We start from the raw sequence: 71,776 nt of genomic DNA, 5'->3' as shown, positions 1-71,776 counted from the left end.
ACAAGGTAAAGCAGCAGCACAGGGGATACAAAGAAGGGTATTGACTGATCCCTGCTGCTGGAAAACCTGCTCCGCTGCCAGGAGGTGCCATTGTTGCATCTGGGAGGGAAAGAGATGAGCACCCATTGAACTCAGTGCCAGTATGAGTGTTGATCAAGCAGGACCCTAAAATGGAGTAATGGAGGTGAGCTAGGGCTGCTCAGCAGGGTTAGCAGAGTGGAGCAGGTTGCCTCACCACAAGGCTCTTTGCAAAAGGGAGCAATGTCTCTTTTGGAAAGGCTGTGACTCATCCAATGACCTGAGGAAAACCCACTCTCAGTGGAACAAGGTTTGTACATGTTTTTCAAAGTAGAACAAAATGTGTGAAGTCTAGAAAAACAAAACAAAGCAACAGAGAGTAAGTAAAATAACATTGTGCAAAGTGTTTGATGACTTGTTTTCCTCCTTCATCCCTACAGCCAAATACAACCAGTCTGACAACTTCTGGAGTGCCCACGTTACACCCTCTGACAAGCCAGCTCTGCAGCTCCCAGTGCCAAAGCTGCTGCTGGGCCTGGAGGTGGGGCACCCACACCCTGTGAGCTCCAGAACAGCTTTCCATGCCCTCCTGGGCAAGGCCCCTGCATGCATCTGTGCTTACAGGCTGCTTCAGAAAGCCACAACTGTGCCTGCAAGGGAAGGTGGCCGTGTGAGGAGTTTGGTGAAAGATACGTGAAGTATTGGCAGAGGGAAGATCTATGCTCCAGGCCATGGAGCTTTCCCCTTTGGCTGTTGCTCTAGGCTGGTGGTCACTTCCCATCTGTATGAATCTGGTTCTTCCCTGGAAAATTATGGGAGGGGAAACCAAAGCGGCAAATCTAACAGAGGCAAGGAACAGAATTAAGCAAGCTTCTACTTGTACCGGTGTCAATGCCACACATTTGGGGCACACCTGCTACTGTAGAGCCTATTTTATCTCATCTACTGACTTCAGATTTAACCTGGACTGTGCACAATGCAAGGTCCTCGTCGATGCAGTGTGACACAACAAGCCAACCTGCCCAGGGCAGCATTTTTGATTTCCGAGTGCTCAGATACCACACGGAATATTTTAAAGGTTGCTCAGAGCTGTCAAAAGAGCATCTCCAAGCAGCAGTAGCCAGCTGGAACACTACTTGGTTGGGGATGTTCCTTTAGCAGATTACATGGGGAACAAGAGTCTCTTTGGCACTGACATACTGTTCTTAGTACACAATGTACAACAGGTCCACTGTGATGGCTCAGCTTATAGTTTGGTTTTTTTCCCCCTTAATTCCATTCAGTTTTAATTCAACGAGTGAGAAAGCTAAGAAATGATTCGAATAATTTCATCTTTGGAAAATGTTCTTTGTTCTTGTTGCCCATCTACTTCAAAGGGCGCTGCAACCACATGCGCACCTTGTGGTCTTGGCGTAGTCAAAAACATTTATTTCAAATTTGTATTCAACTGTTGTATCCTAAGGACTTGTAACGCTGCCAGCTGCATTTGCATTTGGAGATGGCCAATATCTGCCATTCTTAACCACTTCGTACAGAAAGAAAAGGGGATTAAAAGCCTTCCTTCATAGAAATAGTTCCACTGCATAACTCCAGTCCCCGTGGGAGTAATGCATAAGGATTCCCCCAGGCTCCAAGTGCTGACATGAGCACAGGCCCAGTATTTCAGAGCTTTCTTATTTGTAGCTTTCCTGTGGCTTTTCAATGCAGGTGTGGTGTGTATCATTCGCCATGATGCTGACTAATTGATACAATAGTTAGTACTTAAGATAGGGCATCTCCCTTTGTAAGGAAAGGACAAGCTGATGAAAAAGAAAATGGGAAGTAGGAAAGGGAAACTGGCCAATTTAGTTCATTGTCCACTGGCATCATAAAAAGGAAACCAAGATAAGAACAGAGACCTTTCTGCAGCTGCCAGAGTTCACTTGTGCAGAACCAATATATATATAAGTAGAACAAAAAATGGAATACCTTAAGCCTTTACAACAACCCCTGCAGAACTGCCTTATTCTCTATTTCCTTCTATCACAAACATTACCTGGTATTTCAGGCTGGTACAGATGCTACTGCTTCACACATCCACAAAATTCTTCCACATTTTTACTGTGTTGCTAAAAAAACACCATTATTTAAAACTCTCTCCAAAGCTTTTACATAATATCAATAATAACATTAAATTGAGATTGTATGTTCAACCTCTTACCTGTTGGCGCATCTTGCTTGAGCTGCCTCCCCTGTGGCATTTTGGGATCAAAATCAACTTTCAGGAATCCTTAAATGGGGTCACACAACTCAGCAAGACTGGAAACCAATGGGCGACCCAATCTGCCTCCATTGGGAAGGGGATGAACATCAGAAACAAGCTCACCCCGCTGTGTTTCTTGTGAAGCTGGGGACAGAGGATTCATTGGTGCCACAGCACATCTCTGCACTGGCTTAATTCTCTAATTAACTCAATGGAAAGAAAAATCCAGGCTGAACATCTCTGCAGAAGGAAAGAAATAAAATCCAACTCCTGCTAATTATTTTTTGGGGTGAGGAGCCATTTCAGAGAGCATGTCCTCTGCAGTCCTGATTGCAGTAGTAGTTCCAGAAGACACTGATGCCCTCCTCCAGAGAACACCCATTTCAGGTGGCCTTCTAACAACAGCTCATTACCTCCCTGCCTGCCATCCTGCACAAACTGTATCCTTTCCATACAATACTGTTGCAGACAATTCTCGCTCACTCACCCCTGTCAATACTGCTCTACCTCCACCTCAGACATGGTGAAGTTCACTTGCAGGTTCAGGGTTAACTCCAAAGGAATAGCAGATGACCTGCACAGATTCTGTGAGAACACTGTGCAAGTGCCACATGGGTTGTGTTGGCACTACAGAATTCCATCACAAACCTTTTATAATGGCATTTCATAGCAAGAAAGGTATAGTATTTAAAGGGCTATTTCTAATCAGACTCTGACAAGAGCCCAGGCACTGTGCTACTGGGGGTTTTAAAGCCCAGATGCTGATCTAGCTATTCTTTGTGTTTAATGCCTATGTTTATATGTTCAGTAACAGGTAGCTGTGTGTATGATAACGCTCTGCTAAAAAAAGCTGGATTCTACCTTGATATTCTGAAAGGCCTCATCAAAAGTACAACGTACAAAAAACCCCATGACAAATAAATCAGTGTTTAAGGAATTTTTATTAAACCAAGAATTTTATAATCCAAATTACGTTTCTTTGCTCAGCTATCAATTCCCACTGTCAACTAAAACAGTGGTGATATTCTGAGCTTTTCCACAGTAAAGAATTACAAAATTAAAGAAAGGAATGCTTTAAATTTTTGTACTGTGCTGAAAATTCTTTTTCCCCCGGGTTTATAAAACATTAATTTGTCTTTTTTATTTTACTATTTTTTTTTAGATTTTAAATCAATAAGTAATCTAGGACTAGCATTTGTTTTACTAGCCCCGGCGTTGCTCCGTACATTAGCTTCAAAGTTTCCTTTCCTTTTTTTATTCATTTTATATTTTGCAATGTTTTTCTCAATATTTAATAGTTTTTCCATGTTTAATGTTTTTTTTTCTTCGGTGAAGCGAAGTTCTAGATTGTAGTTCCCGGATCTTTCTGTGAACAAAAACAGAGCTGTTAGGAGGACTGGGAATCAAAGCAGCCCCTTCCTTTCTGATACCTGAAAAATACTGTGGGCTTTCAGAGCACAAATGGCACCAAAGCTCTTTAACTATCAGCGCATCATAGAGGCAGCTGTCCCACTTTTTAGAGATACTGAACAGAAGTATCTCAAGACTGTGATGCTTGATTAAGATAAAACAGTCTAAAACTGAGCAGCACGCTGCACAGCCTGGCCTTGGACTAGACGCGATCCTTTGTTACTGTAACAATTAGATGGCAGGTCATCTCTAAGGTCAGCATACCAAAAGCTCTAAACCATCAGTAACAGTATTTTCAAATTCCAACCACTAAAATACCATAGAGCACAAGCAGTAACATTCTTAGTTCAGTATAGACAAGTATTCAGCACTTCTTATCTCCAGTGTGAAAGTATCACTATTAAAAAAAATTAAAAATATAGAGAAAAGAAAACATGGGAAAAGTATGACTCATTCTGCCTCCAGAAGGCCAACTCATGCCTGCAGAAAGGAGAAGACCAAGAAAAATGAAGGCTAAGTAACCACATTTAAAAGCAGGCCTCTTCTACCATTAACTATAAATGTGAGAAGTTCACATGGACGCAAAGCCCATCCAGACTGGATGGGACATGGACTCCTATGGCATCCTCAGCTCCACATTTTTCCCCTTTTGAAACTGTAGGGACAGCACCTTTCACTTCTTCCTGTCATGCCAGTTTCAGACACTAACCTCTCACAAGATAACCAAGAGAACATTTCAGCTAAAATTAAAGCTAATTTGACTAGAATATAAAACTGAGAACATGTGGTTAGAAACAGTGCTCCCATTTCACTAAATACATGAGATGAAGTGCCAGTAGCATTTGCTAAACAAAAGCTGCTGAACTGGACAACAGAATGGAGCACAAAACTATTCTACAATTGCAAGAACAGCTGCTGCTTCCTGTGGCTGTAAATGACAGGTTGCCTGGAAGCTCACTGCCATGGACTAGGGACTATTGCCCTCACTGACCTACAAAGCTACACTACTCAGAAAACTTACTTATTAAACACTTGGAACCCCAGTAGGGTTATTAACTGCCTTTTGAGCAGCTTCTTTAGCTTGGTGGGCTTGTAGTACGGCTACAGCTTCATCAACCTGGTAAGTAAAAAAAACAACAAAAATTAATAAAGGGAAGATTTTTTCTGTTTAACTTAACAAACTGGTTTGACCTACACATACAAACAACTCCTGAAGAAGAAAAGGATAACATCACGGTCTCAGTTCATGCTAGCATAAATGACTGCTACCCACCAAAGAAAATATTCTAATTTCACACCTTGAGCCACTGTTGCACTTCACCTACTCCTCTGTGCCAGCATAGACATCTGTTAAATCAGTGTGAAAATCACTAGGCAAAAGTCCACCTACCTTCGAACGAAGAGACTCAGGAGACTCGAGCATGTGAAGGAGTTCAGAGTTGTCAATCTCCAACAACATACCAGTGATCTTACCCGCCAGAGTAGGATGCATGCTTTGAATAAGAGGAAATAGACGTTCACCTAGAGAGGAAAAACGTTATCTGGAGTGAGAATCTCATCTGATGAACATAGTCTGGATTGAAGGAAAAAGAGCAACACAAGACTCCTTGTTCTACCCTGAACACCATTTACCCTGCATTTTAAGATTAGTAATAGAGTAGTCAGCATACTTCTGCTACAAGTCATAAAGACACCATGTGTACATACCTAACATCTGCTTTTGTTCTTGTGGAGGGGCAGAAGCCAACATGGAAGCAGTCAAGGGTTCCTGACCTTGCACATGGACAGCAGGCTGCAAATTAATTTTACACCATTTAGAGATTAAATCCCGGCTTATAATTAGTTGCAGCTTCAAATTTCCAATGTTACTCAACTCAGCATAGACAATGCCTACACTGTCAGAAACCTGGAATACATTACATCCAAGTCAATTTAATCAAACAGAGCTGGTTCAGACTGAGTGATGCTGGAGATAAGCATCAACCATTCCATTGTGGAGCAATCACAAGGAAAATTCAGGTGAAGATATCAAATCAGAAAATATAAAGTAACATAGGAACCCATCCCATCCCAGGTGAACCTGAAACACTTAAAACCCCAAACTCTACTGGTGCCATAATGCAAAGCCTCAATTCTAAATAAACAAAGTAACTCTTAATCATACACATCTCCAGCCTTAATCTGCAGAAAACCCAGCAAAAGCATGAGCAGTTCCTAAAATTACATACCTGCTGCATAGCAACCTGTGGCTGTGTATTAAGATGCTGCTGAGGATTGCGAACACCTGCAGCATATTTGTACTGTGGTACTGTGCGTACAGCAGGAGTAGCCGCAGTAGCTGCTGCTGCAGGACGTGGACCCATTGTTTGTGTTGCTGTATTAGCTGAAAAGATAACAGTTCTGTTGGTGAACAACTCAACCTTCAATTTAACATGCAGTGCACAAAACTTAACCAATCAAAATCAAACACCTGATTCAGGTATTACATTGTAGATTCATCTCAGCAGTGCTGGCACAGTGAAACTTCAAAGCTAGAAGTTTACTGGGCATCACTTTATACCCATCTCACTAACGAGTTGCTATTTAAAGATATGTGAGAAAACATTCACTTTTGGTTGAATATTGACTTAATTTCATTTTAACCTCAGAGGACATTTGATTTCCTGAGTGCAAGTTTTCAATAGCAATCCTAAAAAAGACGCATCCATTAAGTAGATAGCTAAAAGAAGTAGATAGCTAAAAGAACCCACTGCCTCAGATGCTCTCAGAGAATTAAGACTCCAACACCATTAGTTCTGGTTCATTCAGTGACAAGCAGGTTCTGGACACATGATAATTCTGCTACTGAACAGTAAGAGCTAAAGCTGTATCACCTCAGTATTTTCACATGCAGCTTTTTCTTACAATTGTCACCCCGATGTTTAGAAATGGCAGCAGCTGTCATACAACACTACTGAAATGCATGGTAAAGGAAGAAAGAGATGGGGACCACAGCAGAAAATTGACCGTCAGTCTTTGCTGGAATAGTATTCTACACAACTACCAAAAGGAGAGACCAGCTTACCAATCCAGTAAGAGCTAGAAACGAACTTATGAATGTTTTTGAGAGATTCTGAATCAGCAAAGCTAAAGAAGTGTTGTACTTCAAGTTACTAGCAGTGAAACTCACCAACACGCTGTGTTGACATGCCTCGTGGTACTTGTGTAGGAGCCGGTCTCATGGTGCTAAATGGTGGTCTGGGAGCTGCCGGGCGGATAGCACCAGGCATGTTTTGGAATGCTGCGTTTTAGGAAAGATATGTTACATTACACACCGAAACAAAAGACTCATTCTGTGGTTCCATGAAAACATATCTAGAATTACAAAGGTAAAGGCTTATTGAGTTGATCACCATTGTTGGAAAAGCAAAGAGACTTACGATGAGGTCTGGCACCCTGAGCAGTCCAGCGAGGACTAGGTCTAGCAAGTTGAGCAAGTTGATTAGTAGGATAGTATGCAGCACGGTTCTGAGTCTGTCAGATGCAAAAACATTATGTTACCTTGCTATCCTCAGAGGGCATGCTGAGCAGTGAATCACCACTCTGCTATAAAGCTACAACACTGAAATTATGAACAAATGCTAATTGTTATATTTACTTTTAAATCTAAACAAATTATACATCTAGTACTAAGCATTCAGTTACTCAGCTTTATACATACCTGTGGGATAGCTGCCATGAAGTAACCTGAAGGAGGTGCTGGTTGGTAGGGGTTGATTACTGGATTAGGAACTGCTCTTACAGTTGCCATTCTCTGCATATACTGGTTGGTGAGATGGGCTTGGCGCTCTTCTTTACGCTGGGCTAGAGCTACGTATAATGGTTTAGTAGCCACAATTCTACCATTCATTTCTGTGACAGCTTTGGTGGCTTCTTCTGGTGATGAAAAGCAGACAAACCCAAATCCTTTGCTGCGTCCACCTTCCATCATGACCTGCCAGGAAGATAAGAAAATGCTACTTCTGGCCCTATTCAACTCACACAAGCTCCACTTTTCAGCTCACTGTGCAAGTGCTACTACAGGTTTGTTATACTGAATGGATTTATAAAGAGGAATGTGATTTAACGACAAGCTAAGTCTTTAGTGAATACAGATAAAACCCTCGGTGAGGTAAAACCAAGCACATCAATGCACTAAAATACAAATCTTTTCTTCGGTAATGTCAACATACAGTTTATATCAAGAATGGTATGATGTGTTTAACTTGAAATACATAAAATAAATAAATAAAACAGGTGTTCATGAATATATAACAGTAGTGACAATGATAGAGGACTGGGTCACATCTCTCATTTCTCTCTCTCCATTCAAAAATAAAAGTGCAAGTGCAACCTGCCAGTTTTACCTTTGCGCTAGTGATTGTACCAAATGGGGAGAACTCTTTTCGAAGACGTTCATCATCAATTCCATCATCGAGATTTTTTACGTAAAGGTTTACTCCCTAAGGAAAAAAAAGTCAAGTTAGTTTTGAAAGCAAACAACCGACATAAATACAGAAATGAAGTTAGCTCTCTTGAATCAAAAGTGAACCTGGTATCTGGTGATCCTGTCCTGCTTCATCTGCTCAAATTTACGCTTCAGCTCCGTCTGTCTTTCCACTTTTTTCTGAGCCCGTCCAACGTAGATTTGTTTCCCATTGAGCTCTTTTCCATTCATCTCATCTACAGCCTTTAGGAATAAACGAGAGGTTAGCAGTGGTTCATATTTACCGAGATACTTGTATTCCTTGCTATTTAAAACATCCTATGTGTGATCCTAACTAGTGTAAGCGAAGCAATTCACTTATGAATGTGTGGAAAACTGAAAAATGTACTTTTAACACAGTATTTGTTCCCATCTCTTGCTTGGATGCTCAACAATACAAATCACAAAACCGTCTTTTGAAAAGCAAGCTTGATTTGTTGCCTTCATCTGTTCTGAGCTGAGTTTTTCCTCCTGATTCTGTGTCCTTCCTGTCATAGTAAACTGACACAAAGCAAACAGCTGCCAAAGAATTAAATTATACAGCATACTGGCATGCTACAGACACATACAAATTAATAGGACCCTTGTTCCAAAGTTACTCTTCAAGGTAAAAGCAACATCACAGAGCTGACTACTTTCTTAAAGCTGTGCCAAATGTACTCATAAAACTAAGAGCCTTCCTGCTGACTTTGCAGTACTGAAGTCTGAAAAAACAATCCTTTCTGCCTTGCACTTGCACAAATGTTTTGTGCAACCAAATTGGATCCAATGATTCATTCACATTTTGCAGATGTAATAATTTACCATGCTTGTGTGTTGCCCAGCATGAAGAAATCCAAATCTCACTGAAATCTTTAAGCCCAACTACAACAGGTTTTTACATTACTCAGCATGTCTCTACATCAGTTCCAGCTTTCTCAGAGTATCTTAATAGGCTCCACAAGTGAACTCATTTTGTTCATAAGAAAGCATGTGAACTGGTAGAAACTATGTTCAGTTGTTTAGGAAGCAAATACCTGTTTTTTCAGTGTCCTTGAGCAAATAAAAAGTCTTAATAAATTCACAAATTTCTTAGGTGCTCAATGAAACTTCTTACTTGGTTTTCAGTCAGAATTCCTAACGCAAAGTACAAAAACTTACTTTTTGGGCATCTTCATGTCTTTCAAAACTAACGAAGCCAAAGCCCTTGGATTTTCCACTCTCATCGGTCATAACTTTCACACTTAAGGCAGGACCTAAAATGTCAATGCAATGTTATTTTATGTTGCGCACATTCTCTTCGTGTCCTGAACACTGTTTAGAAATTCCACCATTTCATTTCTTCATTTTTTACTACAAAAGATTCCTGCATCAATGACAGTATCTATTTTATCCTACCCATTAGGATAAAACTGCTCATCTGCCCAGATGCTGAACTATAGCCTTTGTGGCTGATGTCTGCCAAGCTGAATATCTTTTGTATTGTATTTTCAATCAAAATGGGATAGGAATTTAACTTCAAAGCGAATTCAGTAATTTTTAATGGAAAAAATAACATCTGAAGTGCTAGTGCTTCCATTCTTTGAAATAGGCATTAAAACCTGTAAAGGAGACTCATATATTAGCTCCATGTGCACTGGCAAAAGGATCTCAGCTCAGCAGTTCTGAACCTTTGTAAAACTGCCATCCAAATTCAGTTGCAAGAGTTATTAGCTAAATTTGCTCCAATTTCATCCACAGGTATGTCAGTAGTAAGAAGTAATTTCCTGTGGCTTCCTGTGGTATTTAGGGCTGCTACAGGATCTCGCATACAAGGCTCTGTCTCAGTTTACATGATATCTACTGGAATCCAGCAAGACAGATGAAAAAACACTATATAACTGGAAGGCTGACGATACAATAGATGGGGCCTATAGACCAGTCTAAGGGTCTGTAACTGGATAAAGGAAGTTTGCCACTTCCTAATTCAACAATAACACATCAGATACGTTACTAGATACACACCCACAATAATTCTGCCTTGTGCATAACCAAGGCTCAAGACAGAACTAAGCAGTTTGCTCATGGTGAAGTTACTTGCAATTTCTTTAGTCAGCCACCACAATGCAACTGAATAAAGAAAGCACAGATACTCTGGATAAAGGTTAGTCTGCAGATCAGTGAAAAAGCAACAGGAAACTCTTTTGTCACGTATCCTGTTGGGAACTCACAGCATCAATCCATTCAACAGAAAGCATTTCTATTTGCAACTTCAAGATTTGAAAAAAATCCATTAGAGACTATTTACACAATATCTCCATATCATCAAAAAGTTCTGATAGGAGGATTATATTCTATTCCACATATTTAACATTCTGTCGTGGGTATTAATTACTATCTCAAATTCAAAGTGTAATAAACACTAACTTATTAAGTAAAACAGCAGACAGCCATCTGATTGTTCCCATTACTTGGTAATAGGAACACTGTACAGCTACAAAGTAAGCTGAAGTTCAGCAGTGTTTATATAAACTCAAAGCATAAGACATTACCAAACTTGCCAAAGAGTTCCTTAAGTCTCTCGTCATCCATGTCTTCCCCAAAATTCTTGATGTAAACATTGGTGAATTCCTTTGCTCTGGCTCCAAGTTCTGCCTCACGTTCCTTGCGAGATTTAAACCTTCCAACAAATCTAGTTCCAGGAGAACGGAAAGGGTGTATTAGACAAAGTGTGTCAAGATTTAAAACATTACTTTAATCCTCTCACATCGTATTTTATTCTCAATCATTCTCATTATTCATGATAGGCATGAAATTCTTGAGATAAAATATTCAAGATAAAGCTATCAAAACTAATTTCCCTATCTCTTTCCTATCGGTGCACTTATCGCAATTCCGAACAAAAATGCTTTCAAGTCATTGGCAACACTGTTCTCTCTTGTACAGCCTTTGACATCAGGAGATGCAGACAATGGGAAGGAGTGCTAGGTAAACTGAAATTCCAGATACCAGCATAATCTCTCTGCCACACTGAAAACATGGCAGCCTTAAAACAGTTACCATTTGCCAACCTAGCTTTTAAGCAGGAGATATGAGCTAGCTTCCCTCACACCCTTATGTACCTTTCTAACCTATGTCAAAGCAAAGCTTTTTTTTCCCCCCCTTCACTCAATAGGCATGGAGAAATAAATAGTGCAACTTACTCTGCAGTCAAATACCATTGTGAATTGGCTGAGAACACTAAAAGTCAGAGACAGAACAGAGACTGAACACAACACCCTGTGCTACAAGGAACCCCTCTAACACAGAAGTTACAAGGCTAACACTGATTTTTGATTACTATTCCAAATACCATAATGATCCCTTAGCTGCAAGGCAGCCATCCACCAATCCAGCCTAGTTATTGCTAATCAATAACCTAATAATCTGTTTTTTCGCTACAATATAGAAGTAGTTATGGTTTTCAAACCACTGCTCCCTTCAGTTTTATTTCCTATTCCTGTTCCCTAGGCAGAAATGGACACTGACAAAAACATTTTGCGTAATCAGACCACTACTCAACATGGAGCAGCTTGGGAGCTCCAAGTTTCACTCAAAAAAAAAGGAAAACATACCTATCATTTATAAAGAAATCATTGTTCAGAATACCCTGTAGACTATAGTTCATCTGGGATCAGTAACATCATAAAAGAGTCTCCCAAACCTTCATTAGAGGATTGACTCATAAGAGAAGTGATACAACTTTCTTAACTTATTCTGCTTTAAAGTAGGTAATGCAGCTCCCGCTATTCCTAAATTCTGAATTCTGCTTAGAACCAGAAGCGTCCAGAACACCCTGACTGTTCTAAGTAAGCTTTGAGTTATCTGTCTATCGTAACTCGAATTCAGTCTGTTGGTCTCCAACAATGTATTTATGTACTTACACTTTGCGGTCATTAAGCAGCATACCATTCATTTTTTCAATGGCTCTTTCTGCAGCTTCTTGTGTCTCAAAATGTACAAATCCATAACCCTTGGATCCATTTTCATCACATACCACCTATTAAAGAAAAACTTTGCCGTAATAACCATGGAATATTTCCTGCATAATTTGAATTCTTTTTTTCAATGTCAAAACATTAATTGCACCCATAACCTGTCACTAACCTTACAAGAAAGGATGTTTCCAAAAGCAGAAAATGTGTCATACAAAGCTTTGTTATCAATTGATTTGTCCAAGTTTTTGATGAAGATGTTTCCAACACCACTTTTGCGTAGAGATGGATCACGCTGGGACCACATGATGCGCACCGGTTTGCCTTTGATGACATCAAAATTCATAGTATCCAAAGCTCGTTCAGCTGGAAAAGCATCATGGAATTAGACACAGTTCACAGAGATGTGAAACTAGTATTTAACTTAAAGATCTCCAAAAAATATATGTTAAAAGCTCATAATGAAATACATATAAGGTCAAGGAAGGAGCAAGCATTGAAACAGCACAATGCAGTAGCATGAACCAGCTTTTATTATTCCAGTGGAGCAGTTTTTCCAGTACAACTCCTTAACTAACTTTCCAAAGCCTGAATTTAAGACCTCAGTACACTTAGGCATGGAACTGCCAAGACATCCTCAGTTTTCTTATGTCCCTTCAGAGCCACAACACACACCTGTGATCCTTTAAGTCAATGAGACGGCTCTAATTTATGGCAGAGCTGATCTCCTACTTAAGATCTTTGTAATTTTTGTTCCTGTCTTGAAGAACATGGAAAAAGTTCTGCCATGCACCTGAAGTCATACCCACCTGCATCAACTCATTTCACTGCCGTCTGCCTATAGGAGAGCACTGAGATGTTAACGAGACTGAAATCATTTAGTATTAATTTAAAGGAAGACTGTAACCGTGTCAATTATTTGCTTTTCTTAGAGGCTCCAAAGGCCGGCCACACTTTCAAACTCAATCCCTTTTTTCCTTGAAGCGCTGCTCATGTATTTGACTTTGTTACTGGACATCATGGCCAAGAAACGTTGCAGTTGGCCCCTGGTTAGCGGGTACACCATGTTATTGGCTTTCTTGCCATGTTTCAGATTACAAGTGAATGTTAAGATTATATATCCTGAAAGACATCTTTAAAGGCTGACCACGTAAATATCTAATGGTTGCTTTATTGTTAAAAACTCCTATTGATACCATTACCGTAGTCACATGACCGTAGCAAGACAACCAATTTAGGGCTGACATGATGAAAACTTTAAGTATCATCAAACATGTCGGTGAAGATTTCACAAACTTTACTATAGGTTAAAGCAGGAGAGAAGAGCCAGCCTACGTCACTGGTTTTGGGAAATGAAATGCACCACAGCACTTTAAATTACTAAAAAATAACTGATAATGATCTGTGGACATCAGGACGTGCTGCAGTAGAACCATCTAACACTGGCCTTGCCCTGGAAGTCATTAGAACTATTACTGCCGGCACCAGCAAAAGTGCCAGTAATAAACAGCTCATTATTTCCAGAAGCAGCAACAGGGTTTGCTTTTACTACAACATGGGCTCTTCCAATTTGTGCTAATTGCTTCTAGAATAATCCTGACACTTCTCAAGAACGCGTGTTCCCAGACACCTGATTCCAAGCAAGGGAGGGAGTCCTTCCTGGCCTGTAACAGCCCGCTCTGCACTAAGAGCCAGCTGTATCTTACCCTGATACAAGTTATCCACAACAAGGGCAGCATGGCAACTCTGCTCCTCTTTCTCTCTGGCCAAGGATTGTCATGATTTCTGCTTAACCAGCATCACGCCGCCAGACCACAAGATACTTTAAAACATCACATTGAATATTCTGCACAATTTACTAGGTATAAACTACTCTCTGCAGTAAGATTAGCTCGCTTCTTTGCATTTCAGCTGGCTGCCACAGAGGTCTGTGATGGTTTGCAGGGGACAATCCCACCCTGCAGATAACTTGGTGCCATGCAGACACACCTACCCATGCTACACTTGTGCTGATGCTGCCCAGCTTTATGCAGTGAGTCAGGGCTCCCATCTCAGTCACAGCAACTGGCCGCTCAACTTCAGAGCAGCTCCACAACCATACAGAACACACACTCAGCACTGAGCTGTGCTAAACCCACCCAGGTATAGCTATAGAGTAATATAATAAAGCTCTGCAAAAGCAGCCACTGACAAACAAGGGAAAAGCGCAGCTTCCCACTGCTCTAAAATAGGTGTAGTTTAGTTGAGTGATGAAACAGTGTTTCATGGGCTTGACTCTGGACAATGACTCAAATTCAGAGAAGTCCCAACTGTGAAATGCTCGCATACCTCACCAGTGTGTCATCGGCCTAAGGAGCTTGGGGAAGAGCTGGGAGATCCCCAGTTCAGACAGCTGTTAACTCAAATGCACCTCCCGACGCTGTCCTAAGCCCCAGCTAGTAGTTACCAGCTGCTTAATGAGCACAGTCTGGGGCGTAGCTGAAAATTAGGCTAAACCAGGAGAAGGCAGCAAGCATGGAATTAAAAGGAAACCAGTATGATGACAGGAGTAACCTTTTCTCCTCAGAGCTGCTATTTCAAGGCTTCGGAAAATGGGTTGTGTGATCTGACCAAAAAATACAAGAAAAAAGAAGAAAAAAGCCCAGCAGATACTACCCAGGTATTTAACATCACATTCTAAACTCGGTGCAGAGCTACATTGACGGTATCACTGCGGTGTACCCTAAGCAAGAGCCTCCAGGTAGTTGGGGTGCACAGGGCATTAGATTTGGACACCTCCACCCCAAAGTTAGGAAATTACATAAAAATGTGAAGTAACAGCCTTTTTGTAAGAGGTCTGCTCTCATAATGTGCCTGCAAGCATTACTCAGCTGAAAAGCTCCATGTGAGGAATGACAAAATAAGTCACAAAGCTGGGGGCTGTTCAGCTCACCACAAAGGTGAGGCCTGTTCTATAGACGTCTGTCATTACTGAGGAGGAAACACAGCTCAGCTTCTGCCCTGACATTATCATACCACAGCGCTGAACTGTGCTGACCCTCTCTTTTCCTTTCTGCCTGACCTGCACTGTAACTTTTTGTTGACTTAAAAGCAACATGTGGCAGGGCGAGCATTCAGATTCCACGCTTCTGAGCACTGGCTGGGCTAATTAAAAGCTTTCTGAAGTGAGAGGGCTTGAAAACAACTGAAATCTTTCATGGTAAGGGGTAACTTTTACTCCACTGCCCCCACCCCGATACCATCGGTGCACAGAGGTGCCACCCACCCCTGATGGAAACTGTGTGCTGAGGTCAGTTCTGACGGGCAGACAATTCAACTGCCTGAAAAGTTTGTAACTCGGACTTCTCGCTCTCATATGCTTGAAAATGAAATTATTACAATAGAAAGGTGTTTAGTTGACGGTGTTTGAAACCGAGTGAGCTCTAGCTGCTCAAATTATTTCTCTTAATCGGATTCCGTAGAACTTTACACGGGTCAGACGTGGCCCTTTATAAAGGCAAGCTCAACTCGGCAGGAAAGCGACCAGAGCCGCACGGCAACTTTCTTTACTGATACAACTTCAGAGGAACGAAAGAAGAGTTGAGGAGAGGCAGCAAAGCCGCCCAGCAGCCGTAGGGCCGGCAGGGCCGGTAGCCGTAGTGCCGCCATAGCGCCGCCTCATCGCTCCGGCCTGCGCCGGGCCCGTGCCGTGCAGCGCCCCATGGGCCGCCCGCCTCCGCTCGCGCCGCGGCCGTTACGGGTCGGCCGGGCACGGCGGCTCTGCCCGCCCCCCTCGGCCCCTCGGCCTCGCCGGGCCCCGCTCGTTCCCCGCTCGTTCCCCTTTCGCTTCCCGGCGGCGCCTCCTCCCCCACCCCCCGGGCGCCACGAGGCGCGGAGGCCCCAGGCCGCGCGGCGGCACCAACTTCCCGGCCCCGCTTCCCCGCCCGGCGGAGCCCCACCCCGAGAGCACGGGGAAAATGGACGCGGCGGCCGGGCCGGGAGAGAGGAAAGAGGAGGGGGGGGGGCGGGGTAACATGGCTCCTTGGCCGGGCCGGGAGCTGGCTCACCGTCGGCGGGCTGCTGGAAGTTGACGTAGGCGTAGCCGAGAGAGCGCCGGGTGATCATGTCCCTGCAGACGCGGATGGAGAGGATGGGCCCGGCGGGGCTGAACTTCTCGTAGAGCATGGCCTCGGTCACGTCGGGGTGCAGGTCCCCTACGTAGAGGGAGGCCATGGGGTAGCTCGGGGCGCTGGGGTTCATCCTGCCGCCGTCTCCCGGCTCGGGAGGGCAAGGGGGAGGCGCTGGAGAGGAGAGAGGGCCGCGGCGGACGGGAGCTCCGTCGGGGCAGCGGCCGAGCGGGACGAGACGGCGTTGCCGGGGGGTGCGCTGCGATCCGCTCCGGTACGGGCGGCGATTCGAAACTTAACGGCTGCGGGGCGGGCGCTGCGGGCCGGGCCTGGCGGTGCGATGCGGTGCGGTGCGGGTCGGGCTGCTCGGTGCTTCCTCTCGGCTGAGCCGGGTCCGGGACTTCGCTTCACCGGGTTCTTTTTTTTTTATATCAAACCGGCCGTTTTCAGGAGGTCTTCGGGAGATGGAAAGAAGGGAGGCTTGATTTTTTTTTTAAGGTATTTTTTTTGAAGATTTTATGATTTTTTTTGGCTTTTTTAGTATTTTTAGTAATAAATGGTGCGGCGGGGCCGGGCCGGCGTGTCCGGTTGTCCGGAGCACACGCACTGCGCACACAGCTCCGACGGCGGCCGGGGGACAAGGGGGAGGCCGCCGCCCCGGCCGCGCACTATATATACCCGCCCCGCCCCCACCCGCCCCCACCGCTCCGCACGCCACGCACCGACGGCGCGCACTGCGCATGCGCCGCACAGGGGGGAGGCGGGCGGCCGAGGGGGGAGCCGGTCACTGCGCATGCGGGGAGGAGAGGCCGAGCGGGAAGGCGCGTGCGCCGCGTGACGTCACGGGGGGCGGTGGGGGCTCGGCTGCACTGCGCACGCGCGGACGGCGGAGCACATGTGCGCGGAGGGGGTGGGGCGCCGCCAGCCGGCAGAGCGCGCTGCGCATGCGCGGGGGTCGAGCGGGAGGGGTTTAGCGGCGACGCGCATGCGCGGCATCGAGCCCCGCCCCGCGCGTGCATGGAGCCGCCCGGCTGGGAGCGGGGAGCGGGAGCGCGCGCGCGTGCACGCGAGGGCAAAGAAGGTCGCGTGCCGGCCGGAAAGGGACGGCACTGCGCATGCGCGGCAGCCGCTCCTTCCTCCCCTTGCGGCCCACAGCGCGGCCTGCAGCGCTTGTGCCTCCCTGCACCACACACACACTGCCCCATACACACTCTGCTCAGCCACACACACACACTGCCCCACACCCTGCTTCCCTATAATCACATAGACTGTTAACCTGGCAATGAGGGGCTGCTTTATAAGATAGCAAGTGGTAGAAGTGCCGCTCTGCTACACAGGAGGCTCGAATCCCAGGGGTTGGACTTGATCTCTAAGGTCCCTTCCAACCCGCACAAGACTATGATACTGTGATAGACTGTGATACTGTGATAGACAGACTGTGATACTGTGATAAAAGCTTCCTGACAGGAGGTTGGTATACTTGGGCAGTGCCTCCTATAACACAAACATTGACCTTACTTTTCAAGGTGTGGCCTGAGTGCTTTAAGGCAAGGAGAAATAATGCGTCTGTGGCTGGGACGCTAAGTTGAACTTCAGCCTTTTCCTTCTCGTTTTAGCTGCTGGCTAACATTGCATTGTGAAAACTAAAGCCTCGATGCTCTGTGTCAAAGAGATAAGGAAGAGCGTGTACCTTTAGAAGGGGAGCGCCGCTTTCGTTAAGCTGAGGGCCCAATTGATAACGCTGTTTGCTTTTCACAGTATCACAGTATCACAGTGTGGTGCGGGTTGGAAGGGAGCTTAGAGATCATCGAGTCCAACCCCCGGGATTCGAGCCTCTGTGTAGCAGAGCGGCAGCTAACTTGGTCCAGATATGCGTCCAGTGCTTAGATAAACTCAGCAGGGTCCCAAACACTGAGTATTCTGTTCAGTAACAAATACAGAAGTAAAAGGGCCCAAGTACTTGAAGCAAATATATTTGAGCGTTACGCTGCTGTTCTGAGTACCCTCAAAGCGCCACATGGTGACTGGTAATTGCTGCGCACTCGGAGGAGCAGCAACATTACCATACTCCTATGCAAACACCTACTTTCTGATGGGTTCTTTAAGACACAAAATGAAGGGAAAAAGAAAAAATAGGCAAGAAGAAGGGCTGGTAGGTGCCCTTGTCCACTCTCTCCCCGGTGAGGACACTGTGTCACCCCTGACCATGATTTTTCAGGCATTTTCATACGTATCCCCATTCAGTAATTCAGTAATCTCCAAGGATCTCTGTTCCAGCGCTGCGCTCTTCATAGCTTGGAAATGTTTTTCCTAATGTTTGACCTAAGTTCCCGTTCTTGCAGTTTCTTCTCACTCTATTCCCAGTGGAATTGCAGACGTTTCGTTCTCCTTTCAACTACTTTTCTCCTAACAAAGTCACGCCTCTCTTGCAGGGCCTGTGCTGGGGTCATTTATGCTGGTCCTGCAGAGCTGGCTCAGTATGTGGGTCAGGCTCGAATGAGTTCTGTCACGATCAGATAATGTGTTTCAGATGGGCACTGCTGAACAAGCATGTATGTGTTATAATGCCTTTGTGCCAGCATGTGCTGGAACCTGTTGCTCCTTCTTCCAGAGCAACACATCACAACAGCTCGGTTGTGTGCCCAGTGTGGGCATGAGGGTGTGCTGGCCTTTCTGGTAGCAGGGATTTTGTGTGTGTATTCCCTTTGCAGAAGGCTGATGGTAGTGGCATAAAGATGTAGTACCTAAGAGAAAACATGGATTTTAATTGCAGCTGGTCACATAAAGGTCTACAGTGATGTGAGATTGCCCTTAGGCAGGTCACAGATCTGTTTCTTATTCCTGTGGTGCTGCTTACCCCTAAATGTTCATCACCATGAGGACTTTACATCAGGTCATGCTTCACGTCACACTCTGCTTTTAACCCAGTTTTTGAACACTATAGATCAATTTATTTTATCACTAAGCCCTCATTTGAGAAAGGAGCCAGCCAGCTTATAGCATGACATGAGTTTCTGGACAAAGCTGACCCAATTTCCCCCCACCACAACAGTTTTTCTCTCGGTTAGAAGGGATCACACTGCAATTAATGACTGCCTTATAGTACAGCTGTGACCTGGCAGAGGTGGGAAGGCTTCTGCCTTTGTGTATTGTAGCTTCAGGTGTATTTTGTGGTGCCTGTGACTTTCAGTGCAGTTTGGACTAGAGCTGGGAGCAGTGTGGCCAAACCTAGTCCTTTTGGAGTAGGCCTGCACAGCCGTCCTTTAGAGGGCACTGAGTGACCACTGGTTGTTTCACCAGCACCTGAATGTGCACAGTGTCTTGCTGCCACCAAGAGAAGGGCTTATTCCCCTCTCCTGCTCCTTCCCTTGCTGCTTTCCCCCCTTCTTCAGACCATGCAGTCCCATCTGGTTCCCTCATAAGGGTTTTGTTTGTTTGTTTTTGCAATGAATTAGTTTGGGTGTCTCAGTGGCCTACATCTGCTCACAGAGCCAGAGCTGACATAAAGATAAGCAGCAGGGCGTGAGGCCCAGGGACAAAGGGAGTGTGCGCCAGCCTTGATAAAATGTTAATCTGCCTTATGGCCTCCTGTGAAACTCTTCTTTTGCAAACACAGTTCTGGAAGAATAATTGATAGTTGTTTGGTCACTCTGTTTTACCCAAAGCAAACAGGAGAGAGATGAAAGGGCCAAGTATTGGTGAGAGGGCTGAAGAGAGATGATGTGTCAGGAGGGGTTGGGACCCTGGGCCTGAGATGAGGTTTGATGGGAAGAGGATGTCAAAAAGGGGGGAGCAGACCCTCCTCCAGAGCATGAAGTACTTCATGAGAGCCCTGAGAGGTGCCTGAAGCAGGGGCTGGCATCTAACACATGCTGACAAAACATGGCCCAGCTGCTGTGGGAAGTTCATGGGGGGGTCTGTGGCCTTCCTGAAAACCCGAATCCAGCTGCTACTGCCACTATGTTGTCAGCACTGAATAAAACATTTCTGTGTCTTTTAAGGGCATCAGTTTGGCCTGGCAGAGACTCCCATAGCTGACTCCATGCCTCTTCCTGGGTCAGCTTCCTTCTTCTTGGGTTTTGTGCTCAGAAATAAAGCCAGGAAGAGGTGACATAGGCTACAGTGAAGCAAGACCTCTCCTCTTCACCCAGATAACTACAGCATCTGGGCAGACAGTTCTTCTCCCATAATCTGAGAGATGAAGTTCTTGTGCCCTGTGCAGGTAAAGGTTGCGGGGGAAATATGCCTTGGTTTTAGAACAGGCAGTCTCTGGGTTAAATGCGGCCCTTTTTCTGGGATGCATAATTTGAAGCAATCAGATTGAATTAGCAAATTCCTGCCCATCTGCTGAGTGGGATCTGCCCCATAGCAAGGTGAGGTGTCTCAGCTTAACAGGGCTCCCAAGTTACTGCCAATAGCTGAGCAGTCAGTTGGGACTAATCTGCCATGTTTGCCTCCAGCAACATGTGGCAGCCCGAACCACAGAGGACTGGAGCCCATTGCAACCACTCTGCAAGGACAGGCTGGATCTGGGTCTCTGTGTGCTCCGTATCATGAGGGTCGTGCACTGAAATGCTGAGATACATCTCTGTCTCCAATATCTTGGGTTGGAACTTCATGATCCTTGAGGTCCCTTCCAACCCAGGTCATTCTGTGATTCTGTGATCTTCATAAAAATGTGTGAGCAACAGGGTGGTGCACAGGCTCTTTCCTTCACTCTTTCTCCACAAACACATTTGTACAGCTAATGGAATCCTCTGATTAGAAATGAATAAACGATGCCCTGAGTGTGAGTTAAGACCAGCCCTTAGGGCTCTCCTGGCTCTCCCCCTGCCTTTCTTCTGTCCAATATCATAACAGTGGTACAAAGCCTTTCTTCCTGCTGTGAACAAGGATTATTATAGCCAAGGCTACATTATACCCTGTGTCAACTCAATTATCAGGATAACCAACTAAAATCAATTACCTTCTCCATTTCCCAGCTCTTCCCTCTGTGCCTTTCAGCTATTTTCACCAGGAAAACCTGAATCTCTTAATAAAAGAGTCTTGTTCTCCAGTTACCTTCAGTAGAACTGTGAGTAGCTCAGGGTGCTGGCAGGGACTTTCCACCCAGCCACATCCCTGCCTGCCTGCATCACTTTGGGATGGAGCCAGAGGGAGGTGGCCAGGGGCAGCAGTGCCAAGATACAATCCCAGGCATCACCACCAAAGCTATTTATAACTTCTCCTCTCTGTGCTATGGTGATGAGATAATAGGATAGCTGTTTTGCTAGGCAAGCTGTATTTTTTCCTCACAAATATCTCATTTTGTCATCATTGCCTTGCTCTCATAGGCATCATTTTGGTGGACCGAGGTTGGGGCACTCAGCAGAACCCAGATATTCCCTTTACATCCAGTCACAAGTTTTTCTAGAAGCAGCAGGGATTGAAACACGTATTTAAAACCCAATAATAATCCAGAAGGGAATGAGTTCCTAACAGCAGCAGCATTCTTAGAGAGCTGAGCAGAGAATTACAGCTGTATGACGCCATCTAGAGAAGGTTGGCTCAAGAGCTTTATAGCCGATTAATGCTCTCTGCAGTCCCATGTGCTTTGCCACTGTGGTGTACTTGCAGGGCTATATGTCCTGACACATATGTGGGAGTCAAAGTCTTCAGAACAGAGATGTGAGCCAGGAACTAACATATTCAGGAAGACCATCCATGGCCCCAGGACAACAGAGAGCAGAAGGCCAGTCTGAGTTATGCAGCTTAAGAGAGAGTTTAAGAAAGTGTTCTGCCTCAGCTTTCTGTCCCATGGTGCCTTCTATCATGTAGATGAGCACAGGAATCCAAAACATCTGGTTTTATGTGAAAAAGTAATGCTGGTTGCTCCTTCCTTGGACTCTCCATGCTACACTCCTCTGCTGGATTCTCTCCAGGGTGTGTCCAGGTCTTTCCTATACTGAGAGGCTGTAAACTGGACACAGCACTCCAGCGTAGCCTCAGCAGCATTGAGCAGAGGGGAAGGATCCCCTCCCTCCACCCACTGCTGACAGTTGGCCCAGTGCAGCCCAGGACTCCCACGTCCCTTTCAGCTGAGGACTTCCTGGAACTGCTGCTCCCACTGCCAGCGCGTGGACAGTGACTAAAGAAACCCAATTCCATCTCTGACTTTCCCAGCACGTGAGCTCCTGTTTTAGCTAGATGACGTGCTCAGGGAGGCTCAGGGGCTGACAAAGCAGCTGCCTTGCTGGATTTCCCCTCCTGCTGCTGATACAAACCACCGCTTCCTTCCCATGAAGTGGGTGGCAGCCTCTGACCTCCTTCTGACTGTGCCGTCACCCCTCACCATCGCCTCCCCTAGAACACATAGGTAACACCTAGAGGCGTTGGTAGGGGATGAGTGGGGCTCCCTCCCAAAACTGGGTGGTGGTGCAACTGATGTTTCTGACGTTAGAACAGCAATGTGCAAGTTGCTGAAGCGTCTGCAGATGGTGCCAGCAGCACCTCGCACTGTGTGTCAGGCTGCAGCAGGCACTGCTGTCTGAGGGTTGTCGGAGGGTTCCTCTTGTTCATTAGATCTGTGTGGCTTGGTGTGTCCTGTACCTGCACCACTGTCACTGCATCCAGCCCGTCCTGGGCCAGAGGATGGGGGCAGCCCCGGTGCTGTGCAGACCCCATTGGGTGACATGGGTGGGAGCAGAGCGAAGACAGCCCTGGTGTGTCTGTGTGTGCATCTGGCAGCCCAATTAGAGCCTGATAATTAGGATTGCCGTTCTCTTTATTTCTAATTACGAGGTAAGACTTGATTTTAGAAGGCAAAAATAACCCTGTAATTACCTTGTAAGGGTAGTTGATTATTAGCTGGTTTGTGACACCGCAGAGACCCGTACACCCCTCAGCACAACAGCACCAGGGCAGGATGGGCCCTGGCCCTCCACCTGCTGGTGACAGTTTGCTTCCATCAGTGCTCTTCATCAGAGGACTTAAATGGGTTTTTTTGTTGTTGTTTTTTGTCTTACTGCACATATTCGTCATCAATTCTGCACTACGAGGAACTCCCAGAACAGCTTTCTTCCCTCCAGCTGCCACGGTTGACCACACGGTTCCACTTGCAGGTGGCTGCTGTGGGACGTGATGAGAGCAGTGTGAGCAGCCCCGTGCTGCTCCTGAAACTGGGCTGTGGTGAGACTCCATAGAGGGACTCTGGTGGTGCTCTGGTTTCAATGAAGAAATGTCTTAAGAGCAAACATCACAGGGCAAAGGCAAGTGAAGCTCCCTCCCCTTCTGTCCCCATCCCCATCCCTGACACAGAAGACACAGAGTAATGCTGCTGGTCACGCTTCTCTTGATGCAGCCCAGGATATGGTTGGCCTTCTGGGCTGCAAGTGCACCGAAGACCCCCAGATCCTTCTCCTCAGGGCTGCTCTCAAGCCATTCTCCACACAGCCTTGGGACTGCCCTGACCCAGGTGCAGGACCTTGCACTTGGTCTTGTTGAACTTCATGTAGTTGTCATGAGCCCACCTCTCAAGCCTGTCCAGGTTCCTGTGGATGGCATCCCTTCCTTCTAGCGTGTCAACTGCACCACTCTGCTTGGTGTCACCGGCAAACTTGCTGTGGGCTCACTCAATTCCACTGTCCACATCACCCACAAAGATGTTAAATAACACCAATCCCAGCACTGATCCCCATTTCAGAACCTTGGCCCCTTCCATTCTGTGTTTTGATGCTGAGGAAAGCTGTCCAGAGGCCTCTGTGCTCAGTAACATCTCTGAAGCTGGAGATGGTGTTGGATGCAGGAATTCTGACACCCTTCTCCTGCTGCTTGACCCGGCACATCACATGCTTGCCAGCATGAGGCAAATAAAGATGCTGACCTACAAGTTACACTTGTCTACAGGTACGTTGGGACATAAAGCACATGCTGCTTCTCTAAGAGAGCTCATGGGAAGTGGTGTCTCCAGGCAGCTGTGTGCCAGATAGGGCTGCTATACACTGACCAATAGAGACGTAACCCCATAGCAGTGCCCAGTCTCTGGGGGGGACTCTGCAGACTGACTGCAGACAGAGCCATGAGCTCTGTACACCACTGCGGAGCCCCACACAGCACATGCTGCCCTTACCAGCAGCGCAGCCATCCCCTAAGAGACTTTCCTCTGACACTCGGATAATTCTGTCTCTTCTGGAAGTTCTGAGATGTGAGAAACTGCAGCTGGGAACATCAAGGCTGATTCTGGTTTTACTTTTCAATCACACTGAAAATCTCTGGCCTTGTTGATATTGCGGATTTAAGAGCAAGGAAGAATTATTCCCTGTGTATATTATATCACTCTAATGGCCACTGAAGTGAAAACCCTCTTTGCTGAACGACCCCTCAGGATAATCAATGTGAGCTGTGCAATAATAGATAATGAGAGAGCATTGAGCCTCTGATGACATTCCCCAGCACTTGTCAGGTGCTGGCAGCTTTTTTATTGCAGAAAAATCAGAGTCAGTTGGGAGCTTCTTTTAAAACCCTCATCTGTGCAATGCTCTGTGCTGAAAATATCCCTTCAGATACCCACACAGCCTTCATTAGGACCTGAGTTTCCAATGGAGATAGGCCACATTCTTTCTAACAATTCTCATTTCACAAAGCCACATGTGAACAGTTCCCCAAGCCCTTCCCAGCCCTACACAATGGAGGAACAACCTCCCTGGATGCATTACTCTCATCTCCCTCACCGCTGTGCGCAGATGTTGGGCAGCATAAGCCCCAATGTGCTTTGAGGTTGGCTTCCTGCTGCTCACTTCCCTCTCACTCAGCAGCCTTCTTACTTCCTTTTGTTGTGAGCTTGTTAGCAGAACTTTCCTTGCTCACTGCACCAACCTGTTTGGATTCTCTAGAAAAGAATTATTCAGTTTCAGAATATAGAACAGCACAGGCTTATCCTCTCTAATGTTTCAAAGTAAGCTGTTCCTACAGCCCCAGCCATGCCACCTTCCGGCACATAAATAATCCTGAATGTAACGAAATAAATCTAACAACAGAGACTGGAAAAAGATCAAGTGTACACAAAATCTGCTATGCAAAATTAGGCTTCTTTACTACTACTGATGGGCAGCTGCAAAGGTCAGCACTAAAGCTCCATCCACACCACAACTGCAGGCTGACCACCAGCTGCTTCATCTTGGAGGCAGTCACTTGTTAACGTTCACTGCTTTAGGTAATGGGTCTGTACTTCTGTTTTCCTGCTATTAGTGGTAACAGCTTTGCTGCAGGAACTGACTCTTTTTCACTCTCATGAAGGAACCTGTTGCCCCTTCGCAGCTGAAACCGGTGAAAAGAGTTAGAAAGACGTTGTACTTCTGCATGAAACTGTTGGTTAATATGTACTCACAACCCATCTTTCCACCACAGACATATGGCAGGATGAGAACATCAGAGCTCAACGGTCTGGGTTCACACAGAAGCACCTTATGTCTGGCAGATCTAACTGGTGGAGGTGAGGGATGTGCAGCAACACCCTTGTCCTGTGACCCAAGGGTCCCCCACATCAGTCAGGGCTAACAGGATGAGCAGCATGTCCTTGTGTGGACATACGGAGCACCATGTAAAGGCCACAGAAACGAGCTTCATTTTCTGGACTGATATTGAAACCAGCTTTTGTCATGAATGTTCCTGCACTTCTTAAAAAGCAGATAGGTGTTGTGGCAATTAGCACTTGATAGCTTTAGGATGATTTTTAATTCTAGGCTACACAAGGGTAGGAATAGATTCCTTAATTCAAGTATTTTTGTTACATTAAACCAGAAGAATAAACTGCTCAAACAACCTTTACTGCACTATTCAAAGAGTGGGAAAGCTCGGATGTTACTCACCACAATGAGCAGCTCCTCCTCCAGCTGAGCACTAATTTTACTCCAGGTAACACTCATTTCTCTAAAGGTGAGGAGGACAGAAATTACTCTCAGTCACATCCATAAGATTAACACACGACCTATGAATGCAGCTTAAAGGCCACAGCTCTCACTTTTAACAGATTCCTTACGTGGATTTTGAGGCACTTAAAGCTCCATCACCTCGAGTCATCCAACAACTTTTAACCGCACCACTGAAGAAAGTAAAGCAACTTACCATAAGAAATCCTATGGGAGGGTGGAGAACATGGGCTAAATCTCATTTTCCAACATATTTTCTTATCCACAGAGCTGCTCTTCCCTCTTCCATTTAGAATCTAGAAACATTGGCTTGCCAGGACCTTGATGAGGGTCTTTCAAGCAAGCCCTCAATGCCAGAACACTGAGTAAACTGAGTAAAAGTATATGAAAACCTGCTTGCCATAGGAGGTGGTTAATTGTTCACATGGGAAATTATTTCCATTATCAAATGCTGTGGATCACTTTCTAGCAGTGGAATGTAGGAGATAAAGATTCAAGGACAAATCTTTCATGGTATTTAAAAGATCAGCTTAGACACCCCGATAAGGAAAGGCTTTCAAAAAACAGAAACCCAGTGACCTTTTATGTAAAGGCTCCTTCACATTTAATGATTAAAGATGAAAAACACTCCTTATGCTATATTCCACTGGTGCCCATTTAGTCACATGCTTTTTAATTATGGATTTCTCCAGATACATGGGATAACTGCACAGAACCCTATTAACTCAGAACTTTCTTAAACAGTTGGTAAAAGGTTAATAGAAAAACAAAGCAGCAATTTCAGGTCAAGCTATTGTGTATAACTTAAACATATAGAGCACGCAGCTTGGAAGTGCTTTCAGCAGGCAACATCTCCATGAAGGACTTCCTAAGAAACACAACCCACAGGATATACTAATTCACCCCTACAAACCCTTATTAACCTCTACCCCCCATATTCCTTCTTCCTGTTCAACAGATTCTGCTTTTTGTTACCTACAACAGTTAGTTCATTAACTTTCCATTCTGGGAATGGTTACTATTGTTCCTAATTACCTTTATTTTAAAGCCTAACCCCAGCCCCCCTCTTCTACTAACCTCAATACTTCAATTCTGGGATAGAGACTCAGCTGTTTCCAAGAACAGACCATCACACACTGAATGCAGTGATCAAAAGTGTTTTCTCAGAAGTGTTTTCACCTTTTACTATTAAAAAACAAAATAAAAGCAGGAAGAAATCTGTACTGAATTTCTAAGAAGTCTGACCTGTAACTTAAGTCCACCCCATGCACAAAAGGTTAAGGCAGTGTTGTTCCCTTTCAGCAGCTTGTTTCGATCTCATCCCTCCCAGCAGCAAGACGAACGTGCTGACACTAAGGTAGCTTCCCCCCAGATGTAAGGTAGCCAACATTACAAAGTACTTAAATCTCTGCTTACATGAGCAGCTCAATCAAGAAAATAAGAACAAAAACCCACTCAAGCTCCCTTTGTGGCAATTGCATAAATACATCCCAACAGGAAGACTTGAATGAAGTTTAACCATTTTCTAACAGTTTCATCTCCTGACGGATGTGATGTGATTTGAAAATAATCCACTTTCCTGTTATTTTTTCAGCTTTAAACTAAATATCCTAAAACACCCACAGTTATTCTGGGAATCCCACCAGTGCAGACATCAGTGGGGACAAGGAAAGGAAGAACGCCACTATTCCATGGAGCCTTTTTTCTTGGCTGAGCTAGTTAGTCCAAACCTCCTGAATGCTATGGAGGCTCCTGCTCAGTTGCACTCTGAAGAGCTCAGAGAGGGAAGCTGGGGGCTTTCCTCTGGTTAGAACTGATCCACAGGTCAGCTCTTCAATTACTGCGTATGCATTTTGCCCTCAGATATGGAGACTGAATGTTTAAGACCTCTCCAGAGCACCAGCCAAACAGTCAGAAAGCAACAGCCATCTAAAAAGCCGTGAATTAGAGCAATGAAACATCTGATGTGAAATATTCAGTGTTGATTCCAATGAAGTTAACTTTACTCTCAAGTGTGCATTAAGATTCCCCTTAACAGAACCGCTTCCATATTTAATCCACGTATGATAAAACTGCTCCTGCTTTAAGAAGAGTGGAAAGAGATGACATGAAATCTACAAAGGTAGTTGAAAAGTCCATTCATAAAACTTTTATTCCACTTACATCAACTTAATACACATGTTCTGAACAGTTATGCTTGGATTGTTCATGAAAATTTCATAAGACATTAAACAAAGCTAGCCATCATCAAGTTATTTCCCTGTTAACTATTTTTACAGCACATGCATGTTAGGCAAGTATCAAAAAAAAATAATCACAAAAGCAAAAAACCTAAAAAAGTTAAATACATGGGTTTTTGTTTTACTGCTGTGCTCGATATACAGTGTCATTATGGATATCAAGCAATTCATTTTTACTGCGTCTTTACTTGTACATTTGTTCTTAGGTTGCTTAAACCATTTAAATACAAAGAAAATGTGTAGCAAAAATAATGAAAGCAACAGCAGGTAACTTTACAAATAATGGAATGTGAACCGTTTCTCTGTCCTTCTCTAGAGATAAGTTGACTGGGTTATCAAACTGTCTTAAGGAACACTTCAGCTGCAATCAGAGATGTACACTTGATTGGTATATTCCACAGATTTCACATGTTTACTCCACATGCAATATCTATGGGACATCAGTTTATTCACAGCCATGTGTGTTCCAGCTTGATTATTCATGCTAACTACACCTGTGGCTGCAACCGATGATCCCTTTTTTCCACCACGACAGACCAATATACAAGCAGTCTTCCTCGCTTGACACAGAAAGCTGTTTTAACACTGGCCTTGTGGAAGCCACAATGTACCAAAAGTACTATGCCAAACATGTAAAACTTGTATAAAAATTTCACAACCCTATATTGGCCACCTCAGATGAAGACAGATAAATTCCCCCAATGTTAACTGGCTCTATTCCCCTAATATTAAACAAAACCACATGGGAAATATAGAAATCCAAATAGAAGTAACATAAACCTGTCAAATCGTAAACAAAAACTATGTGTGGGACAGCATGGATGACGAATGGTTTACTGTGTAAATTTCAGAATGAGGCAGACGGAAGTTGGAAGGCTGGTTAATTTTCCCCTCCTTCTCCTGCTTCAGCTTCATCTCCTTGGGTATCCGATGTCCACAACTGTTTGGGAAAGAAAAGAGTGAAATATGCAAGATATTAATATTTACAACAAACAATCATTATCCAATCTCTCTTTGGAGGTTCAGCAGCCTTAACCGAGTCCTTCATGTTCTATGGTAGTAAGCAGTAAAGCCAAATAACTTAATTCTTTGTCTACCCACATTCCAGCATGGTTTGGGACCTACCCTTTTGAAGGTCTCATATGATGCAAAAAAACCCAAAAAATTAACACCAGAAACACTTTACCCTTTTTGAAAAGTACAAGACCATAGAGTGTCTTGTACAAGCCCCATAGCCTTGTTCTTACTACAAATAACAAGCAGTAGCTGCACTAAACACTCCTTAGTAAAATTATTAAGCAACAAGTGAGCCTACTTGTGACAGCAATACACTTGTTTCTAACATTCAAATCCATTACTGTCTATTTCAGCACCACTCCATGCATTTCTGAACACTTCTCTGCCTTCAGTCCCCAATAGAATTCTTCAGACAGATGAAACTCAAGCCAGAAAGAACTAACAACTGAGAAAAAGCTGCTACTACATGTAAGTGATCAGCATGTTGAATCACTGTCAAAAGCCTGAGTCTAAAAGATGAGAGGACTGCATAACTAGCAGAGCAGACCCTTTTACACTTAAGATACTCACTGCAGACTTTGTCAGAAGTTGCATCAGAAGTAGTGTAAAAAACATGGAATTAACGTAAGAGCAATACTCATACAGATCATGGTAAGCATCTAAGAGAGGATGTATCCATCTGACAGGGACATGGAATCTTGCAGCTATCTAGAAAAAGGTCCCTTACAATAGAAATCCGATATCAAATCTCAGGCCCTGCTAAGGTAACACATACACTGTGGCAGCTCAGTCCAACTTTTGCTCCAGGTTGAGGCAAAGCTCTCTCAAACTTATGGCAAGCTGGATGTTATTTTCACTAGGAAGCTGGCAATTAAAGTTGCTTCTATTCTCTACTTCTGATCCCTCATTCAAGGGACAGCTCTTGAGCAATCTCACCCAATTAACAGCACACAGTGAGTGAAGCCAGTGCTGTATCTGTATCCCTTATAGACATTGAGAAATCTCTGCCATTTGTTTTGTAAGCAATAGCTGGAACTATTGCAAGCAGTTCTCCAGAAATATATTGTGTTGCCATTCTAGTGGAAAAGGTTCCAAGAAACAGGCAAACACAGCCCTACAAACAGAAACAGAAAATATAGCAGCTCCAGTTTTATGTAACTGAACAACTTCACTTTGGTTACGGTAAGAAAAGTCCAGATATTTTGCAAAGGTTTCCAACACCGGATGCATCTAACGTATGAACAAGGAGTTTCATCTGGCACCAAAAGAAGAGCTGCTTCTTTCTCTACTCTTGCTTGTAGTTCCCCCTTTCCTCCACAAGATGACTGGGAAGTGAACTATGTCATTAATTACAGCACTGCATGCTTAAATTCACTGTTTCGTTTAGATGTTTGTCTTTGCCTTTTTTACAGTTCAAGGTAGGTTACAAAAACTACAAGATGAACATTTTGTTTACTCTGAGTGACAGTCCCCATCTCACACCACAGACAGCTGAGTCCTATAGAGAAAGGTATACACTCAAACACAATGTGAACTTGTCTGTAAGTGACAGGCCGTCTCACAGCTAGGGATGAACCCAGCAGCCCTGAGTGCTGGAAGGACCAGTTCTGCTATGAACAGCCTGTGAAATGGAACGATACTCACTGTCAAGTTGTCTCTCAGTAACTGCATTATTAGCGTGCTGTCTTTGTATGACTCTTCACTTAATGTATCAAGTTCAGCAATTGCTTCATCAAAAGCCTAGAGATGAAAGAGACGCCCAAAGCTCATTAGCCACACAACAAAAGGTTATGCAAATAATCAGTGGAACTCCCTCCCAGCCCCCCCACAAACCTACCGTTTTTGCAAGGGAACAGGCTTTCTCTGGGGAATTGAGAATCTCATAATAAAACACGGAGAAGTTTAGAGCCAGACCTAATCTGATGGGGTGTGTTGGCTGCATCTCCTTTTTACTGATTTCAAAAGCTTCTTGATACGCCTGTTGTGATTGCTCCACAATCCCTTTAGGATAAAACAAACAAAACCCACAGCAAGTAAGTAACTCAAATACTCTGACATATAATCAGTTCACAGTTGTGTGAGTAAATTATGTTAAGAGTGAACACTTATAAATAAGGTATCTTAAATGCTCATTAACATTCCACTTTTTCTAATAATCTAAAAATTTAGTTATCACTGAGTATGTTACAGATTTAATTACCTCCATTACCCTGTGACTGCCTGTATTAACAGGTCAGATATTCACAACACTTTTACAGTGCTTCACCAACATAAAACCCACAATCTACAGGAAAGAAATACAATTTTGAAGGTTTAACTGCACACAGGTTTGATGCAATGCAATTTCAACGTATTCAAATACTGCAAAGCATTACAGATGCACATTTGAGTCACAGAAAGTCCCAATGACCTTTGCCTATCCTGTTGAATCCTTTCCTTAAGTCACCTGTGACGTCTCATTCAAATTACTTGGCAAAGGTAGCGTGTAACATACCTAAACCTGAAGTAAATATGGCCCAGCACAGCTCAGAAGCTGGACTATGCCCTTGATGACCACAGGAGGTAGACACTCAGAACAAAGGGACCATTATTCTGCACTCTCAAAGACTGTTATACTATCTGAGAAGGAGGTGGGCAGGAAGTAATTCAATTCAGACAAAAAAAATTCATTCCCTATTCACATCCTGATGTTTCTGGATCAAACCAGAAATACATGCAGAGCAATTTCTAAGTGCCAGTCAAAAACAAAGAAAAAAAATCTTCAGGTTAAGTAACTCAAAAATAACATATTTGCTTTCAGATTTTGAGTGCTTCTCATACACAATATCTACTGCTTCAGCTTTGAAGAGTTATAGACATTAAAGCATCCGATTGTTGTCCTCAATGTGGAAGAGGGAGGACACACTCTGCCCTGCGTGTTCAGGCAGGGCTCTGGCTCTCTTAATTCACTGTTATCACATGAGCACTTCAGAGAAGTCAAACAACTGCTGTTCTGCCCTGAAAACGACCAGCGCTCTGTACACTACGGTTGAGAAGAACTGGTTTTACAGGAAGTTAAATTTAGAAACAGTGGGAGGTGTTTTACTACTTCCATAATGGGAAAGTCTTAGAAAATGGTGCTGCTTATGAAAGGCAAAACAAGCAGCATGAAAAATAAGCAGCTTCAATTAACTTCAGCATTTTATTTCAATACCTATGTTTGAGGAAAAGCTCCCAAAAAGTGTGTTCTTACTTGACAAGGTAAGAATTACCTGGAGAGCACTGTTTCATGGAATTTATAGCAAAATTAGGTATATTCTGTTTATTTTGGAGTCATCAGTGTAAGAAACCGGCAGGATTTTCAACCTTGTCCTCCTCAGATAGGATCGTACAGCTCCAGAGTTGAAGGCTGAAGCAGCAGGGTGAGGCTACCTGCTCCACATTCCTGCCCACCAGATTGCCATAAGAAAACTCTCGTCAACATAATAAGCCAATTTACAGAGGCAAAAACCCAGTTCCTATAACTGAGAGCTTTATATAGACACTCTGAAAAAAAAAATCTGCTTAACTAAATGGACGTTATTTGCTACAGTCATTATCAGTTGCTACATTTCAAGGTTAGGCATCACAGATAGCATGAAGAAAAAAACCTCCAAGATGAAAGACTTGAGGAGCCATAGCAACTGAGAGCCAGATGGGCTTTCCAAATTGTTTCTTCATCTGGCAAGTCAGAACCCACTGGTAACTGCTGAGCTGAATAAAAATGAAGCTTAAAGTTACATTAAACAAAGATTTTACAGTCAGTAACTATCCTTATGAGAGTGTACCTTCTAGTTTGTAAATGAGAGATTACTGAACAAAAATACATCTGCTATGGTACACAGTAACACATTTATTTATTACACATGTGGTTCTGCAGTCACCAAGACTAGGTCAGCTTGCATGCAGCAAACACTAGAAGTCAAATCAAACATTGTTTATTAAGTCTTATCTTACTCATCTTCGTAACCTTACTATCCAGCAGACTGTGGAGACTGGCTCCAGGAAACAGCTTGGAGTTTGCTGTGAACAGTGCTATCTAAATGTAATAGATTCTCCTGAACTGAAGATGACTGCACAAAGACAAGGTGTTATTTAGGTGCCTCTTCAATACACTAGGTGGCTTAATGGCTGCAGTTAAGTACATTATTTTAACTTTACTTACCAAACACGAGTAAAGGCAACTTACCTGCTATTAGGACGAGCTACATGAGAAATTTAGGAAATAAAAGCCATTTAGAAATCAAACTACCATGGTTATGGAAAAAAATTACTGAACATCTGTTTTATTAATCCTTTCCTTCCCCAGGTGTATTCTAGTCTCTCTGCTCACTAAACTTATACAGACGTTCTTATGTGCTGCAGAAACGCAGGAGAACTAGCACTAAAGCACTTCAGAAAGCTACAGTGACTCCCTACGAAGAGGTAAAAACAATACTCAGAGAGCCAGGAAAAAAAGCATTAACTGGTATGTCAGTGGTAAGGCACATTCTTGTATGCATACACTGGATCTGATTTCAAGATTCTGTGACAGCAGAATCTGAAAAAGAAGTATTCCAAAAGTTACTGTAGTGTTGCTGTCCACTAAACTGACCAAAGATTTAGCGACAATTGACATACCTTTCTTGTCATCTCCAGCAGCAACCTCAGCCAAGTAACGGTAATAGTCACCTTTCATTTTCAAATAGAAAACTTTGCTTTCTGCTTGCGAAGCATTAGGGATCAAGAACTTTTCCAACAGAGACTAAAAGAGAAGCAAAGAACAGCGTTTTGAACATGCATACTTTCATAGCTTTTGAACCAACAGTTTGATTATGCTACCATCTATTTCAAAGTCAAGACAAAAATAGGCAGAAGTAAAGCTGTCACATCCTACATAGCATATTTGGCTAAGGAAAAAATGTGTTCTGGATCATAATTCCGGGTACTAAAAGGAACGATCCATGCTGGGACTCTATAGGGAGAACAGGAAAGAAGTCTGTTCATTTAGCAGATGAATGCTGAAGGGCCAAAGGAACGGTTTCTGTAGGCCCTGACAAAAATAATGTCATCCAAAGAGTCTGGGCAGAGTGTACACAATGGAATGAAGTCAGCATCCACAGATGATAAAAGGACTCAAAATATCAGCTGCCAAATCAGAGACCCAAATACCTTACATACACAGGCAATGGGAACTAGGCCAGGCTAATGAGGTTGTGGGTTTTTTTAATTAGTGTTAAGTGGAACTCTACATTTGGATCACCAAAGAGAAACTGCACAGTGAATCTGGATTCCTGCCTTTCTAGACAGTTGAATCAACAGCTGTTCAGCTGTGTGACTACATGCTGCCCATCCCTTCCAAAGCAACGGCAGCTCTCTGGAGTCACCCCACCAAATCCCCACCCATGAGCTGCCAGTTAAGACCAGGTGTTTTTTCTTTTCTAGATTGTTCTAACTGCTTATTAAATCAGCAATGCAAGTCACCAGCTGAAGCAGTCATGTAATTTAGCAGGAGTTCTATTATGATGAAAAGAAGAAAAAAAAATCACTAGCTCCAACACATTTAGTCAAATTAAGGCACAAGCCTGTCAAACTTCTTGATAGTGAGTTCTTGAAGTCAGACTTTGAAAGAAAAGCCAGTTATTTAAAAACCAGAATAAGTGCAGAAGTGCTGTTGAGTACTCAAAATGAAATTAGAAACTGTTACATAAACTTTGCTAAGGCTATGTAACAATTTAATGTTTTATTTTTCTCTAAGAATTTTTGGATGTCTTCCCCCTCACCCCCCACTTCCAATTAGATGAATGACATTTCAGTTTCGCTGTTTTCAGCTCATCTTTCCAATGACACCACAGAAACGCGTGATGTAATGCAGGTCAAGCTCACAGAATTATGGCCACCTTACAGTGCTTCCTTGCAGATAGCAACCTCTGTGTTAACTGCATGTCTCCTGTATTCCTATTCACAACAGGAATACGGCACCGCTGTGTCCCAATGGCACCTGTGGCACTGCTTGGGCCAATAAGCCAGCTGACATCAAGCTACAGAAAACTTTGTAAGAGACAGGAAGAAAAGGAGTGAACAAGTTTAAGTACTGCTGATTTATTTATACAGATCATGAATATTTAGTCTAGTAGACTCAAACTTGTGAAAACTGTCAAAGTGAAGTGACCTATTGCAGTAGATCTCTGTCAGCAGACAGGGTAATGAAGAAGTTAGGCTGCCAGAAACAGGAGTTAGACAAGGTTCAGCCACGCTTACACTCCAGTTAGATTAAAATAACCCATACTAAGTGGGCTTCATTTGTTTCAACATAACGGGGGAAAGAGACATCTTTACTAATTGCTATTTCCTGCATGGCAGGGCTGGCCTATAATCTCACTTTATAACAATGCAAGGATACATCAAGAAATACCATGCTCTTGCTTCCTGTTGGAGTGACAGCAGAGATGATCCTCTGGCAGCAAAGGGAACGTAACACAATCAAGGCAGCAGCAGCACAGTCACACAGCCAAGCAGGCTGCCCAGCTGCCAGAGGCATCATTCTGGAAGGCACAAGCTATACCAGGAGGGCTTGGTGCCACTGCTGCCACAGCACTACTGGCACAAGCAGAGGGCTGCCAAGTACACAAGGCACGCATTGGCTCTCTGTAACTACTTACAGCTCTGCTCTTACCCTTATGGAACTCCAGCGTTCACAGCTATGATACTTATCGTCCTTGCCAAGACGGTGACTTCAGTGACAACTGAAGGGTTTTTTTTTACTACTGAGAGTAAGTCTTTTATAATTAGGCTGTCTCTGTAGGACTGCAATTAAGGCAGTTGCAGACTGCACCCACCACCCTCCCAGCACTGTGGGGAGCTGCCCTCCTTCCGTACACTCCATTAATTGGCCTGATCAAGGTATTTGCACTGATCAAGAAACAAATTCTCCATTTCTAAAGGAAGCTGACTGAAGAGAGCAGCTCTGCCCAGTCCCACTGCAGCAACCAGCTTTCCAGACCTGAACTTCACTTAAGTCTCAAGTGAGTTAACCATACAAGTAGACATGGAAGAGAAAAGGCTATCAATTAAGTCTTAATTATCAGATAGATGCTAGCAGGGCAATAGCTGCTATTGCTAATAGGAGGATAAGAATCCTAGCAAAAAGTGTTCTAAGCCAACGTTGAAGACTGCTGAGCTAGGAAGAACCCATTGAACAGTTGTTCATTCACACAGCATAACCTATGTCAAGTCTAACTCCTGGACTGCACATGCAGCCCATTCTTATCTGGATGAAGGAAGTCTCTTCTACCTTGATACCAGGTAGGACTGGTAGGTCACATACCTTCATGAGCATGCTGAATTCAAAGATCACTGAAAGATCCTTCTCCTACTATTTATCTATTAGGATTTAGTACTACATATTCAATTTCTCGTACCAGTGTTTTCATTTCAATGCTGTACTCAACCATTCTAATATACAGCTACCTTCTTTCTCCCTTACCAGTTAATATGACAATGTTTATCAGCAGAGCTGATCACCATGTGGGTCACTGATGTGGTAACAACCAGTCCACAATGCCTCCAACATGCTCATCTGTAACTACAAAGCTTGTTAGGTAAGCCACATCACCGCAATACACGTGGCATCCCAACCACTAAAGGAAGTCCATACAGGAAGGGTGATTTACACCTACATGGTATCACAGAATCACAGGATGACCGGGTTGGAAGGGACCTCAAGGATCATGTAGTTCCAACCCCCCTGCCTGGCAGGGCCACCAAACATACACATTTACTAGATCAGGTTGCCCAGGGCCCCGTCCAACCTGGTCTTGAACACCTCCAAGGACGGGGCATCCACAACCTCCCTGGGCAGCCTGTTCCAGGGCCTAACCACTCTCCTAGTGAAGAACTTCCCCCTAACATCCAACCTAAATCTTCCCTCTATGTACCCAGGCTCTCATGCTCATTTAAGATAATCCAGCTATTGTGCCAAGCTCCTGTCCATTTCTGATACAGGTATTAGTATGCAGTAACTACAATGCCATGGGCAGCTACAATGCCAAAACAACAATATAGCAGAAACACCTGCACAGGGAAAAGCCACCCCTCTTCCAAACCCATGACTCCTCAGCCACAGCTTTTAATATGTTTTTAATATGGCAGCAAAATTAACTGCTGTAAAACAAACCATGGCATTGCAGCCACGCAGACAAATGCAGCAACAACTCAGAGCAGCTAAAACCTGTAACAGCTTGTGCAAGTGCTTCAAATACTTTTCATAGCAAAGTTGAAAGCGCTCTTTCCAAGAAGATTTTCAATGAAAAAAATTCTATTTTCCTATCTGTTTAACATACGTGCATTAAATTTGAATATCAACTCTCTTATCAGTATGCTAGCAATGAAAAGCTCAAGCTTCAACGCTTCCCAACCGGTTGCAATCACAATTGTGGATAATAGGTTTTGTTATGCTGGCCTGGGACAGACAGCGCTTTCAGATGCCAGCAATGCTCACACATACCACAGATAAGCAATGTCACAAATGCAGTGTGTTCCCCCACTAAGTACGCAGCAGAGAAAGCCTTTGTCTCAAAAGATGTAACAGACTGAATCAGCACAATTTTTTTTTATTCCACCAGTGAACTTCAATTCTGGCTTATATTAAACACTAAATTAGAAAGAGTTCACTTTCCTACTTTCTTAATTAAGTTCTTGAGCCAGAGCAGGACATATTCAAGGACATTAGCCATAAGCACAATGAGTTCTGAGCCTATTTTGATGGAAACCTCTATGGACTTGCTCTGCAGTTTTGCAAGCCAGCCTTAAGAATCAGACTCAGTATAAGAGAAATACAACAGAGGTCATTCAGTCTTTAAAAGAACAAAAACAACCCAACACCCTCTACAAAATGCTCGCCAGCTTTTACTGCAAATGAGTGTTCCAGAACAAATGTTTCCCGTTTTATTATGATAGCCCACAACATCAGCAGATGTTGGCTCTATGGCAGTAGAAGCAGAACCTTCCCAATAGCACACAGTTGCCTGTTGTTGCTGTCTGACAGATGGCAGCAGAGGGGCAGTCTGATTGAACAGCATCTGACATGGAAGTCTGTAAGGAGCAAAGGCACATTAATGAATTCCTCCACACAGGGAAAATGGCACTCGATGACATCCACCAACACTTGCTGAATGCTTATGGAGACCCAGCAGCAGATGCCAGCACAGTGAGGTGGTAGGTGGTACATTTCAGCAGAAGCAATAGCAACATGAAGGACAAACCATGTTCTGGATGGCTGTGCACAGCTGTGACACCACAAGATGAAGAGCAGCTCCATCAGCTCCCCCAGGTGAACTAGCTAACAGCAGTGACTATACAAAAAAATACTGTTTTGAAGCTGAGAATTTGCTCAAACTGTGTTATTGTGCTCTTTACATCTGCTGTATTTTCTTTGGAAACAAATAGGTGTTATTTTTGGAGTGACATATATGCTTCAGTCTGTCAAGCTTTTGTGAGGACTTCTGGTAAATGACTTGTTTGGGCCCAGAAGACTATTCCCAAATCCACTATTCAAGCATTAAAAAAAACCACCCAATACCTCAATTTCATTCTATTACCTGTAGTTCTGTGCATATTTCCCTTTATTAAAAGCTCAGTTTCAGTACTGTTATTGCCTGGGAGCTTTATATAATTACTAAAGTGCCTGAAGATTTCAACAGCTCAGTTCTCTGTTTAAGATATTCCCCTCCTGACAAACAAGTTGTAACAATAAAATCACCTGATTCTACAGTAATACAGCTGTAAATGAGCAGGTAAGTGCTGTTTAAGTATTGGGAACATGCAGCTCTCTAATTACCAAGAATTAACTTCTAGCAAGACAGGTAGTTGAGTGAAAAATTCCAGAAGGTGCAAAGAAAAAAAAGAATTATTTGCCTGCAAAAATTGAAAGGAATACGTTCAGAAGCCTATTTAAATGGTTATCAGTTTGGCTCAGAACTAACATGGCAGGGCTTCTTTTTTCAAGCAGCATCAAAAGCCATGTGACAGTTCTGCCATTATTTCTACTTTAGGAGATAAGCTAAGCAGGAGTATTTGCAGAATTTTAATTACTTGTCATCAATTTGTGCTATGCGACATAGGGAAGAGCTCTTTTTCTCCCCCGATTCACCCAGAAGGCATTAAAAAAAACCAGCATATCTTTTTTAAGCTCAGCCTGAAAACCCATTTCTTTGACATTGGGCATTAAGTGACAGTGGCCTAATATTTTCACGATGCAGGCTGCACAACATTATCTTTTTTCAGGACATGACATGAACACCACTGTGACTGTACTGGCCAACAGGACTATTGTCTACTACCTCACCTCTAGCAATGCCCCACAGACACTTCCATTACAAAAAACACCATGCTGATCTACATCTACATGTAAGGATGCACCTTTACACCCAGGAGGGGAGTAAACTCTTTGAAAGGGCTGACAATAGCAGAACACGGGGAAATGGTTTTAAGTTAAAAGAGGGAAGATTTAGGTTGGATGTTAGGGGGAAGTTCTTCACTAGGAGAGTGGTCAGGCCCTGGAACAGGCTGCCCCGGGAGGTTGTGGATGCCCCGTCCTTGGAGGTGTTCAAGGCCAGGTTGGACGGGACCCTGGGCAACCTGATCTAGTAAATGTGTATGTTTGGTGGCCCTGCCAGGCAGGGGGGTTGGAACTACATGTTCCTTGAGGTCCCTTCCAACCCGGGTCATTCTGTGATTCTGTGATCTGTATGTGATACATTATTCCTTACCTGCAAAGCTGAGCTCAAGTAGTTTCAAGAGCTATAAAGTATCAGGTATATATAGGCAGACATTCAAAATACTGATCAACATTTCAGGCACACACATTGCAAGAACTACATGTACTTAAAGCAGATCCAACTACTTAACTAGAATAGTAGCTTACAAAGGTTTTCTGCACTTATTTCCTTACATGCTTCTATTTTGATGACAGAATCAAAGCAGATCACAAGCGTTGGACAAGTTAAAGACACCTATCATTCCTATAATAAGCCAGCATTTGGCTTCCCATGCATGTTTTCTGTCAGCACCACAGCCAAGGAAGTTACACAAGCTTTGAAATGTTACATGCAATTAGCCACACTGCACAGATCTGCATACTCACTACAAAGGGTTGAACCAAGCCATTTGTGGCCAGCAGAAGTTTTATTTTGACACACCTATCAGAACAGTAAGAGGAAAGTGACAGTTACTTTTAAGAGGGATGTTTTCAAACAATCCCTTCCCAAGTATTTTTGAAGCAGCCCATTAGGATGCTTTTGATGACAATTCTACTCAGAGTTGAGGATCAGGGCTCTGGGACTGCTGCCTCATGGATGGCCTCCAACTCTCTTGGTTGGGGGGGGGGGGGGGGGGGGGGGAAAACAACCCACAGATGCCACAAGAGGACCATTCTCCTGCCAGCCTTCTACTAAGGCCAAAGCCAAAAGCAAAGTCTCTTGTTTAAAGCCAGCTGAAGATTCTTTTACCCACTAACTCACTCAGCAGAACAGGTATATGAGAACATCTGACGAACACCAGAAGCTGCTATTGCATTGGAGATCTCTGATGGAACAGCTGAAAACAAACCTGCTGCCTGTTCTCAGTACCCATTATCCCTTTTCCTATCAAACTGGCTGCCCACACAGGAAGCAAGCAGCAGCTTGAATCAGGCAAGGAGAGAAAAGATGAGCCTGAGCAGGAGAAGAATTTAGATTTGGGGATGATAGGACAAAGGAAAGCACAGCCCATCCTGTACGCAGGGATTCATCTGCAGAGTTCATGCAACAGCAGGACATGCAACATGCATAGGGACACCTGGCACTGGTGAGCAGGATAAAGGTAAACCTGATTATGGCAAAGCAGCTGCTTATCTGAGGAAGAACTAGAAGGGGAAACATCACAAAGCCTGAGTAAACAATAAAGGAAGGAAAGAAAAAAGAACTAAAGGATTAGCAGAGAAAAAGGAATCCTGTGTAGCAGGGAGAACAGCAATAAATTTTAGCTCATGCAGAAGATCCTGTTAAAACAGTCTAAATGTGTTTCTGTAAAAAGAGAACAAAAGCAGTGTCACACATGGGCAAGCAGAGGAAGACATGGGAGAAATAAGTAGGACACCCAGAAAAATCATCCTCGTGCTCACACGTGCACCAGGGGCTAGAATGAAGTCACTAAGTAGGTGTATGCACTAAAACACCTAGGGGTGTTCAGAGAAAAATCCAGTATTTATGGCCATGTTACCCATCTGCCGTGAAGGGAAGGCACTGGAACTTAGGCAATGACTAACAGCATCTTTCACAGCAGGCTTCCACAGCCAAACATGGAGCAATCCTTGTGGACCTGTTTTCCCCAGTGCAACCTTCACACCTGCCACTAGCTCCTTCCTTCTACCACTGTCTTCCAGTTAGAACTGATGGCATAGGAAACAGATGTACTTAATATCAGGACATAAGCTTAGAGGTTATTCAGAAGCCTAACTCACCCAAACTCATTGCTACAGGCCAATGAGTTAAAGCACACTGAAGAACACATGACAGTGAAAGAACTGAATTCCGACTCTTAAGCGAAAACACCTTTCCTATTCAGTGCAATCTGCGAAAATACATATAGAAGGCAGCAGCCAATAAGGAATTTACTTTAATCCTAATTATTTTTCAAGGTTTTATTAAGGCATTAGTAGGTACTAACATTCAACAAGAAACAAAACTAACTGCAGCATTTCCCTGTGCTTTTGGCAGTGCAGTGATTTCTTGAATGCTATGGACTTGCAATAAAGCAGTAAGAAGCAGTAAGGTGCCAAAAGCACGAAGTGCAAATAATCAAAAAGCCACAGAACTCCTCCTAAAAAACTTGTGATAATCCAGAATTGGAACTGCTCGAGTAGGATGAGAATTTCTGCAAGGCAGGTACATCGACATGAACAACCATGGCTGTACTGCAAACTGGAACACGCCATTGAAGCTGCCTGGAGGTTCGGCAGTTTTAATCCCTGACGAGATACTAATAAAACCCCCTAGAAACATGACGTAACACTATCCTTGCTAAGAAACAAAGTAAGAACAACTTATACTTAGTAACTGTTTCTCTGAGGAGACCTGAAACCTGCAGCATACTGCACTAAGCAATGTATCCATCAGTTCTTTATGGCATACAGTACTAATAAAAGCACTTTACTACCAAAATTCCATTGCAGTGATGTAAGCCTGCTCTGCCCTAGGAGAATCTAATCAATTAGAGTCTGAATATCAGATCAATTACAGACTAAAGAACGGGGATTCCTGCCGTTAAATATTTCTTTACCTGCATAATTACAAGGGGTAATGACATCCAGAAATAAAGCTTGCTACTCTATTTGATCTGCATTAAATCTGATTGAAAAATGCACTGGTTTCTTCAGCAGCAGCATGTCTTACCACTGCTGATTAGTAGAGGCACCACAAGTCTTCTGTCAGACTTCAATAAAATAGAAGCAACTACACAAGAGCATTCAGTAAAAAACAAGTTTAGAAAATAATCATGATCAATTTTACTGCTTCTTACTGTATCACTTTCAAGTATACGAACACTCAAGATTGCTTTCAAGTAAATCAGCTGTTAGCTGGAAGCTACTGGACAGGACAAGCTCTACATGTAGCTCTTAGGTTTTGCCATTAAAAAAACATAATCAAAGCTGTTAGTAAGCATTAACATAAAATAAGCATTAACATAAAGTGAATACAGCAGGCTGCTGTTTAAAATATAGATTTGCTCTACTTCCAACCAGTCCAAGAAGATATGGAGGACACAGATACATGTGTACACACATATCAGAATCAGCCCTACGAGGAGAGGCTGAGGAAGCTGGGGCTGTTTAGTCTGGGGAAAAGGAGGCTGAGGGGAGACCTTATCGCCCTCTTCCAGTACCTGGAAGGTTCTTACAGTGAGAGTGGGGCAGGTCTCTTCTCACTAGTGACAAGTGACAGGACAAGGGGAAATGGCCTCAAGTTGCGCCAGGGCAAGTTTAGGTTGGATATTAGGAAGAACTTCTTTACAGAAAGGGTAGTTAGGTACTGGAATAGGCTCCCCAGGGAGGTGGTTGAGTCACCATCCCTGGATGTGTTTAAGAGCCATTTGGATGTGGTACTCAGGGATATGATTTAGTGTAAGGTTGTTAGAGTTAGGGTTCTGGTTAGGCTGCAGTTGGACTTGATAATCTCCAAGGTCTTATCCAACCTGGGTAATTATATGATTCTATATGCACAGCAAATACAACTATCAGAAGTAAGACTATACTGAAGACTCCATTAGCATTTATGCAAAGCAACTCATCCAATTTTATGATACATGGGTGCATTAGAAAAAAAGAAACAACCCAACAACATTATAGACACATTTCTTGCTAAGACTACTAAGTACAGTCTCACCTTTACTCTCAGGACCCATCCACCAGTCAGTTACTTACATAAGCTGGAACTGAAAAATCCTCCCAAACATGAGCTGAAGTTTCATGCATTTACAGATAGTTACACAATGTAAAATGAACAGAAACCAACAGATAAATTTTGCATGATTGATATCTAAGAATCAGTTTCATTTGAACCAATCCATGGGTGTTTAAATTCTGATTCAACAGCTTCTCAACAGTTTCAATCATAGAATGGTTTGGGTTGGAAGCGACCTGTAAGATCACACAGTTCCAACCTCCCACTATAGGCAGGGACAACATAATACACCACCCGTGCTTCAAAAAAAGAAGAAAAAGCACAAAAGAAATTGATTAAGTTTAAGCACTGAAAAAAAAAAGACAACAAAACCAGAAACACCTGAAGGGGTGTAACTAAAGCCAGGAAAGTGATTAAAATAATTAACAAGGTGAAATTATGAGGTTGATACAAATCATCTCAGCCTCTTAACTTCAATGTGCTTGAGTAATTATATCAGCAGAACCTTAACTTAAAAACTTGGACTTGGAGAGTTGACTAAAAGCTTTGATCATCCTGGGCAGGACAAAACCCCAGCCATACTCTGCTCTGCAGCATCTTAAAAATAATCGTGCAGATACGCAAATTTTGAAACAGAAATACTGACTTATTTTCACACACATCACTAACACGTTACTCGTTAACATTTTTCAATATTACATTTAGAAACATCTGGAGTTCTATCCTAGGTTTGAGCTCCACAGTGCAAGGGAGACATACTGAGACAAGCCCAGTGGGGACCCACCAGGATGATGATGAGGATGGGGCACATGACACAGGGAAAGACTGAGAGCTGGGTTTGCTCAGCCTGGGAAATACCAACAGTTTATTGCATTGGACTGGACAGCTGCTTAGAGAAGATGGAGCCAGATTATTCCTGAAGGTCTGTAGTGCAAGAGGAAGCAAGTGAGCTGGAACACAAGGAATTCTGATTTTACAGATGGATATGGCTTTGTTTTAAATGCAACTATAACCAAACATTGCACAACCCCTCTGGACAGCCTACAGAATCACAGAATGACCCGGGTTGGAAGGGACCTCAAGGATCATGTAGTTCCAACCCCCCTGCCTGGCAGGGCCACTAAACATACACATTTACTAGATCAGGTTGCCCAGGGCCCCGTCCAACCTGGTCTTGAACACCTCCAAGGACGGGGCATCCACAACCTCCCTGGGCAGCCTGTTCCAGGGCCTAACCACTCTCCTAGTGAAGAACTTCCCCCTCACATCCAACCTAAATCTTCCCTCTTTTAACTTAAAACCATTTCCCCGTGTCCTGCTATTGTCAGCCCTTTCAAAGAGTTTACTCCCCTCCTGGGAGTAAGTTCCCTTCAGGTACTGAAAGGCTGCAATGAGGTCACCCTGCAACCTTCTCTTCTCTAGGCTGAACAAGCCCAACTCCCTCAGCCTGTCCTTATAGGGGAATAGCCTATTGTAATCTCCATCCTCCCAAGATATTCCAAATTTGACCAGACAAGATTGACAAATGATCATAGCATACCTGTTCTGAGCACAGTTGAACTTTCCAACTTTCTTCCTCCCCACACCTCCTCCCCCCGCACCCCAAGGCATCAGTTATATAGCACAGGTCTCTCAAAGACAAAAAAGTATAGTCAAAAGTATAATTGACCATCAAGAGGACACTGTCACCTTTAGGAATGACCCACATGTACATGCCTGCAAGCATCAAAAAGCATATGGCTGCCTGCAGGATGGAGAACAGTCCTTATTCTGCGCAGAAGCAGGTTTTACAGATGTTAAAACAGTAACATATTTGCTGTTTGCAGGCATCTAGAAAATAGACTCTGAGGAATTTGTCAGTACGACAGCAACAATCATTAATTCTGTGCTATGTTCTTAAAGAAGCCATTTAGATGCACTCTGAATGGAATTTTGCTCTCAGCCCCCAGTGAACTGCAGTCCCATAAACTGGCTACTTAAGCCTTCCCCCAGCCTACCCTAAAAAAAGTATACATGAAAGTCATTTAGTTGAGATTTAACTTCACTTCCTCTTCTCACAAGAATAACTACTATTATGGCTATTCCACTCAGAAAACAGCAATTCTTACAGGCACACAAAGAACACCATTTTATGCTTTGGAACTTGATGTTAGGAAGAATGACAAGGGTAAGTAGTTTTGAATTAAAAGAAGGTACATTTACACTGGACATAAGGAAGAAAGCTTTTTTATTATGATGATTACAATAAAAGCAGTGAGGCACTGGAACAGGCTGCCCAGAGAGGAGGTGGATGCCTCATCTCCAGAGACAACCAAGGTCAGGCTGGATGGGGCTTTGAGCACCTGCTCTAGCTGTAGGTGTCCCTGCTCACTGCAGGGGAGTTGGACTAGACAGCCTTTAAGGATCCCTTCCAACTCAAACAAATGAAATAACAACCTAGCAACAAAAGCAAACAACTCATCTTATTTAGAGAGTCCTCAACAGCACCATTATCCTTAAGCTTCCCTGGCAGGGAGGGGGGATGTCACAGAATCACAGAATGACCCAGGTTGGAAGGGACCTCAAGGATCATGTAGTTCCAACCCCCCTGCCTGGCAGGGCCACCAAACATACACATTTACTACATCAGGTTGCCCAGGGCCCCGTCCAACCTGGCCTTGAACACCTCCAAGGACGGGGCATCCACAACCTCCCTGGGCAGCCTGTTCCAGGGCCTAACCACTCTCCTAGTGAAGAACTTCCCCCTAACATCCAACCTAAATCTTCCCTCTTTTAACTTAAAACCATTTCCCCATGTCCTGCTATTGTCAGCCCTTTCGAAGAGTTTACTCCCCTATGTCACATAGCACCTACACAGACAGTTTCAGGAAGACACTTTAGACAGTAAGAGGAAGAACCCAGAGAGAAAAGAAATAGTGAAAGTGTGATTATTCACAGCAAGCCAAGAGCCACTCAATGTGCAACTGTAGGGAGCTTGGGGGAGGAAGACAGATCACCCAGAAGACTGGGCATGGGGAATAAACGAGACAAATCTCACCAAGTATTTTGGAAGAAATACAAGGGACTCCCGTTGTATGAACAGAAGGTGGCCATTTCGAACTGTGTTCATACTAAACCAAAAAATGCTGGTCATGTTTTAAGTTTTTCATTTACATTTAGCTCATATCAGAAACTACCTGAAGGCCCGTAGTATTTCAGACCTGAAAACCAACACGTGAGCAGTAATAAATATCAAATAGCAGCCATGTAAAGATCCCTCTACATATTCTCTGTATTTCATAATCCTCATTAGTTGGAAGACTCACCTTACTGTAAGTGTAATGCAAATCACTTCAGCTACAGTTGATTCCCACTAACTGCAAAAAAGCATTTGGAAGAAAATCCACAGCTGCTGATTAACATCTGTTGTTTTGTGTTTAAATATGGTAATGATAAATAAGAGGTTATTATACAGACATATTTCAGACATACTTTCTACTGTAGAAAGTGAAACAGGACGTGAAGCACACACACTTAGCTAACATGAGGAAAATTACTTAAGAGTTTATTACTTAAGAGTTTAATTTCCTGTATAATATGAAAAACTACTGAAGCTGGAAATATTCTGTAATACTCAAGTAAATCCATCATGCATTGCCGTACTCAAGCATCATCTGTAGATGTTCCCCCCACCCACCCCACTATTCTTGAAGGATTTGGAAATTCAGTCTTCATTACACACAAGGTGACAATTATCTGCAGTTTAGCAGTGCTACCAAGACAACTGAAAAACTGGAGTTGGTTATAATATGCCTGAATGTACTACAGCACACATCTGACACAATTGGTGCTGGATTAAGAGTTTCGATGTCTCTGCAGCAGCTAACAGGAGGATGAGTTCACTTGCTTAGAGAGCTGTAAGGGTTCTCCACATCAGGCTCAAGGAAAGGAGAGTTTAGGAAGTGGCAAAGGCACAAATGCTGATTTTGTAGCAAGATCAGCATAAATCAAACCAGCTGGATCAGCCCATGTAACTACCAATATTTCTTTAATCGCTCCAACTTGTAGTCACAAACCAAGAAAGAAGTCCAGCATTAACCACTCTTATTTATTCACCCCCTAAATTAGTGGCAGGGCTGGAAACAGAACCCAGAGCTTGGTATATATTCCACACCAGGTGGGTTAGAAGGGCTGTTTCTTCCAACCCACTGGTGGTTTGATTCCAACTAATGAGGGAAGAGTGAGGAGCTGTACAAGAGCCAGCCCTGGCTGCACCTCACTAGTGACAGCCTCTTCATTGCTTTCCACCCCTCAACACAGAGGTCTGAGCAGCAGTCACTTCCACACTGAGCCATGATGTAACACTCCAGGGTATTAAATATTACTTCAGAGCCTAATAAGCGATTGAAGGCTACAGCTCAAACAGATATACAGTCTTAATAAGGGATACAAAAGTCTTCAAGCCATGTTTGTACCAAAATGGATAGGTTTGGTGACTGGGAACTGAAAATTTAACACTTCTGGTTATGCTAATGGCATACTTTGTAAAAACTATAATTTGGTAAGCATTACTCTTTGGTCCTGTGAGCTGTTATGCACCAGGCTACACTATGCAAAACTAGAGAATCTTGGAAATAAATAAATGAAATCCTAGTTCTTCCTTTGCATATGGCAACATACAGACTCCTGTTCATAGGGGAAAAAATAAATTACTACTTGCCCCTCCATTAAAGCAAAGCAGCTTTCAAGTACAGCAATACAGTCAGTCACATTTCTAGGCAGGTAAGAACATATGTGAATAGGACAACTCGACCAAGAAACAAGTGCATTTTAACATATAATCCAACCCTTGACTGCAATTCTCAAACTTGGTGCATTCTGTCTGTCAGCATTTTGAAAATTCTATCATTTTAATATCACATTTCACCCCACCCCCATTTTAAAACAGCTCTTTCAATTTAGGTTTAGTTACAGCAAATCACTGCCTGAGGCATTGCTTCAACCGGACAGTGATTTTCCCCTTAACCTATTAAGAAAAACTGGACTGGCAACACTGAAAACGAGCAAGACATCAGCTGCCTAGAAGTAGTAACAAGGCAAAGAATATTCATTTCTTTAAGTGCTTTACACTTCTCTTGGTACACACACGAATTCAAGTCTTATTGAGATGGAACAGATTAAAACAAGATTCTCCTCCTGCATTCCCCTCTCCCAGATCCTACTACTGCAGCAGACTCAACAACAAGGATTTTGTTTTAGGCTTGTATTTAGCATGCACAATAAAAGCAAGCCAGCTTTGCCTCCATCTGGTTTTCATTATCAGAAAAATCTAATTGCAAACACTTTGTTAAGTTCTGCTAAAAAAGGTTTCTAAGCCCAACGGCATCATTGAAATTATTCCTTCAACACAAGCGGAGTTTACAAGAGAAACTCAGATCATTCTAAAGCACCCGCCCTCAAGGACTTTCTCCATTAATAAAATAAATTAATAAAATATATTAATAAAAATTGTAAAGAAACAAGGAATTACAATGTCAGATTATAATCTCTATTTCCCAGGCTTCAATAGATGAGTTACTACTTCACATAACAGGCAGTAAACCAGGTTTTCCTCCTGTACGTGTGTTTGGCACTTTGATTTCTGGAAGAAATTTAAGAGCTATCCTCACGAAATAAAGAAACCTACATTCATGGTGCATTACCAGAACCGTGGAAGACAAGGCTCAAAAGTTATCCATACTGACTTCCACACGCCCCCGGAGAACCAGCCTCCTAGAGGCAATTAGCACCCATGGCATTTAGTTATCCTGTACAACATGTGAAATTTATGCTATTCATTGATGGTAATTTTACTTTGACATCAGGTCTTCAAGCACGTGCTCAGCTACTTAAGACTCCCCTCCTATCACACACCATGGTCACGTCCATGTATATGACCTGGATGCACAGGACACACCAGTAGGGTCCGTGTCCAGCTGACAGCACCAGGTACCTCCCAGCTGGTGGCAGGACAGGACACCCTCTGCTCGTGTGCTCACTGTGGCACTATTGGTACTGGCAATAGGAAAAACTGATAATGTAGTATAAGCATCTGGAAGAGATTCAGATTTTATGACACCATTTCCCACTGAAAAGAAAAACATGTATCTACCAACAGTGTACATAGACTTTAACATATCTACAAGTCACAGCAAATCTTAGCTTGGAACTCTCCTTTTTTGTTTACTTCTGAAAGTCTAAAGTTTAAGAGGCTATCATAGCATTGCTACTGCCTCTTCCTGCAGGCAGCTTTCTGCATGGCTGAGTCATAACTAACATTACATCATCTTAAACAGGGAGGGGCACAATTTCCGTAGAGTAAGAACTACCTCTTACAACCAGTGCAGCATTTTAAAGTCACAGAAATCAGTGTGATCTGGGACACAATTACCATGTAGGGGAGGACTGGAAAACCCCAAACCAAACCTTCCCCTCTTCAGTCTCAAATAAATACTGCATATAAAGGAATAGTTACGAAAAGTTAACACAAGGTTTAAACATGTCTACAAATATATTGGTGCTTGTAACTATACTCCCATATAAAAGAATTGATACGTTAGATGGAAAGAAAAGGGAGGTTGTAGTGAGCTGGGGGTTGGCCTCTTCTCTCATGTAATCAGTGATAGAACTAGAGGGAATGGTTTTAAGCTGCGCCAGGGGAGATTCAGGCTGGACATTAGGAAGTATTACTTCTTAGAAAGGGTGGTCAGGCATTGGAATGCACTGCCCAGGGAGGTGGTGAAGACTGACCATGGGAGTGTTCAAGAAACGTTTGGATGTTGTGTTGATGAATATGATTTAGCTGGGAAGTATTGGTAATGGTTGGACTAGATGATCTTCTAGGTCTTTTCCAACCTTGATAATTCTGTGAAAAGTTAGATAGTTTTCTAACCTTGTCCTTCAGAAATGCTGTAGGAAACCATCTTTAAAGGTCAGATAGAGGCATCCCTAACGAGACCCAGCACCATTCACCCTGCAACCCTAAGGTAAAACACAACAACAGTTTCGTTATTTCTCACCAGCACATCATTGCAGATGTCTCTTAGCTCAGTCTCAATTTTCTCTCTGTATTCTCGAGCCATCTGCTGTTTTTTCTCAGCGCCTTCCGTCTTTTGTTCGATACTTGAGACGACTCTCCAAGATGACCTACGGGCTCCTACAACATTTTTATAGGCAACAGAGAGAAGATTCCTCTCTTCATTGGACAGCTCGGCTCCTTGCTCGGTCACGGACTTCATGCAACTCGCCATGTCATCATATCTTTCAGCCTGCTCAGCCAGTTTGGCCTTTTGCACTAGCTCATTTTTATCCATGCTGAGATTTCTGAAGAGGAAAAAATAGCGAGGCGTTATTAAGACAACGGTTAAGGACAAAGATGTTTCAACCTCACACGCAGAACAGCCATCCTTTAAGTAGCCTGGAATTAAGAAGTACAGCTGAAATCTGGAATGCAAGGCACACAAACACTCGAACACACAAACTTAAAAGTCCTTTTTTTTTCTTTTTTAAGAAAGAAGCAAAGTTAAATGGTTTAAGTCATTTCTGAAATGCAAATAAAAGCATCCAAAGAAACCAGAAGCAAATAATTCCCATCTTAAGTGGGCACGCAATCCCAGTTCCTTGCCATCACTCTCTCTTTAGAGCACATTCAAGCTTCGGTGTCAACTGCACCTAATTATGAATGCAACTAAATTGATAAAGAAAATAGCCAACTGTATTTTTGCCAGAGGAACTGACAAAAAGAAGGCCAGGCAAGCAGTACCATACAACTCCGTGCCTTAAAAGAACCTTACTGCTCCATCCAGAAAGGACTGGAAGAGGGATGTGCCAATCAAACCCCACATCCGATGCTCTAGAGCCAGAACAGAGCAGAGCCCTAAGCTGGAAGGACCGCACCTCCCATGGTGGGAACCTCCCTTCTCCAGTCAGGCTACGCTGGCCTTCTGACCCAGATACAGCTCCTGGGCCTGAGGGGTTATACTCCAGAGACAAAAAGAGATTTTTACAATTGGGAAGAAATATGACATCGATGTCAGTATTTCACTAGCACAAGCTGGTTGGGATGCTTCATAACCTGGCTTGGGCTCCTGATAGAGACCCTTGTGCCTATTGGGGGGGGAAGGGAGAACAACCCTTCCTCCCCCCACCTTTTTATGTACCTGGCACGGTCCTCTGGTGTTTGGTGACCTATCATCCTTCAAAGCTCGTTTAACCAAAACCCGCTTTGGTCAGGATGCTTTATTCATTCCCACGCGTTCCACACACAAAACCCCGCACCTTACCCTGCAACCTATTGTCATTTTACACCAAGAAACCACGAGTTTCTTGGTGTAAACCTCCCACAGACGACAAAACCCGAGCGCGTTTCAGCCGTCCGGTCCCCCGGCCCTTTCTGCAGCCCGAGGCTGGAGGCCGCAGCACGTCGATCCGCCCCGCTCTCAGGAGCCATTTTAAGGAGCTCCGAGGCCCGCACTGCCCGCACCGAGCGCCGAGACCGCGGTTGGGCCGCGCTCCGCCGTAAGATGGAGCCGCGGGCGGCGGGCAGGGCAGCACGGCTCAGCACAGCGCAGCACAGCACAGAGCAGCGCCCGGCCCCCGCCTCGGGGCGGCTCCGCCCCATCCGCGCCCGCCGCATCCGCCCTCCGCCGAGCCACACAGCGCCGCGCCCGCGCCTTTGTCATGGCGGCCGGGAGCCGCAGCCCTGCCCACCGCCGTGCGCCCTAATCCCGATCACCTCCGCACGGCAACGGGGGCGGCGGAGCGGCAGTAGGAGGAGGAGGAGGATGCCGCCTGCCCGGCCCGAGGCGGCGGCAGGAGGGAGGAAGGGGGGGGAGCCGTGAGCTGTGAGCCGTATCCCCCCGCTCCGCGCTGAGGGCCCCGCGCTCCCCGCCCCGCCGAGCCGTGTTCCCCCCGCCGCCCTCCCCGCCAGCCCCCCCCGCCCCGCTCGCTGCCCGCTCTACAGGAGGGGCCGGGGCCGTTGGCTGCCCGCCTGCCGCCCGCTGGAGCCGGCGGTCGGTCGGTGTGGGGCCCCGTTACCTGCTCGGTGCGGCTCGAGGCGCGGTGTGTCGGGGCTCGCGGCGCTGTGTGTGTGCGTGTGTCGCGGCTCGCGGCGCTGCAGCCTCTTTCCCAGCGCCACACACGGCGGCTCCGCCAATCACCGCGCCGCTCCCGCGCGGACAGCGCAGCGCCCGTGACGTCAAGCGGCGCCATGGCAACGGAGAGGGCAAGAGCGCGAGCACGCGCCTCCCCCGGCGCAGGCCGAGACCGGGCCCCGCCCGCGGGAGCGCGCGTCCCCCTTATCCCCGCCGGCCCCCGGCGCTCCCCGCTCTGTGTGTGTGTGTGTGTGTGTGCCGCCTTTGTGTCTCACACCCGGGCCGAGGAGTCACAGCGGCCCCGCCGTGCAAGAGAGCAAACCCCGCCGGGATGGGGTGCGGAACGAGGGCCCCGGGGCCTGCGAGGGGGAGGAGGAGGAAGAAGAGGAGAAGAAGGGGGGGAGTGGGTTGGAATGCTGAACGCTGCCCGTATTGGAAAGGCTGGTTTATTTTATATCGAGGTGCTGGATGGCCGCATTCACCTCAGCCCGCACCGCCTTCCTTCCCTCGAGCGTGTGGGGCGGGGAGCTGCCCTGTGTGCTGCCTCACACAATGCAGGGCTCGGGGAGGTTCCCCCTTAGAGACCCGCACCGAAGAGATCACGGAGCAGAACCATCCTCGCTGGAAGAGGGAGATTCCTCCCTCCAGGCGTTCATATTGATGGAGATTCCAGCCGCAGCTCCACCCTGCTCCTTCTCGGTGCAAGATGTGACACAGCCTTACCCGGCTGTCACGTGGCACATTGCCGCATCTCAGCTGTGGGGATGGGAAGCAGCAGCTCTGCCCGCTCACCGACCACGAGAACGAATGGTGCGGGACACACGGTGTGTGTGTAGGCAGAGCCTCCACATCTCTTGCTAGGCAGCGTGTGGGATTAGCATAGGAGGAGCGAGGTGATTCTCGGAAAGCAAGAGGAAGTTGTGAGCACGCTTGTGGGCTCGACGGGTAGCTGGACAGGGCTGGGCTGGAGCGCTGCTAGAGCACAGTGTGAATAGGAGCGCAACTTCTGGGCAACCTGATCTAGTAAAGGTGTATGTTTGGTGGCCCTGCCAGGCAGGGGGGTTGGAACTACATGATCCTTGAGGTCCCTTCCAACCCGGGTCATTCTGTGATCCATTCTGTGATTCTGTTATCTCCTATGCTGATTTAACACTGAAGTATTTCCCCCCCCTTTCTCAACCATTCTGGTGCCTTCCATCTCCTCCAGCATTTAAAGAATTTCACCCACTTTCACATAGAAAGGTGCTGGGATGTTTGAGGAAGGAGCTGAAAAAAACAGTGTTCAAATGGTCTGGGCTCACCAGACTTGGCTGGGACAATCTAACACTGACAATCTAAACATGAAGGAGAATATAACCTTCATTTTTATTTCCCTAGGGATGCTTTGTTGCAATATGTGGATACAGAGTTTGTTTCTGTAACAAACATGGTAAGGCTCAGCTTCATCGTGTATTCCAACACACGGTGCTTCTCCATCATATCTGTGTTTATTTTTTATCATTACTGCTTTAGGAAGCAATAGGAGGAGAGCTCGAGAGCTGTACGTGAACACAGATGGTATCACAGCACAGCATTTGCTGCTACTTGCTTCGAGTTATGTTTGAGAGTTCAGTTTTGACATGAGCCTTAAACCTTTATTTTGTGGCAAATTCTCATTGAAATGGCAACCGCCCAAATATAGAATATACACTTTTGGAGGTACTTGAATGTTTTGCGATAACACAAACGCTGCCATTTGAAACCGATCCAAGGAATTAGGCATTACTCACCTTTGCTCTCAAACAGACACTCTCCTGCTGTCTGCTACCCTTATATTTCCTGCCCTTTTCCCCTGGTGTGGAATGCTACGTTTTGTCTTCTTGCTGCCGTTTTGACCAAGGAATTCGGCCTCTTAAAAAGAAACGCTTTCAGCAGTTTCCCTTTTCTTCAGCAGCATTTTCAGTGCTGCCTTCCACACAGCTCTTTGTTCGGTGACTTGCACTTTCACTATCTCAGGCTGTCAGGCATCCTTGTCAGCAGCTGGGAGCTACAACTCATTTGTGGAGTTAGACACATTAGCATATAAAAGTATATATATCTATGCTTATTTACAGCGCTTCTCGCTTTACTTTCTTCTTACACGAGAGGAAGAAATGGAATGGGAAAAAATGAAAACAGCCCCAGATTTCTTTCCTTCTCCCTGGAGCACAGCATTCAGTTCTTCTTCCCTGTCATCGTTTTTCCCTGGAAGTGTTTAGTCATTCTGCTCCGTGCTTAACTGTATCTGATTAAAAGTGGATGAGTAGCAAGGGAGGGTTATCTGCTTAGTAGAGCGGGGATTTTGGGGGAGGTTACCCTCACTCCAGTCAGGAAGTCGGCTGGAATAGCTCCTACAAGTTGGTGAATGGGAGGCACGGTGCTGCTGGATCTGCTGCAAGGAAGCAGCAGAAAATGGAGATGTTCTGACTGTTGTTTTTTGGTTTTTTTTTTCGTGGGAATGGGGACATGAGGAAAGGCATCAAAGGGCACTTCTCTGGAGACCAAGAGATGATCCTGCAGATCTCTGGCCTCTAGTGGGGGTGGGAAGGAGAGATGGCAGCTCTGTTTTGTGGGGTCCTTCTGTCTTGAGCCACTTTTCTAATAGCTGCTGCTCAAAATCTTTGCTGCTGTGAATTTGTTACACGCTCTTATGGCCAATTCTCTGGTTATTATGTTGTATATAGGAGTATCCTTTTGCCATCTTTTTTAGCTTCTGTAGGGCTTTCAGCTCCTTGCCCTCCAGTTATCAACAGTAAAATCTTCAGAGTATCACTACCTCTATGGAATAAAACTTACATCAAAATTTGTTTAGGAATCTGTCCTAGGTACCTTCATTTCTTTCCATATCCAAAGCCTGTGATTCACAAGTCAAACTTTAAGCTTTACTGATGGCGTTAGTAGATGAGATGCCTCATTCCTCTCTAGTGCAGTCTGTATGGGCTCTTGAATCTATTGCCGCACTTTGTCCTCAGGTCATTCTTGTAGACTGACCAAACACAGACTTTACTGTAGGGTGAAGTTTGGACTTCTCATTTTGTTCCTTTTTTTTTTTTTTTTTTTTCCCTTGATGGTCTAAAGTGAGTCAGATTTGACTCTGTGTCAGGTGCCAGTGATAAAAAACATACATTGTGGATAAGGCTGCTATTTTCCATCACCAAATGGAAAGCAGTTAAAACTGCCGGGTCTCACGTGCTCTCTCCCTCTGCTTCATCAACAACGTGCTGAAAACCTTCTCTAAACCCCTCACCTCTCCATCCACAGTCCATTTTTTATTAAAAATGATGCGTCTGGCTGAAGAATCAAAGTTTTGTTCCATAATCTTGTACACTGGGTTTAAATCTTCAAACACTTTGGGTATGGACTGATGTTATGGGCATTGAGTTAGTGCCCTTCCAGTTTGCTGGGAGTTAATGTGAGAGGCCTGGCTGGCCATGTGTAAAGTATACATGGGTGTGCGAGTGTGTGCCTGTGGCATTTGAGCACCTACATATTGAGTATAAAAATTACAAATTCTTGAATGTCTGAGAGCTTATTTTCAGAACAAATGTCTTGGTGCTGGTGCATTCACTTTCCCATGGAAAATTCAGTTTGTTTCTGCGTTGGTACCTGGCTTGATTTTGGATCATTAAATGCAAACCAAAAAGCTACACGGAAGAATAAAGTACAACATTTTTGAGTAAGATTGATTAATCAGACTATTTTGAGGTATAACTAAGGACTGTTATAGGGATGCTGCTGCACTTATCAGAGCTGTGAAGAAATCAAGTGAACATCTTCAGCCAACGACAACAAAAAGGTTTGGTGTGAGTGTATGAAACCACTTGGCTAGACAGAGACCCGCAAGTGAAATGTGTATGGTTTATGTACCATGATTTTATTATGTGCTCATTTTTAACCGATTGGCTAATGCTGAGGTTTTTGTGTCTTCCAAACATATACTGAAAGAGATTATCACACAGGTTTTCTTCTCCATTTCGAGAAGGGTGGCGTAGCAATGAGCACATTTTGTTCTGCGATGTGCTGGGAGCACTGACTGGACCTGGGTTCTTTGGGGCCAAAGGTGAGAGTTCAAGTGAACGTGATACAGAATTGATGAATTCACCACATATTGATCTTGTCCTGGTGTTCTCCATGGGCCTGAATTACACCCTGAGTCATTAAATCCTGAGTAATTCTGTTGGTTTACAACTGAAAACAGTTCTTTGCCTTTTGCAAACAATAGCCATTGAGATTTGGGAACCTGGGAACTCTCTTTAGCATGTATTCATTTCCTTTATGTGTAACAGTTCTTGAGTGAGCAAGGTAATACTTATAAAGTGTTACCAGAAGAGACAGGATGTCTTGAAGCAAACTTGAGACTAACATCATTCTATTATACTTACTTTGATTTATTTTTGGACTTATTTTTTATTTATTTGAGCTTACTAGCTAATGTTATTTTAATGTTGATTGTCAGGAAGAAGGCTCCATACTGTCTTGTTTCATATCTGTTCTGTCACTTAATTGCAGTCATTCTTGTTTGCATTTATTCAGTTAGTTTGCCTGATATTTTTAAGCGATAAATTATTTATTTTATTTACGTTCTTTAGAAATATACGATGGCTGCTACAGATGAAAAATGCTGATGTGCTCGTAATTCATAACAGTCTAAGTTGCCAGTTTCACAGGGTACTCCTTGAGGATCTCTAAAGGAACTTGAGAATGAAGTAGTGTAGCTGCTACGTGATGTACGCCAGCTCTCACTGAACGCCTATACTCTCATTGAAAACACGTTCTCTTCAAAGGGTCAACAGGCAACATGTTGAACCTATGTTTTTAAAAGGTAATCCAAGGAATTATTGATACAGGAAATTTGTTTATAATTATACTAAGAATGGAATGATAGGGCACCTCAAAGATCATTTTGTGACCTACAGTTTCTAGAATAGAAAAGTCTTGGAGATATGGATAAAGGACAGTTTGCTGATACCCCCAATTTAGATTTTTACAACCCTTTGGTAAAATCATCACAACAGACTAGGGTAGAAATTCAGAATCTAGTTCAACAAGGGAAGCTTGGGCCCCTAAGTGTGTATTTAAGGAACTTTATTCAAGTTACAGGCATTAATAGCATTTATAACCTTGAAGGTTTGCGTAATACTGTAGGAATTTACATTTTTCTCTGGTAAAATCTCTTTGTTCCCTTGTTTTTGCTGCCGAGCATGTGCAAAACCATCTTGACAGCTCCAGGCTGCTAAACCCCAAAGAAATACATGAAATAAGCATTTTCATGCAAGTTTCCTCTCGACTGCCTGTCAACTTCAGTTTTGCATCCCAGCAACCAATTTCAACTCATTTGGTTTTATACTGACTACATTTATCACAATTTATTTTATATTCTTGATAGAGTATTGAAAGAGGCTCTCAGGGCCACAGATTGCTGCTGAAATGTTAGACAACATTTGGCATGAACAGGATCAGAAATTAAAAACTGGCAGTTTTTTAGCGTGGTTGCCTTTGAAATTAAGTTTATGAGGTTGTGTTGTTTATCTCTCTGTGCATTCAGCAATTCCCCTTAAACACTTTGGTACTTGATTTCAACAAATTTGAAAGATGAGCTGCAATCTCAAGATAAAAAAGGTTTGTGAAAAACTACAGCTGTACAGAGGACAAGGAGCATAATTAAATGCCAGCGCTGTGGAAAGGCAGGTGGAAGCTGGCCTTTATATAGCAGTTGAGAGCAGCTAGCCAGCCAGAGTATGCTCAATGATTTTGATTGAGCATAGCACGTGCCCTACATGGAGGGTGGGTTTCAGAAGAGAACCTGAGGTTAGAATCATAGAATTACAGGGTTGGAAAGGACCTACAAGATCATCTAGTCCAACCGTCCTCTTATCACCATTACTTCCCACTAAGCTACTAAACCAAGTTACTGAAAGGTTATTATGGCAAAGGAGATTTTAGGAGACAAAGAATACAAGTCCATGAAAACAATAAACCAAACCCAATCAAACTTTGGTTTATTTCTTGCAGAGCAACTCGGCTGTCTTTTCTTTCCTCTTCTTCCTCCGTCCCTTCCCAAACACCTTCTTTCCTCCCAGAATCTCCAGAGTCTGTTACTATCTTCGTATTCCCCCTTGATCTCCTGGCTCACTATCAACTCCTGTAACTTAACAGGCATACGGATTTTGTCTGATTTAGTAATGAGGTCTCAGATATACCCTGTTGGGAGCCAGTTAATAGCTATTTTTCATCCAAAAAAGTTCAACTGGGCAGTTAAGATGTGTGTGTCAAGAGCTGTAACAAAACTAATTGGTACTGACCCCTTTCCATCCTGACTGGAGAATCTCCTGCTCTGCTATACACACTCATTAAATATCTATGGATTCTTGTTGCGCCCACTACCAGCTACCCAACATTTTAAAGATCCAGTCGTGTGGTGGGTCTAAAGAATCTAATTTAGAGGAAGTTAACTAGAGTTAAGCAAATGCACTTTTTCTTTCCTGTGCTCACAAGTCAAATAGTAAATCCAACCCAACACTACAAAGTTTGCACTATATTCCTGTATAGTATAGAGGCTTAAGACTGTCTTGCAGTCTCTTTAGCGTTCTATAAACCAACATGAGAGTTGTATTCTTTACAAATGAGTTTAACTTAGCAACAAAGAGAAACTGCTTGTCTCCTTTTGGTCTTTTCCTTAGTTGCCTTATCTAGATGAGAAAGTTTTAGAAGATCTTCTATGTGCAGTTATCTTAACAGGACAACACAAATGAGTTGATGTCAAAACAGAGAATGTGTACACACATAGTACTGTCCTGTGATAAAAGCTGCTCCTCTGCAGTGTCCCTGCTTGTGAAACCTGCCTGGTTTTACATCATAGTAAAACCCCAGGAAATATAAAATTAGTGGAAGTGCTTGCAGTGTGACCACGTTACCCTTTTACAGCTGTTTGAAGGTCAGCAGCAAGTCAACATTTACACCCAGTCCTGCATAATAAGGTTCTGTAGGAACAAAGCTCTCGGGCAAATGCTTTTGGACGTATATAAGAAACCCTGGAGTGAAGAAGGGACTGAGATCCCACTCTGTTTCTTGCAGGCCATGGCCAGAGCTACCAAACCAATCTTTCTCATCATTTATCTAGCACAGACTGAGCCATAAGCTTTGGGGAAAAACACTGAAGTAAAAACTCCTGGCATAAGGTCTGGAGGAGCTACACTTTTTTTTCTCCCCTGACTTCTGGATTCTTTTGTTTTACTGAGGTTTTTATGTGAAGTAAGTTAAACTGCTGAAGGAGACTAACAAGTTTATGGGAGCTCTTACCTCCCAAATAGTTAATGCCTCACTTCTGAGTTAAACATTCATTTTTTTCGAACTTGGTAGGCCTCTGGCTAGGCTAATTAAGAGAGCTGCTAGGCTGTAATCAAATGATCTCTACAATATGATAAGCAGCAGGAAAGCAGCAATTGTAGCTGTACAAGAACTTCAGAATGCTGCAAATACCTCACCAGGTTCACCGAGCAGGTCATAAGACTGGGTAGACATTTGGTAAAGCTATGGCTGCTGAACCTGCATGAGGTTCTATGCTTGAATGCTTGAATCCATGAGTCAGTAATGCTACAGCTATTTAGCACCAAACATAACAGGTATTAGCACCAAGTCATTGCAGGGTCTGTGGTGATAGAACAAGAGGAAAGGGCTTCCAGCTCAAAGAGTGTAGATTTAGGTTAGATACAAGGAAAAAGTCTTTTACAGTGAGGGTGGTGAGGCACTGGAACAGTTTGCCCAGAGATGTGATTGATGCCCTGTTCCTGGAGACTTTCAAGGTGAGACTGGATCAGGGCCTGGGCAACCTGATGTGTCTCAGTTCGTTGTTGGACTAGATGGCCTCCAGAGGTCCTTTCTAACTCTAAGGATTCTATATGTGTATGCCAAAACAAGAAGCTCTCCAGGCTGTTTATTCTGTCTCCTACGGATACAGGTGGTGATGAAACAAACGTGATTAAGAATTTGATTTTTTTCTGAAACATTTAAGCTCCTGGTGCACTTGTACTTGGTCTGCAGTCCCAGAACTTCCCCTGAAAGAGGCAGCCATGAAGTTGGGGAAGGCTTTTCCTCCAGATTTTCTCCTTTCTCGGGGAGAAAACAGGCTGCCATGCCTGTACCTCAGCTGTCATTTGAGGGCCTTTACTGCAGCTTGTGCAGTGTGAGATTTGGGCGTTTGCTAGGCATGCCCTTCTCACACAGCCCCTGGCACCACTCCTGCATTCACAGAACAGCTTACATCTCTGGTGTGTCACCTCTCCAATGTGATCTCACCTAAGAAACAGCAACTCAAGGGGGACGTTCACAGAGCTCTGCGAAGCATTCATTTAAAGAGGCGTTCAGCTCACTTTCTCCACGCCTTAGTGTTTATTCACCAACCAAAAACTCCGCCCCCAAACCCCCACCCCAATGATCTTCGTCCCGCAGCCCAGCCTCTCTGGTGCTTTTGGGCTGCTCCTCCCTTCCCCAGCCAGCTTCTTGCTCTGACAAATTCTCCCTTGGCAACAATAGCTCCCGCTTGGTCCCTCCCAGTCTGTGGTCATGGCTACTGGGGTGTGCGGTGTTCTGCCCACCTGAGTCAGAAATGCTGAGCAGCTCCGCCGACAGCAGAACAAAGAGCAACTCATCGGCTGGCTGGGGCTCAGGGCTGGCTGTGCGAATTGCTGGCCTCACAGCTGCAAACTCTCCGATTCTGTTTTGCAGTTCTGAAAACCGGTTCAAATTAGGAGGCTTAAGATAGAAACTGTACCTCCATGTTGGCTAAAAAATCTTCCTTTTCTGTAGTTCTTTTCAAAGGGCTTCCTAGGGAAAATGCTCTTTTTGTTTGTGTCTGGGGGGAGAATCTTCAGTGAATCTCTGAAATGTTTTCAGGGAAGGCTGACTGATGAGTCTGCACTGACACTGCAAAAACAGGGCCTTGAGCAGCTCTATGCGTGTGCATGTGCTCCTCCAGCATCACACATTGTGCTGGTTTCAGTGCTGAAGGGAATATCTTTTATCAGGCTGGAAGGGGGGTGGGACACCACGATATGTATTTTTTGTGTGGAGGTGAAAATGGCAGATTTCTGCATCGCTTTGTTTCTTCCCATCTTGTTTTTATGATGAATTCATGTTGATTTGCTGTCTGTATGTTGGTTTCAGTCTTTCTCCATATCGTTTACTGCTTCTAGGAAGGTGCTATGGAATGCTGATGTTCTTTGGAAAGCTAACCAGAGCTTATTTGATTTGCACAGTATTATTCACTGGATAAGACACCACAAGGTTGTGACCCTGGCCAGCATCCATCATTGCTCTCAGCATCGATATCCTGCTGTTTGTTTTTGTACAAATATAGAATCATAGAATCATTTCATTTGAAAAAGACCAGTAAGGTCATCTCATCCAGCCATGGACCCATTCCCACCATACCCACTGACCACATCCCTCAGTGCCACATCTACACATCTCTTGAACACCTCCAGGGATGGTGACTCCTCCACCTCCCTGGGCAGCCTGTGTCAATTCCTCACTACTTACAATTGTTTTTCCTGATATCCAACCTGAACCTCCCCTGTCACAATGTGAGGCCAGAACCCCTTGTTCTATCAAAGTTTAGCTAAAGGTCTCCTTATGGGGCCCAGTAAGAAGAGCGTACCCTATAGAAATTGATTTCTCTTTAGTAAGATGGTGTGAATTGAATCTGGGTCTTCCACATCCTGGGTAAATGCTCATTTAATTGAAGAGCTGAGTTAAGGTAATGGGGAAGATAAGACAGGCAACTTTCTGAAGGCATTCAAGGCCAGACTGGATGGGGCCCTGGGCAACCTCATCTAGTGGGTATCAACCCTGCCCACAGCAGGAGGTTGGAACTGGAGGTTCTTTAAGTCCCTTCCAGCCTACGCCATTCTATGAATCTATGATTCTATGGAATTCCTTCACTGTTTGAAAGGAAAATGTGACACCCACTTGTTCATCTTCCAGCTCACTTCAGAAGAAGCACCTGGCTCTTAACTCCGGGCAAAGAGGGTCTCTTTCCCTCACGCCAGGTTGCAGGCAGGACTGAGGCTGCACCACTGACTTTGTGCAGGGGACCTGGCAGCAGCAGCATGCTCAGGATATGGCTGGCATGGCTCTGATGGGGCTGTGTCATGCATGGAAGGCAGAAGGGATCTGTCTACACGTGCCTGCACCAAAATCGTTCCAGAACTTGATAAGAGGTGGGTGGGAAGGGAGGTGTCTGTGCTTAATGCTGAGGCTACATGCATACTTAGAAGCTTCCGTGTCTGGGGTCTTTCTTCCTGTACTGCACATAAACAGGAGCCTGCTCCAGTTAGCTGGCAGCTGCATATGGGGACGGCTGTGGGTTGTCATTGTTATTGCCATAACACTGTGTGTAAAGATGTCAGCCTGTACCGAGACCCAGTTAGGCTGTCAGCACAGCATGCTGGAGGCCCCTGGAGAAGCAGAAAGACAGATGACTTGCCTGCAGTTAAACATAAGTCAGTGGCAAAAAATAGTACCTGGTCTCTGGAATGAGCAACCAGCATGGGATCAACCCTCCTTGTCTTGTGCTTCCCGCAGCTCGCAGATGGATGTGACGGATGGAGAGCTGAATAGGGATCTGTTGGGTCTAATTGAGCTTTAATTATAATACATTAAACAATTAGAATAATGAAGATCAGGCACAATCAAATCTCAAAACAAAGAGATTTAGCAAGATTAGGCTTTTAAAACTGTACAGATGATGCCATTAATCTTGGAGGAGCTCCAGCATAAACGATACAATCCCCAGACAGCTGGGAGGGCAGCAAACCAGAGGTAAGATCAGATTCCCAGCAAAAAAGTGGAAGGGTAGATGGATTTTCAGCCTCCATTTTACAGCTTTTACATGAAAGCAAAATACTGTACATATCAAAACACAAATAACACAACGTGAGTAATAGGAATTGTGGATTTCAGAGGAGCAGCTTGTAACGCGTTGTGAATAATATATGCCACTGAACTTCCCGTTTATATGTTTGAGAGTTGTGCAGTTATTTATAGTAACTTTGGCATGGAGGAGGATGGCTCCGGCTGAACCCTGGGAGCAGAAGGTGCTCTTTGTCCGTGGAGAAGGTAGAGCACTGTCAGAGATGAGAGGGGACTTTGGGCCCTGTGCTCATGCCTTTCCTGACCTCTCCGGGGATCTCATAATCACTTTTATCAGCAGGAATGCATTGATGGCACTTTGTCATTGGTGAGAAAAACCTGCTGGAACCCCAGAGCTGACGGAAGGAAGGTCCTGGAGCCTGGAAACAAAGCAGCCCTAAGCAGTTTGGTGGAGGCAGAGTGAAGTGTGACAGCTGTAATGGGAGAGTGGGTAAATGTGACCAAAAGCCCGGCCTCAAGTTCACAGGTAAAATGAGTTTACCAGAAAAGGAAATTCTTTCAAAAAAGCCAAGGAACAAAGACATTTGAGGCATCCTCTGGGAAATAAGGATGAGCAATCTGACTGTGGGTTTTCTTTGTATAATCGAACACTGTATTCCTGGAGGAATCTTTTTATTTGGTTCTTTGCTCTCTCTGATTCCTCTTGACAGTGTACACAAGCTGCAGCACAGAAGAGAGAGGTAGTCAGAGGGAGATAGCAGGGTACTGAGAGAACGTAATTAGTAAGTCCTTGTGGGACTGGGAGGAGGGGAGCTATGGAGGGCAAGGAGCAAAAAGAGATCCCCCTGATGTCTGAATGTATTAAACATTTCATCGAAGGAAGACCAAAGAGGCACCAAAAGCAGTCTATCATTTTTGGAAACCTACAAAAGAGTGTTAGGCGATACATTCTCTCTTTCATTTTCACCGTAGCAAAACTTAGTGCTGCACCACTTTCAAGGAGGAGAATTTGGGCCAAGGATTTAGCAACGGACATCTGAAGAACTCAGAAAAATCAAGGGATGGGGAAAACAGAACAAAGGAAGAGACCGGCTCCCTCTCACAGCAACCTCCTTCTCTTACAGCTCCTCAGCAGACGTGGGAGCGAGCTCCTGCCAGGGTGGGTGCCACACACACCGAGACCAGAGTGCTGCAGACCCTGCTCTGAGCTGGCTGCAGATGGACAGGAGCAGGGCTGCCTGACTCCAGGCTGACCCAGGAGCCCAAGATTTTTGGCATACTGGTCTTGACCTCTCCTTTCTGTCCTGTCAGCTGTTATTTCCCAGTGCCCTTGGATAGGCTGGATTTGCTCTTCCTGATGGCCTTTATATAGTTCCCCCCTCCCCATACTTACGTTAAGCTTTTAGATCTTTGGGTGAATCTTGGAATTGCAGATTAAAATGCCACATCTCAGCTTTTTATTAAAAGATTTGTCCAGATGTTGCTGGAATCCTGATATTCTGCACCATTTACCAGCTGTGAATTATATAGATACTCATATTTTTAATTTCCCTTCATTTAGTTGTGTGTGCAGGACCTCTGTCACAACCAGCAGGGAACTCTCCTGGGTACAAAGAGGCTATTCAGCTCCTGTGCCAACCCTGCCTTGTAAAAGCCTGACAGCTCTCAACAAACAAAGCCTAGAAATGTTGCTATTAAAAGCATTTATTGAATAAATCCATATGTGACAAAATGATAGCTGCAAAAAGCGGTGGAATTGTTTTTTAATGGATAAATCTTAGTTGAAAAGTAAAGCAGAGCTGCAGAAGCTCAGAGAACAGTCACCTGAGGATAGAGCTTTGAGCAACGTGGGAAAAATTAGAACCACTCTGAACAATATAGGAGATAATAGTTTGCAGAACACGTCTGCTTTGAGTGGGAGCTTTTATGTAAAGAGAAGAGAGGATAAGCCTGGCTTTAACTTTTGTGTTTGAATGCTCTCACAAATAGAGGTGGGAGAGCAAATCTTCGTTCCCTTCAGCAAACCCACAGTGGCTGGAGACAGGAGGACCTCTGTTCTGCACAGGGTCGGTGGGCTGCAAAGGCCACTGTGGGCAGACCCTTGTCTCCCAGCCAGCTTTGTGATGGGCTACAAGGCCTTATGTCTGCCTTTGCACCATGTGTCAAGACACCACTGCAGTATGCCCTGTCTGATGCTCTCCCTTCTCCTCTTCCCTTGAGAGGAAAGGAAGAGGGGTGCTTGCCAAGGAAGGGGCTCTGTAGGGTTCTTCTCATCCCTACAGCACAGCACCAGCCCTTTGCTCTGTGCGCAGCCCTTGTGCATGAGGGAGGCAGGGTGCTGAGTTCAGGTGGCTGCAATCTCCTGAGAGGGTGGAGCAGAAGAGCAGCGATTGTGTAAGGGCTGTTATAGCAACTGAGGAGCAGCTCTGCTGGAAATCCAGAATTGTCACGGGAGAGGATCCTATTTCTGTGCCTCTCTGCTCAGACCTTTTTTGCTTTGGTCTTGCATGGGTTCTCTGTATGCAAAATAAAAGGAAAAAGAATGCCATTCTTTGAAAAGAGGCATCTGGACACTATTTAGCCACAAAAATAAACTAAGAGCAGCTATCTCAACTCTTTCATAGGTTGCTGAAAAGAATCTGTTGCGATGGGCTCTTGGCAGGTGACGTCTGGGGGTGGAGAGCCCTTTGCTGGGACTGGCAGAGGCAGATGCCGTGACCTTAAGGGGCAAGAATGTCTCTCTGGGAGTGGGGGGTCTCCAGCGAGGGCAGACTGCTCCCCAACTGCTGCTGACATATGTGAATGCAGGATGGAAATGCTCACACCAAGGGAGGAATTTCTTGGCGCTTGTCATGTCCGCATTAGGGAAATGTTTTACATCACTCTGGGGATGGTCTAGTTTGTCTGGTCTCTTCAAAGAGATTGCTGGAGAAACTATGAAAACAGCATATCAGGATTATAACGGTTTACTGGGGGATCAGATAGAAATGAAAGGGAGGACGGAAAAATGTTATGGAACAATTAAAACAAATAACATTGGAAAACATAATAACTGAACTGATCCTTCAGAAATCCTGGATGAACATCACAAGAAAACTTGATTTAAGAGGATATTCGGGAAGTAATGAGTTCAATCTAGCGAGGAACAGATTTTTGAAGTCAAACATAGGAAAACAAGCAGAAGCGCCTGCTATGTTTGGAATATTACACATGCAGGTGCAAGTGCCCAATTTAGAAATGAGTTGCTGACATTTCTGCTAGGAGCAAGTGAACGTTTGTGTGCACCTATTGCTGCAGATCAGCATCGTCACATAAGGCTACCCTGCTTTTGGAAACATCCAGATTTAATGGGAAAGAATGCCCTCTCCTCTGTTCTTTCTCAATATGGGATGCCTAATATCAGTAACATTGTAGCCCTTTTATCTAAAGATAAATCTATGCTGGCTTTTCTATAATAGCAGTTTTCATATCTATTGCTTCCCAAAGTGGCTGTGATATATCATCAAAGAACGTCTTGTGCTCAGTGCTCACAAGCCACCCTTGTATCAGAAAACATCTAGGTGAAAAAGAACAGTTTTACAGAATCAAGGCTATTTTTAAACTTTACAAAGTGCCTGCGATCCTTAATTTCTGCTTTACTCTTCAAACCAAAGAGATGAGTAAAAGTTGAAAAACTCAGTTCAACACCTTGTCCATGGAGAACAGCTAGAAAACAGCCAGCAGAGACACTTTGTGTCTACTACACCTGCAGAGTCTCCCCCTTGCATTACTGAGATGCTCTGGCCCCAGACTGCAGCAGCTGCCTCCCCATGTCAGGATCTCCTCTCTGTGCTGCATGCCTTTCTCCCCTCCTCTGCTCAGGGGACAAACACCATGGGATACTACCACTGGGAAGAGCAGGAGGGCTCCATGGTGTCAGCCAGACTTTCAGCAGTAACACCATGGCTTGGCTGGAGGAGGAGAGCTGACATCCTGGGCAGCAGCTGCTGCGTGGGGCAAAAGCAGGGCCCCATCCCACAGCAATACTTCTTCCTATCTGCAGCAGAAGCAGCAGGCCTGGTTTTCCGCCTCAGTGCTGCCCTTCCTTCCCCTTTCCTGTGGCAGGAGCAGCCTGAGCCTGTCTCCTTGTCCCTGGCCAGAGCAGGGTAATGGGTGCAGGACTCCTACCATGGGGCAAGGCCTGGGACTGCAGTGCTCACTTTCATCTCCAGATTCTCCTTCCACATCCTTACAAGCCAAAAAGAAGACGTCTAACAGAGAAAGCAGAACTTGAATCTCCCATGCAAAAATCCTGCCTGGATCTCTGTTTGCAGGCTGCTTTCTTTCCTGGCCTGTTCATGTGGAAGGCTGCTGTGTAGTGTTATTTATTAACCACCCACTGGGAATGCAGCAGGATTAGTTATAATTTTTGCTTGTATTCTTAAATGCATTGCACCTGATTTCACCGCCCCTGGCAGACTCAAGGAATTCAGCCTTGTGGTGCTGGTCAGCAGGGTGAATGCTCTGCCTATGGGCTCTCGGTACCCCCAGGGTGTCTGGATGTCCCCTGAGGTAGATCCTAACTTTGGGCTCTCCCAGCCCTGGGTCCGTAACAAGGCCAGCAGAAAGAGAAGTGTGCAAAGGATTCTAACATCCCAATTTCAGCAGTTTTTGCATGGATACAGTGAGCTTTAAGCAGAACTGGTGGGTTGCAGGGGCCTGGACCTGTGTCATACCTCAGTCATTCCTACCCAGGGACAAACACTGCCACCAGCTATCACAGAATCACCCAACGCTGTGTGGCAGAGCCCTCAGTGTGACCCAGGTGATGTATTTGTAGCACAGCCAATCTCTTTTCAATCAGAGTCATCCTTCCTTCCACGCCTCCGTGTCACTTGTTTCAACAGCAGTGGTGTTTCTCCAACACGATGAAATAAACATGTGTAATGTAATTATTATTTGCTTTCCTCAAGCTCCTGAATTTATCTACGCAAAGCATTTTTAGGAGCTGGATAACAGAGTAGAAAGCCAGCCTCCAAATTGTAACTCTTAATGTTGGGTGAAAAATTAAACCAAATTTAAAATAGATATTAAATTTAAGAGAGGCTGAAAAAGTTCTGCTGGAACTTGGAGGAGTTTCAGATGTTATTTTTAACCATAGACATTCAGCTCTTATGGGAAACAAAACTTAGAAGGACAGATATAATTAGGTCAGATATTGAGAAACTTATTATGCTTTGCTACAGATGATCCCAGGAGAACGTAACTTCAGCCCTTTTTTTTGCATTAAGATTCAATCATGGTTCTTCAGGTTTTTTATGCGGAGTTCTGTTCAAAGAATAAAATAAAGTAGGATAGCAATATGCTTTGTATTGCTAACTGCTTCAGCATGCGAAGCAATGAATGTTTGACAAGAAATCTAGGGACAGAAGGCAAGATTTGTATTTCATTTTGCACCAAAATACATAACATTATGCTGGCATCTGTGCCTGCTTTTGTTCACTGTGTAGATACATTGGTACACTGATGGTACCGGTATGTGCTGGGGTGCTTGGCATCTCCAAAGCACCATCATGCGAGAATGAACTCTGCCTAGCAGCATGATTGCAACACAGGCAATATTCATGCAATGAATGGGATAAACTGAGGCAAAGAGACTGGTGGTCAATGCCGAGTCTGTTCCACAGTCGCAGCCAGGACCCCAGAGCTTCTGCATTTTGCTCCTTTTGCTTCTGCAGAGAGATGCGAAACGTACAACTCATCCATAACCACATGAGAAAAGCCTCTATCAAAAGAAGAAACAAGCCAGTAGGTGGCTGATACCAGGTACTGCTAACACATGGATCCATCATTACTCATAGCATTCATCATGCCTGTTACTGAGGAACGCTGTTCCTTTCAGTAGGTGTCTAATTTGCGGGATACTGGTTTTCCCAGCAGCTCCAACGATCTGGGGGAAGCTTTGATGAGTTGCCTGAGGTGAGACATTGCACATCACTCATTGACAAGCCTGCTCAGAGACCAGTGGAAGGACTGGGGCTGTGGTAGGCAGGACCTGAGCACCAGGTTTTCCTGGCATAGCCCCTCTGGCTGAGGAGCAGGAAAATCAGTACTGTCACTGACACAGATTTGCTGGCACATCTCCTGGAACCCACAGCCAAGGTAGACACAACATATACAAGCAAGAGAGCCTTCTGGCTACATAGCTCACATGTTTAAAAAGATGGTTCCACTGTATCGGCAGCAGGTCTCCGTTTGCTGGTATGAAATGTTTCTCCATCCAGCAGGGAATTCATGTGCACAGCCATTAGCAAAACTTCTGCCTTTCTACACGGATATTCAGTGGGTACTGAAATGCAGTTTTTTACAGTTAGGGGTGTATGTGGGTTTGGAGTTTGGGTCCAACGCTTCATAGTAGGTGAATGAAAATGAAGGAGTCTCTTCCTGATACCAGCCCATGTCCAGTCCGGGAGTGCTGAGAAGCCACTTTTTAATCCACCTTGAATCTGAGGTAAAGGCTGTCAAAACATACAGTTTTCTAACATCTCTATAAGAAATCATCAGGAGAGGGTGGTGGAAGGTAACTGATGCCTGCACTGCATTGGAAAGTGTCTATTTGTGGAAACATCAGAGTTCTCTCCCCACCGCTGTTGCCAACATTCAGGACTTTTATTTTGTGTTCTGTACTTGCAGACAGTAGAGATTACAGCCACAGTTTTCCTGTCTGCCATGGGAGGTATCAAAGTTGATGAGCTGTTGCTAATTATTGCTTATGACTAGAAGGTAGTGATATTGCTCTTCACCTACAAGGCAGTAAGTGGCATCAAGATAATTCCCCGGAATAAACGTTGTATTCTTACTTTCCAATGTAAATTGCACTCCTGTTGATGCAATAGACCGCAACTGTTTCTTCGAGCTATGGAAAATGTGCAGTAAACAATAATAGCCTCAGTCATGTACTTCTGTTGGCTGCAAGCTCCTCCCTGTATTTTGATTGATTCCCTATCAGCAGTGTAGGAACTGTACTGAAAGTTCTCTTTTTTTCTGTGTGGTTCAGGTAGACCTGAGCATTTCCTGTGTGCCAACACTGAACCTCACTGCTCTCCAAAATTCACATCACTTGAGTTACAACTCAAAGCCCAGAAGCAACCCATCAAAAACTGCGCACCTCTTGGTAACGTCCATACCCTAAACTGACAAATGAAAACCTGTTGACATTAATCCTGGCAGAGAATACATGTACCTTCCTATGCTGAGTAACTCTTCAGTCACACTTGTACAGTAAGCCTTTCTTTCCCAGCTGCTTCTCTGCTCTCAGTCATCTGTCGAGTCTATCTCAAGTCTTGGCTTGTACTGCTTGTACAGTTCTGCAAAGCAAGTAAATTCCCTCACTCAGTGTGTACTGGCTGAAGGAAGGTGGAGTCTTTTTCTCCTTTGGTGTAACTCTTCTCAATCTACAAAAAAACTACCCCAGCTAAATTACTGTTTGTTTGTATGTCTGTTTTTCTTCTGCACCCAGACTCAACTTCTTCCATCATGCAAACATAATCTGGCTGTGTGACTCTGCACACCAATGGCTGGTGGAGCAATAGCAGCTCTCTCCTGGCACAATGGCCAAGCTCTGAATTTGACATTTGGGTGTTCCCTGCTGTAGGCAGCCCATGTTTCCGGAGTAGTGGCAGAGGAGCAGACTATACAGAAAGCAAACTCTGCTTAGGTTTTCAGGACGCTCAGCTAGAAGATGTAATCAGGCAAACACAGAGCTTCATCCTCAGGCTTTGACAGGTAAAACTGTCTTCCTTTTGATCCTTGAAACATCGTATTTCTTCTAGTATTCAAGGCTACGAGTAGGACAGCTACTTGCCTTTTCTATTTTTCAGGAGAAAGCAAAACCAAATTCTTCCTGATTTGATACCGGAGAGATGCTGCCTATCTGAAATAGAGCCAGCTTTTCAAAACAAGTTAAAAGTCATCTCCTTGCCAATTTTTGT

At 44.3% G+C, this 71,776-nt stretch overlaps 2 protein-coding genes across 3 annotated transcripts; both read right to left on the bottom strand.

Moving 5' to 3' along the window:
* Positions 1–3,182: 3,182 nt before the first annotated feature.
* PABPC1 (poly(A) binding protein cytoplasmic 1) lies at positions 3,183–16,857 on the bottom strand. Of its 2 annotated transcripts, none has more exons than XM_015856101.2 (15): positions 16,153–16,857; positions 12,279–12,472; positions 12,056–12,171; positions 10,685–10,824; positions 9,315–9,409; positions 8,241–8,378; positions 8,056–8,151; positions 7,371–7,643; positions 7,090–7,183; positions 6,840–6,950; positions 5,899–6,053; positions 5,378–5,462; positions 5,061–5,191; positions 4,692–4,787; positions 3,183–3,626 (listed from the first exon to the last, which is right to left on the bottom strand). In XM_015856101.2, exons 1-14 carry the CDS (start codon positions 16,343–16,345, stop codon positions 4,695–4,697), a joined length of 1,914 nt encoding a protein of 637 aa, XP_015711587.1. In that variant the 5' UTR covers positions 16,346–16,857; the 3' UTR covers positions 3,183–3,626; positions 4,692–4,694. The 2 variants fall into 2 exon arrangements, with proteins under 2 accessions (XP_015711587.1, XP_015711586.2); XM_015856100.3 differs by having other exon boundaries at positions 10,694–10,824.
* An 11,394-nt stretch (positions 16,858–28,251) lies between these two features.
* On the bottom strand, positions 28,252–52,926 carry YWHAZ (tyrosine 3-monooxygenase/tryptophan 5-monooxygenase activation protein zeta). Its single transcript, XM_015856086.2, has 6 exons — positions 52,864–52,926; positions 50,847–51,150; positions 34,013–34,136; positions 31,212–31,375; positions 31,019–31,114; positions 28,252–29,297 (listed from the first exon to the last, which is right to left on the bottom strand). The coding sequence occupies exons 2-6, from the start codon at positions 51,138–51,140 to the stop codon at positions 29,238–29,240; spliced, it is 738 nt and encodes a 245-aa protein (XP_015711572.1). The 5' UTR covers positions 51,141–51,150; positions 52,864–52,926; the 3' UTR covers positions 28,252–29,237.
* Between the last annotated feature and the right edge of the window lie 18,850 nt (positions 52,927–71,776).

This window comes from Coturnix japonica, chromosome 2 (assembly GCF_054131305.1).
Source record: "Coturnix japonica strain WE chromosome 2, WE-NBRP24, whole genome shotgun sequence".
In the NCBI taxonomy this organism is placed as follows: Eukaryota; Metazoa; Chordata; class Aves; order Galliformes; family Phasianidae; genus Coturnix; species Coturnix japonica.
Note: the sequence above shows the minus strand (reverse complement) of the source record. Positions and strands in the feature narration are given on the sequence as shown.

Coding starts and splice junctions, on each gene's coding strand:
- PABPC1 (XM_015856101.2), bottom strand. CDS start 16,345: ATGAACCCCAGCGCCCCGAGCTACCCCATGGCCTCCCTCTACGTAGGG. Junction 8,379..9,314: donor GACATGAAGATGCCCAAAAA/GTAAGTTTTTGT, acceptor TTATTCCTAAAG/GCTGTAGATGAGATGAATGG. Junction 5,463..5,898: donor CACAGGTTGCTATGCAGCAG/GTATGTAATTTT, acceptor ATTAATTTGCAG/CCTGCTGTCCATGTGCAAGG.
- YWHAZ (XM_015856086.2), bottom strand. CDS start 51,140: ATGGATAAAAATGAGCTAGTGCAAAAGGCCAAACTGGCTGAGCAGGCT. Junction 34,137..50,846: donor ACATCTGCAATGATGTGCTG/GTGAGAAATAAC, acceptor CTTCTCTTTTAG/TCTCTGTTGGAAAAGTTCTT. Junction 29,298..31,018: donor TACTGAGAGACAACTTGACA/GTGAGTATCGTT, acceptor TTTCCCAAACAG/TTGTGGACATCGGATACCCA.